Consider the following 72,089-nt stretch of genomic DNA (forward strand, 5'->3'; position numbering starts at 1 on the left):
TGATTTGTCTTTTCTGTCCTTTGAATGTCTCTTTTTGACCTTCTACCTTGTTCTCCCAGTCCGCTGCTAGTGCATTATTATTTGTTAATTAAGACACAATGTGTGAATAAACATGTAAGAAACATTATAGACTGAATCTTCATTTCCTGTCCAAAATTCCAGAGATGATTTTCAGAAGAATCCATAGATAAAAGAGCATTTGTCTTATTCTTCTGGAAATGTTTATAAAATATATTGAAATAATATTTGACGAAATGTGATCATGAACAATTTTACCTGCCACTTTTTTCATTTAATGTACATAAAATATCTAATAATCTTCTCAAATTTAAATATTTTGTGCTACCACATTCTTTTCAAAAGATGCAAAAGTGCATAGTATTTCAATGCACAGGCTTTCCATACATTTAGTGAAGCAGGTTTCTGTTGAATGAAATTTAGATTCTCTCCAATCTTATGCTATTATCCAAAAATGTGCTCAATGATAGCATTTGTGTATACATTAAAAAGAAAAAGATCTAGAATTCAAAACAATGGGTCAAGAAAATTGTACATTTTTAATCTGGTGCACATAAGGTTGCAAATTTAATTCCAAAGATTTTATTACCATTTATAAATGTTGTCAATGTATAAATCTTTTTTTATCAAAGTATGCATAATCAAACTTTTGGAAACTTGCTTCCCTAAGGAGTGAAAATTGCAATCTGTGTTTGAATATGTGTTTCTTTAATGGGGAATGACCTTTAAACATCTCTGCATGTATCAGTACAAGTATCTACATCTCAGACAATTTGTTAGCCATTGTTATTGGCTTACACACTGCTTGTCAGAAGTAACACAAATACTTTTCCAGTTTACCATCTGCCTTTTGATTCATCCTGTGGTATTTTCTTCTTGCAAAATAATTAAACTGCTGAGTGTTATGACCTATATCTAGATCCCCAGCCCTAACGCCTCATGTGCTCATAAATGGGGCTTTCGGCGGGGCCCAGGGTCATGGGTGTGTGATATTGGATTAGGCCACTGATTGGATTACAGCTGGACGTGATGTTGGGAGGTAAAGCGGTGGTCACTGTAGGTGTGTACTGAAAGTCTGTGTACCTCCTTTCTTCTCTTTTGATGCCCCCTGCTTCCTGTCTGCCATGCCATGGACTGTTCCCCCTCTGCCATGCCCCTCTGTCAGGCCACCCTGCCTTGGAGCTAGCAGATTGCTGACCAAAACCTTTACAAACTGTGACCAAAAATAAAACACTCCTCCATCATTTTGAGGGTGTCTGGTATTTTGTCCCAGCTTCAGCAAAACAGCTCACTGAGTTTCATTTCTAAGTTTTATTTCTTATATCAAAAAGACTTTGTCATCCTCAGAGTTTTTAATCTAAATAGTCACATTTTCTTCTAGTCCTTTTAAATTTTTAGTTTTTATATATAAAGAACTGATTCAATTAAAATGTCTTTTGGCGTAAATAAAATAGCAATTTAATATTACTTTTGCCAGAAATTTAATTTCTTAGGACATGACCTGTCAGGGAAAGAAAGAAAAGAAAATAATCGTGTACAAAAAGTGGACACTGACTTTTCATCCTGTCCCCAGATGAGAATGTATCTGTGCTTGCTTTTAGTTTATTCAGCAAAACACTGTTAATGTAGGTTTAGCTTCCTTCTAATTTCTTAGTTCAAATCTTATTTGTTCTCTCCTATGTTTCCATTCTGTTTTTTAAATGTTTGAGTTAATTTAGAAAAATATAGAATATATACATGAGGTACACGAAAACATTCATTCCTTAATTATAGACAATGACCTTGAATATTTTAAGGTATATGAGTTAACTATTGTTTACACTCAAATAAGTTTTATGTGCATGGCACAATACTATATTGTAATCCAAAACTTTTCTTTAATAATTAAATAACAAACATTTTATGTTGAAATATATGCATTTGTACACATACTCTTATTCATGCACCATAATGATCATCTCATTTTTGGTTCAAATAATTTTATTTAACCTACAATCTCTATGTGAACAAAGAATTGCTCTCAAAATTTTTTGTTGTATATTTGCAAAAAATCTAGATCTTTATGCTCAAATTATTGCATTGAAACAAATAAATTGAAATGAATATGTTATACATTGAAATAAATAATTGAATAAATTTTTGTGTATTTTAATACACATTAATTAATCAATTAATAATGTCATGGAAAATCCTCCAGTTCTCCAGTTAAGCAGAATGCATATTCCATTTAATAGCTGCATAATACATTATAGTCCAGCTGCACTGTAATTATTTCTTTTTTTTTTTTTTTTTTTTTGTCTTTTTCCTTTTTATCGGTACCAGGGATCGAACTCACGACTGCTTGCTTGCAAGGCAGGTGCTTATGCCGCTGAGCTAAATCCCCAGCCCCAATTATTTCAATCATTTTTATAACCATAGATATTAAAATTTTTTACATTTCTGTCTATATAGAATATTCTCTTTTATGTATAATTTTATATTGTTTGGTTTATTTCCACAGAGCAGATTCCTAAGTGTGAATTTCTACTTAAACTATACAATTATGGAGCCTGGAGATATAGTACAGTGGTAGAGGTCCTGCCAAGCATTTGCTAAGCCCTAGGTATGGTGCCCTGCACCTAAACAAACAAAGAAATATCAATAACAAAAGCTATGCAGTTATATCAAATTTGAATAGTAAATTTGTGTTTGATTTCCAAGATGATTATATTAATTGGCATTTCCATTAGTGAGGCACCACCAGCACTAAGTACAGACAGTTTTGAAACATTTGTTTACAGACTAGCACAAAAGTATACAAATCAAAAATATATAACTACATTAACCCAATCAGGAAATGTATAAAAAAGCATTACAGAAATCTACCTTCTGCCCTCTCGCAACAAACTACCTTCAGACAAAGGAAGCCAGTATCCTGACTTCCAACCAAGAGTCATTTTCATCACTTATTAATTTTACAAAAGGGATTTATAAGCTACATATAACAATGAACATTCCTTTGTATGTGTTTTGCTAAACATATGCACACATCTCTGTGGATACAGGTGGAACTGCTTGGTAAGAGGGCGGAGTACTCATCTACTGCACACATTGGCTAATAGGTTTTCATGGGCTTTGTCCTGCACACGCACACTCAGTGTGTGGGAATTCTAACAGCCCCAGTCCTCACTGACGCTGGCACTGTTTTCCTTTCCCTTTCAGCTGCTTGTTGACATGTAACTGTATCATACTGTCTACATTTTATTTTCCTTATCATTCTTAGTGGGAAATCAAGAAAAGCTCTTAAATTGATAACCCCAGAAATAATTAATATTAAAATTACCAGTAGACTTAAAATCAGAATATAAACCCCAGACACTGTCAAAGAGGTAATGTATATATCACCATCATTACAAATGCAACCACCAAATTGAGAGAGACATAAGTCATTTGTCTAAAGAAAAAAGGGGGAACCTATTTAATGTAGAAAAATATAGTAAAATTAAGAAATATACATACATTTCAGATCAATCGATACAAAAGAAATGAGCTTGATTTCAAAATTTTCCTTACATTAGACTAAAATAAATGCCCAACATATGCTACACAAAAGAAACATTTAAAAGAAACATTTAAAAAAAAAAACAAATACTCAGATTTTTTAAAAGGGAAGACAAAGATGTAACAAAGACATGCAAACTAAACTGAAGTACGATTTGTGATATAATTACCAAATAAAGTCACACTTGGGAAAAACAGAGATTCAATAGCTATGAATTTTTGTGTCAATAACATAACATTAAAATTAATTTTGAAAAATCTTTAAAAATTATACAGATAATAGATTACTTCTCTCAATCTCTGGCATATATATAAATATGTAATGTAATGGGCCAAAATTATATAATTCGTAGTGCTGATTTTTTAGTCAGGAATTTCTTATGATTTGTCCAATGCTTTTCATGTGCCTATTGATAATGTTTCTTTTTTGTGTTTGTTAATATAGTAAACACACTTGCTACTTTTCTAAAACTCATCCCACTGGGTCTGGGTGTGTTTTTTAAAATAGATTACAAAGTTTTACACCAAAGTTTTGTTTTGGCTGTTTTCTTCCACACTCATGAAGGATATTAACTTGTAGGGTTTTTTTAAGGACAACTTAATTAGTACATTCCACCTTTTCCCATCATCTCATTTAATTATTGTTAAATTACAGTGCTAAGTTTTAACATTATACAAATACAATGTCCAGGTGCAAATTACCAGTCATTAATGTGTAGAGAAAGTTACTAAAGCCAGACAAGAATCAAAGTCAGAACCTATGGGAACAGGTTCTAAACATCAGCAACCTAAAATACATCAGACAGTATTATAAGCACAAAATTTTTATTGTGTTTGTTCTTTTCTTGTCCATATATATTTAATGTAGTTAAACAGTGTAAGTTTATTTAGCAAACTTTGACAGTGTCTCAGGTACTATTCCAGAAATAAATTAACAAATAAGTATGTGTACAATTTCTCCCACTTTACCTGGTGCCCTCTGCTAATTTTGACTGTCACATATTGTTTGTATATTAATGAATTTTGTCATTTTATTATAGATCATAATTATAACTTCCATATGTAAAATTATCTCTGTATATAAAATAATTTAATGTTGTAAATTAGATCTTCCTTTTATAACCACTCTAACAATCTCTGTCTTCTGAATTAAGGTATTTATTAGGCTATTTACATTTAATTCAATAACTAATGAGGTTAAATGTACATTATCTTGTTATTTCCTTTCTGTTTTTTCTATATTTTTTCTTTTCTTTGTCACTTATTTTTTAATTCATATTATTTCTTACATTGGATTATGTTTTAGTTATTTTCTTGTCACTGCAACAAATTTTACAACACTTATTTTAACTCATAGTTTATAGCGGTTTCAATCCATCGTTGGCTGGCTCCAAGATAGAGAAGCTTGTTAGAGGGCCATCACTGAGGAGAAATAGTTCACTGTGTTGCAGGCAGGAGGCAATGAGACTTCCTTCCTTCCCTTTTTATTCCACTTTTGTACTGGTTGGTGCCATGAACTATTAACAAAGGATACAGTTGTGTACATAGAAAAAGAATTTTATATTGCTATGAAAAACTATCAGAATATATTTTCTGATAATTAAGGTATTTTACTAGACTCTACATCAATAGTATGTCTAGAAAATTTTCAAATATTTAAAAAAATTAATAACACCTTGTCAAGTAAGTCAAGTAAGAAATCATAAGAAAACAAAAAATGATCTAACTGAAAAACAGTAAAAATACTATATATCAAAAATTAAAGAATTATACCTGAAAAAAGATTTAAGGGAAATGATAAATCTAAAGGCTCACATTAGAAAAGATATAAAGCAATTGATGAAATATTCAACTTTGAGAAGATGAACATTTTGACAATCAAAGCCAAAATAAATAAAGTAAATAATGACAGAATGAAGTAAAATAGAAAATATAAAAACAACTGAGAAAGTTGCAAACCCCAAAGTTGGGCTTGTTAAAAGATAAATAAAATTGTTAATCTTTGGTAGAAATGAAAAAAGGAAGGGAAACAGAATATGAATGCCAAAAATAAAAGAAATTATATAAATATATATATAATTAAATTTTGAAAGCATATCATAATCAATGTAATGACATAATGTTTGACAGCTTAAATGAAACAAACACAATCTTTGAAAGACAACATGCCAAAATCAGGTTAAAAGAAAAAATATGAACATCACAATATTTATTACCAATATTGAATTTGTAATTCAAAAAAATAAAACCCTGAACTCAGATGATTCATCAGTGAATTCCATAAGCATTTAAAAACTTATGCTAATGTTATATAAACTCTTCTACAATATAAAATAGGAGAAAATACCACCAAATATGTTTTCTTTTATTCAACCATCAACATACTGATCAACCCAAATTTGACAGTGAGTTTACAAGAAAAACGTTATCTAGGCCAATGTTCTCCATGAACATCAACACAAAAACTGCCCACAAAATGTTGGCAAAATACTTGCAGAATGTATTTTTAAAAAGTAATACAGCATAACTACATGAGATCTACATCAGGAACGCAAGGTTGATTTAATACTTTTAAATCAATGGAATTCATAACACTAACAAAACAAAGGAGAAAAACATTTCAGGTATGGAAAACTGTTAAAGAAAATTCAAAATCCATTCATGTGTTTAAAACAAATTAAAAGCAGAAAGTAGCTCCCTGTATCTACTGAAAAGCATCTATAAAGTATCCTTCACGGGTATCGCACTTAATGCTGAAAGGGTACAGATACAACTCACATCCCACATGTTGAGTGTGGGTGTCCTAACCAGACACAATCCACACCAGCATTTTTCTGTTTTGGTCAAGAAATCTTTACTTTGCATTAAATATTCACTTCCTGTCCAGATTCTGACACTTAATTTTATGTCCTCTCTAAAACTCTGCTCTCTTCAATTTGTCTGTGCCTGAGACCCTCCAGGCTCAGTTTTTAACAGCCCCCGATGCATATCCATTCCCTGGATTGCCGTGCCTTGGGGTGATCATTTTACACCACGAGTTTTCTGTGAAAAGGCAGTCACGTAACTCTCCTTAAGACACATTTATGGTGGACAAAACATACTTAGTAAGAATCTTACTTTTGTGCTGCTGTATCAAAATATCTAGGACTAGGTTGTACATGAGAAAAAGACAGAGGAAGGAAGGAAGGAAGGAAGGATAAAAAGGAAGGAAGCAAGGAAGGGAGGGAGGAAGAAAGGAATTTGGCATGGTTCTGGAGGCTGGAATGTCCAGGATTAAGATCCAGTTACCTACTGAGGGCAGATCACTGATTCCAAGATGGCGCCTCATAGTTACCTCCTCCATAGAGAAAGGACGCTGTGCCCTCCTGCGTTGGAGATGCAAGGGCACAGGAACCAAACTCTGAGTGCTGCATGAACCCTGTTTTACAGGGCCTTAGTCTCATTCAGGAGGGGAGAAGCCCTTATTACCTGCTCAGCTCATAATGCCCCACTCTTTAACACTACCACATTGTCCATTAAATTTCAAACTGAATTTTGGAGGAGATGCATTCAAACTATAGCAAATGGTAACTGTATTAGGACAAAGAATTAGAACAGTTTGTAAAACTCAGGTTTACATTTAAATGTTTGGCATAAAAAAAATCACCTCATTCCAAAATAATACTTCCAAATTTTCAAGGCAATTTCTCATTATGTCTACTTAAAAGTAGCTCTTGGGGCCCACCCTTTAAAACATGAGCCTAATACTTATGACTATAGCTATCTACCTTATATTGTATTTTAATAATACAATTATGAATATTATTCATCTAAGCCCTCAAAGGCAAGGATTGACTACATCTAATCTTGAGCTTTTAAATTAAATAACAGAAAGTAAATATAAAATCCTTACCTTGGATACAAACCAGATTCATTTAACTCTGTCCAGTTTTGAGGTAATAAGTTGCTTATCTATACTTTTGTGAGGATTTATGTACCTTTGACAAAAACTACCGAGGCAACTTTTTAAATGGGGTTGTCTTTGTAAATAGGAAGTTTTTATTTCCAATAAATTATTTTCCCTGCAAAATTTGGCAGAAACTGATTACTCAGTGCCCACTCTTTCTTACTACTTCAAAGAACATAAATCATTTTTCTCTGCTCCCCTAGACCTTGTTGTCACGTCCCTCCACGTGCTCAAGCCTGATGCACTCCAGACATCACTGCAGGTTATTTTAGCTGATGGATTTTGGCTAAGTGTGCCCCTAGAATTCTCTTTCTCCCTCCTCCACTGCATTGTTTAAAGGCATTTACAATGACTTCTCTAGCTATCTGAGTCTCAATTCTCCCCTGGTCACAAAGTCATAGATAATTTTGACTGATCCACACATGAAATCTACATATTCAGCCCTGTCTATATATGCAAATATCTACCTTTAGTGACCTTCAAAAATATGAAGATCCCAAATAAGCCTCTTAAGAATTCTATTTCCCTAGAAAATGCTTAATAAAATGAGATAAGTGTATAACATAGATTACAACTGTGAGGTCTATCTGCAGATCTTGGCTTTAGTAGTCTCATTTTCCTTGATGTTTACTTACTATTAACTTGGTGACACCCACAGCAAGCACCTGTGACTCCACAATGGCTGTGATGGATTCTGTCCCCTGCCCTGATGATGCTTAAAATCTACTAGTAGGCAGTGGAGGAAAAGCGAATATCTATGGGATATAATATATAGGTACAGTCCAGGGCTGAGCAGCTTTCCAAGTTGTAAAAATGTTTTGATCTTCTTATAAGAATTATAAGGAGACTCTGATGAGTTTAAACTGGAAGAGTGCTTTGGCAAAATCTGAATTTTTGAAAAATCACTCTGGCTACTGGGCAAAAGCTGGAATGCTTTAGGAGTTATCAAGATACAGAAAGACCAATGAGAAGATAGGAAGACACTATATTAATCCTCTCTAGAGATGATACGGATCTCTGAGACAATCATACATGGATGATGGAGATAGAAACCAATGCTTTGACTCATGAATGTCTAGGAATTAGGACAAAATGAAAGAATTAATTGGTGTGTGAGGAAAAATACACAAGAGTCAAGGAGGACTCCAAGGCATAAGGCTTCTGGGGAATGTGAATGTTAGAATCATGACTGACACAGAGTGGAGGTGAGCAGGGTAGGGTAGGGTGCTGAAGGACAGGTCCCACTTGAGATACTCTGGATTTAATCCACTGATGAGACCCAAGTCAACATGTTCCATCAAGACACAAGACTTGAAATTCAAAAGAAACGTCTGGTTGGGACAGTTTTACTAGGGTTCAGGTACAAGCAGGAAGAAAAGCATGACTAAAATGCAGACAATTCCTTGAATTTCCTGAATTTTCTTTATTTCTTTATTTCAACATTTAAAGCAATACATGAAAAGTTACTTTTAGTAAACTGACGCAGTTAATTGGATCAGACATATGCTAACAGAGTCATAACTTCACACCCATTCCATATATCACAGCGGAAAGCAGTCTGCACACTCCCTGCAGGTAACGACTTCTGCAAGGGGATAAAAGCTTAACTACAGTTTTCTGCTGATACCTGAAGGAAAGCAACTGCTGTGTTAAAGACAAAAAGCTTCTTAGTTGGAAACAAGAGACAACGTTGATAACCATTGTTGATAACCTTGTACTCTGTTCTACATCATGTGCTATGTCTATCCTTGGTTTTGACTGACAGCTTTGTTTTGCCATATTTGACTGTATTCTCTCCCCCCCAAAAAAGTAATAAGAACTAAGGAGTAATAAAATCCAAAATGTGTAAATTTTGTTGTAAAAAAGAGAGGGGAAAAAAAAAGAGCTCTAACGGATATAACAGCAAGTGTGTTTGAGGGTGTTAAATGGCTGACTATATTAATGTTTTTGGATCATTGAACGCAGCTGTTTGCAGTCTCTCTGTTTGAAGTCCACTTTGTATTCTTTGATACTGTGATTTGAGCAACTATTTCCAAGACGATAATATGTAATCTATTAACAGGTGATTTCTTACTGTTATGTTTTTTTTTTTGTAGTTCTGTATTACGTGTACCCTTACACCGCTTTGTTTTGTTTTGTGTTTTTCTCTTTTTCCTCTTAAATAAAATTTTTTTTAAAAAAGCTTCTTAGTTATGTTGAATCCAGCAACAAAATAAATTCTTCAATATTTTACAGTTACACATTTTTATCGATTTCCTAACCTCTCTTCCACTAATTCTATTTCTTATTGTTTCACTCTTTTTCATAATTCCAAAACTGCAGTTCAACACCAATCTTTTATTTCTAATATAGAAGGAATTTAATAAGAGCCGTACTATAAATATTAAATATATCCATCTTTAAAATGAAGCCCTCCAATTCATAACATTAATGTGATGATTAAGTATAAAAGGTTGAATTTAACTAAAATGTAAGGAATATATTTGCAAATTCTATCGTATTTACAAAAGTATAGCTACAGTGAAACTTCTTTAAAGCATCTAACATAATATAACTATTTTAACATCTCATTTATTTTTCACAAACATAATAGAGTTTTAAGCATCTTTGGATAATAGTGAAATAAAAACTATTCATAAAATCATTAAAGAATATTACAGTAGTTATGTTCTATTATTTACAGGTATATATCCACATTATCCAGAAAATATAATTACATTGGAAACAGTTAACTTACTTGAAATTGCTTGAAACAGAACATTTGGAAAATGGATTGAATCCAGTGCTTTGAATATTTCTTACCAGATGGGACCATTTTATGAAATCATGTTTTGTTTATCATGAAAGCATCCATGGAAAATGAATTCTAAAGAAAATAACACTGCAGAATACCATAAAGCTATTACAGCTGTGTGCCTGTGTGAAAAACTGCACACAAATAACCACAAAATGTTACAAAATACCACAAAAATTATTTCCTAATCTGATTTAATTTTGAGCTCAAACTCTACTCCAACACAAGAATAGTAACAGAAATCATACAGATTTTAAAATTTTGACAATTTGCAATGTTGCTTATCTATTATATAAATAATATTCATATAAAACAAAGAATTCAAAATAAACTCAAGAACCATTAACACTTTTTGTAATTCTAGACCTTCTGCCTTTGTTTCGGAGTTTAAAAGAAACATTTTCACTACTTGCATTTGATTTTAGAACATTCATTGATTATTAAGAATTTCGCCCCATGATTTGCCAAAATATTAGTCATCTGTCTTGTCCCTTGATGTCATTATAGTCATATAGTGTTTACCAAGAGCACTGACTTTAGAACTCTGTGTATGAAAAGAACAAGAAAACCGAAATATCACACAGCAGAGCCATCAGCTTGCAAGCAAGGTTTGCATTCAGCAGCCTTCGTAGGCATCGGAGGACAGAGCCGGCCACACCGCAGCCAGTGCAGGTCCCGGGGGCCACCCAGAGCTGCTAATCAAACCCCAGCTGTGGCAGCGCTGACAAGGGCACTTGCTCCTTCAGGTTTCCTTCACACTGGGAAAAGAATCAAGTGTTCCTCTCTGCTTTCACACATAACCCATCCTAACCCAAGCCACTATCACTGGGCCACTTCGTCACCTTGTCTTTGAATGCAAATATTTTCCCTAGATTCTGCCACCCAGTTTTCCAGGAATGACACCGCCCGGGCTTCCATTCGGATGCTGTCCCTCTTTAAGGCCAGATCAGCACACACCTGTGACCCTTCCACAACCAGACCAAGGGCTCTGGTCAGAATTCACCTTCAACTTTCCACACCGTGTCCTTAGACATTGGTGGCCTCGGCGGAGTCAGCGGCTCCATGATTCTTTTCGACTTCTACATTTGTTTTAGCCTTGCCGGTCACACACACCTCCGACTGAATAGCATCCAGCCTCTGCTGGCAGCGAAAGGCCGAGAGGAAAGCCTTGCGGTAGTTGCTGTTCATCCAGCCGTACAGCAGGGGATTGGCGAAGGTGGAGCACATGGCGATGATGTGGAACACTGTGAAGATGAGTTTGTACTCCTTCAGGTCCAGCACCTGGCTGTCAATGTCCACAGCAAGCTGGAAGGCGTGGAGGGGCAGCCAGCTGACTGCGAACACCACCACCACGAACACCAGCATCTTGGTGGTTTTCTGCCTCCGCTGGTGGTAGTGGTCATTCGCAGCTCCAGGGCTGACGTGGTTCTTCAGTTTACTCCAGATCCGGACATAGGAAACAGAGATGATGCCCAGCGGCAAAACATACAGGATCAACAAGGAGGAAAGGCTGTAGACAGTGCCGTAGATGCTCTTCTCTTCCCCTGGCCACTTCTCGGTACAGGCCACGATCTCAAAGTCTGGAATAATCTCAATCAGCGAGTATTCTCGGAAGATGGCCAGGGGACTTGCCAGCAGGGCGCTGATGCCCCAGGCCAAGCCAATGATCAGGAAGCTGTTTTGCTTGGAGATCTTGCTGTCCAGGTGGTAGACAATGCACCGATGCCGGTCCAGAGCAATCACCGTCAAGGTGACCGTGGACACTTGTACTGCCAGACCCTGGGCATAGGGGACCAGGTGGCAGAGGACAGGACCCATTTTCCACTCCCCCATTAAGGTGTAGGTGAGCGTGAATGGCAAGCATAGAGTGTTCACCAGAAGATCCGCCACAGCCAGGTTGGCGATGAAGAAGTTGGTAACTGTGCGCATGCTCTTGAATTTGATTACCACGTGGATCACCAAGGAGTTGCCGACCACTCCCAGCAAGATGATGGAGCAATAGGCCAAGATGAGGACGACCCGCACCTCCGTCAGCTTGGTGCTGTCGATCAGCTCAGGCTCGGGGTCAGGGGCCAGCTCTCCCCTGGGAGTGGTATGCCCTGGCCCGTATGGTTCCACCTTTATTTCTTCCACTGTCTGGTTCTCATCAGCCTCTGTGCCTATGGGGCCCATTTCCAGTACAGTTCCACTTGGACCACAGCTAGTATAAGAACCTATAATTTAAAATAAAAAGAACAAATATGAAATAAGCAAGGAAGAAGGGTAGGAAAAAGAAAAGACCCAAGGAGAGTGATTTAATGGTTGATATAATGTGCCTCAATTTACCAGTCCTCTGATCTGTAAGATTGCATATGGTATAATATTTTGATATAGTAAGTCTTTAGAAGTCTAATCACATGGGTTGGGGGATTAGCTCAGCAGCATAAGCACCCGCCTGGCAAGTGCAAGATCATGAGTTCAATCCCTGGAACCAAAAAAAAAAAAGTCTATTCACAAACATGGGTAAATTAAACCTAGTCTTTAAAAATGTGTATAAAGATGATAAAATGTAGGGTTTTTTACTGCAGTAAAGAAAAAATTCCAATATGAGAGCTATCAAATAGATCCCATTCATTTAAAAGAATGAGTATCACAGCGTTACCAATTTTATAATTGCTTTAGATTCAACAAATTAATTTTAAGGAAAGAAAGGGAAGTTTCTTTACTACCATAACTATTTTACTTAATTTATAAGTAGACAGCAACAAATTATATAGGAAAAATGTCTTAAAAGCTGTGTCTGGTGCCCTATCTTCGAGAGTCTAAAATATGGCAGACTGAGCAGGTTCTGTTTCATGGTCATTTTTTTCAACCCTACCAGTTGGTATTAAAAAAAAACAGCTACCCAGCCTATCTAGAACAGTTGCTCATTTGAATCATTTGGAATAAACTTCCCATATAACACACAGCAGAGTCCTTTTGTATATGAAAAATACACCAAGTCTGAACTCCATCTTCCTCTGGGCCTTGGATATAAAACTTTTAGCATCTAAGTTCCTCATCTGTTTCCCATCCATCCCCAGCTTCTTCTCTTTCCATGTGACCTGATTCAGTCAATATTATTCTTATTGATTAAACCACTGTAATGGTTGATACATTGCATCAACTTGAGAAGTCCCAAAGGTTAACTGACTCAGCACTTTGTAAACATCCTCATCCTGTGCAAGAGGAGGGTACTGAGATGGTGACAGTGACATACCGACCCTAGGGCAGGTAGCCTGCATACACCATAAGGGAAGAAAAGAGGCTTGCTCTCCCTTTTGCTCTTGCTGTCTTTTTCCACCTTGAAGTGTTGCCCCTGTGCTATGTCACCCTGCTTTAGAGCCAGCTGATTATGGACCAAAACCTCCACAAACTGTGAGCTAAATAAACCTTTCCTTCCTTAATTCTGAGTGTTGGGTACTTTATCTCAGCAACAAGAGAAAAGTAACTATGATAACCACCCAAAGTTGGAAAAAAACAAGAGCCAAGCTAGGCTTTTTCATCCCTTTAAGTCCCCAAATTTGAGGGAAACTTCAGATTTATCTCTTGCACATGTCTTTCACCTATCTCATCACCTGTTTCTATCATATCAGTTCTACTCCTCTCAACTTTTTTTTTTTTTTTTTTTTTTTTTTGTCTTTTTCCTTTTTATTGGTACCAGGGACCGAACTCACGACTGCCTGCTTGGAAGGCAGGCGCTTACGCCGCTGAGCTAAATCCCCAGCCCCTCCTCTCAACTTTTTATAAAAATTACCCAGTCTTATGATTTATTTCTCATGCTCTTTTGCTTTCATTCATCAATCTATTCATTCATTCACCTCACAAATAAACAGTAAAGCCAGGCACAAATTCACCATAAAGAGCACAAGCAAACATTCAGCAACCTACACTATGAGCCAGGACTTGTATTGTGGGGGCTGGGGGTTTAGCTCAGCGGCATAAGCACCTACCTTGCAAGCAGGCAGTCGTGAGTTCGATCCCTGATACCGATAAAAAGGAAAAAGACAAAAAAAAAAAAAAAAAAAAGAAAAAAAAGGACTTGTACTGTGGAAGGACTGCAGTACAGTATCTCCACTCTAAGTTTTACATCTCACTGGACAGAGTTTCCTCCACCATTAAGTGGTTTTGCAGACTGAACTGTTTTTTCCAATATATACGGGTTGTTTAAAACACTATATTAGTTTCTGCTGTAGGATTCCTTTTTTATGTTTGTGAAAACATTCAGACCCATCGTCCTAGTGCTAATACCTGGTGAATATATTCATTACCACCAAAGGCTGCTGTCATTAATTCAAAACCTCTCGTGGTGAATCTGTTATTAATCATAATAGCATCTACTGCTATTGTTTAGTGAATCACGATGATTCAGCCCACAGACAATGCCTGGATGAACCCTTGTGCCACCATTCCCTGCTCTGTTTTGTTGGGTAACACAGGAGGACTGAGCCTCACAGAGACATCTGCAGGCTCCCAAGTCCTTGGGATTCTGTTTGGCAAACACCCCTTGGGCAGGGGCAGGACGACACCTCTGCAGTCTTTCTCTTCCTCCTGCTTTGGACGTTGCCCCCACTGCTCCTCTGTGGCTCTGGTCCCCATGGGCCAGACCTGCAGTGATTCCACCTCCTGGCTCCTGGGCCTGGATCACACTGCCTCCTCTCTGTGTCCCTCCAGCGAGAGACAGTGTCTTCTCTTGCTAATCTTTGAGTAGCTCCCAGCGTCCCCAAGGCTTCTATCATTAGTATAACCAAGTCTCTGTATGTCCTACCCTTAGGTTTTTGAATATATTTGGTTTTGCATGGTCTGTTGACAGAACACATCCATTAATTTGCTTTCCCACAGAAGGCTCTGGACTCACGCAGGATGATAACAGTGGTCTACAGAAGAAACCACCAGCCCTTCAGCAGGGTGTTCATAGTCTGACATCATCCCTGATACCCCTCAGGCCTCCTCTCACCAGACACCCCAAGTAACTTACATGGGGCCATTCTGCATTGTTCCCCCGTGACTGAGCATCCCAGCCACTCTCCATCTCTCTGAATCCCTCATGCTGAACTGGGAGAGACCTCAGTTACCCCTGCAGTTCCACCCATGTGCGCTCCTAAAACTGCACACAGGACACTGCATTGCTTTCCTTCCTTCCCCCGCCAGGAGAAATCCCTAACACAGAAACAGAGTCTTCCTCATCCACGGTCTCATCCCATCACACCATCTGGTACACTGAAGCCACTGAATAACTTGGCAAAACAAGCATGAAGTTAAAGCAAAGCGCAGGTCCAGGGAGTCCAGTCAGAAGTGTAAACCCCTACCTGGCATGCATGAGGTCATGAGTTCAATCCCTGGTACCCAAAAAAAAAAAAAAAAGGAAAGAACAAGTTTACTAAAAATTGATGCCAGTTATTTAAAGTATAATTTCACGCTTTCCTTAGCTGAAGATAATTACCTATGCACGATTCCTTGCTATGGCATTATCTTCTATGCCTATTCCCTTTCTATTCCTCCCCTCCAGCATCTCTCTCTATCTTTCCCTTTCCTCCCTTCCTCTCTCCCTCTCTCTCTTCCTTCTCCCTCCCCATTCCCCACTGAAAGAGCTTTACTTCCCAGAGGGACTTAAAGGTTTCCATGTATTTACTGTGTTTCAAATATAATGTTCCAAGGAGACTGTGCTCTTTTCCATTGGCCTCCATTCCTTAATAATTAGACAAAATGGAAGCAAATCATTCAAATTATATTTGATAATTTGAGTTATATTAATAGGCTGTACCATTTCCCTTAGACTAAGAAAGAGACTGGCTTTATAGAGCACAGTCAATCCAGACAAGTCATTGATACAATTAATAAGACTCCGAAGGTCAGTATTTGGCAGATGTATCAGACTACACTGAGAACAACCATGAAATTGAATGATGCTGAATGATACCAGGAAGAGAAGTTTATTTGATTTATTGGTGTATTTTGTTGTTTCTTTTGAGTCCTTTTTTTGTGGTTGTTGTTTGGAGTTCTTTTATTTACAACTTCTCTGCAGGGGTGGCTATTTATCTATAAGCTATTAGCAGGTGGACACTACAGCTGTTCTTAAACACATCACTGGCCCTCAGTCAGGTCAAAGTCACGCAGAGCACAGACTATCACCTTGTGGCAGTCCTTCTGGAAAAATGCGAGGGAACAAAGAGTGCAGAAGTTGTCATGTTAGAAACTCAGAAGCACAAAAATTAAACGATAAGCGGACGAAGGAAAAACTCTATAAATAAGGCAAAAAGAGGCATTTCAATATTCCCAAAAACTTTAAGGGAACCTACGAATGGTACAATTTTTTTAAAAAAATATACTTACAGATTTTGTTTCAGAAACCTTTCTTTGTGAAAGTGGAATTCAGGGTTCCTCTCCCCACTCCCAAGGATTCAAAGTATTTCAACTGTGTCAGAGACTGATTCGTGCATTGACTATAGATTTATAACTAAGCAGTTTTCTGAACGAACCAGCAGCAGTACTGCCCCAGCTTGTCGTTAAAGCTTGAAATCTTATCAGACACAACATCTTCCAGAAATCTCTTCCCATGGAAAAATCCCAGAAACCACGCCACACACATTTTAGCTGCCTTTGCTTCTCGGCCTGGGCAACGGGAAAAGTAAACTTTCAATAACAGGACCCCACCCTTTGTCCAAGTAGAGCGGCTGAGAGTGTCTGACCTAGTCTTCCTCATCTCACAGAGTTTTAAAGGATGGGTCCCTTTCAAAGAGTCGTAAAGCATCTGCTGTCACCTCTTCCTCTCACCACACATTCCTACCAGTGGGCGGCCCTGGGCGGACACTGCGAGATTAGACAGGAGCTGTCTGTCCCAGAAATAAGACCTTACACCTTGGACAGGTGTCTCAGTTCTCAGCGGGAGGCACAGGAAGAAGTGGCTGGGGGTGCTGGCGCATCCTCCGCGGAGAGGGAAATTCTAACCAACGTGGAGTGGGCTGCTCCCCGCGTCCGCCTTCCACCGATTCAGCATCTCGCGCCCCTTCCCAGCACCTCGGGGCGTCAGGTCGGAGACGGGGCGCCCCCACCCCAACCTATTCCGCGCCGGCCGCCTGCGCCTACCTCGTCCTCGCCGCTTGGACCGAGCGGAGGTCAGTGCTGTCCGCCGCCCCGGAGCGGAGCCCGTGTGGACCCGGTGCTGCGCGCTCCCTTTGTAGGCGTCTGCGGGTCCAGACCCGGAGCGCGCAAAAACTGGAGAGGGAGAGGAGGGCAGGGTCCTCAAATAAGACCGGGGCTCAGCCTAGCTCCCTCCCTCTGTCCCGCCCTCTCTCCCGTCCTCAGCCGCCTCCCGGACCCCTCCGGACCGAGCGCTGCGTCCCAGCCCTAGCGCCCCGGGCTACCGCGCACCCGGCTCCGAGCGCCTCAGCCCCGGAAGCCGCAGCCTCCCAGGGTCCTTCCCCGAGCTGCGCAGCGCTGCCTTCCCGAAGTTCGGGCGTCTCCTGCTTTGCTCCTTTCGGAGGGGCTGCAGCGCCTGCGGAGTCAGGAAACCAGAAGCAAGCGCAGAGCCAAGCGCTTCCCAGGCGCCCGCGCTGGGGCTTCCACAGCTCACCTCCCTCCCGGTGCGCGCGCTTCTGTCTGTTCTTTGGCTTGGCTTGGCTTGGTTTGGTTTGGCTTACTTTGGCTCGGTTTGGTTTGGTTTGGTTTGGTTTGGTGTGGTTTGGTGTGGATTGGTGTGGTGTGGTGTGCTGTGCTGTGCTGTGCTGTGCTTTGCTTTGCTTTGGATTTGGATTTTTCCATTTCTGAAATGAAGATAGTTATACTGGTTTGCTTGAAAATTTCTCTGAAGTACTCAAAAAGACGATTCGATTCAGATTAGTTTTGTCCACTCAAAAAATGAAAGATATATTTAGCTTTTAAAAAGGATAATGCGTACAAGGGTTTGGTGCTGCATGCCTATGGTCACAGCACTCTGGGAGGCTGAGGAGACGGATCAAAGTTCCTTCATCCTGCCTGTGCGATTTAGAGAGTCGCTGTTTCAAGATAATAAAAGGGCTGGAAATGTAGCCCGCTGCAGAAGCCCTTGATTCAATCCTCGTTGCAGCAAAAAGGAAGAAAGAGAAAGAGGATAAATAATACCTAAAATATTGAGAGGGTTATATTTCCAATCTTAGAGGGGCTTTCCCACCCCACAGTGGTCTTACCTTTATCTGTAAGGCACCTTTCCCATTTTAATATGAAATTACTCTTCAGTTGGTCAGGGAGTTTAGCCCAGTGGCATAAGCATCTGCCTGGAAAGCGTGAGGTCATAGGTTTGATCCCCTGTACCCGTCCCAAAAAATTACTCTTCAGTTAATGTAGAATTACACCCACAGGGCTGTAGGAATTATTTATAAGACAAAGCAGTTTGGGCTTTTCAATTACTGAGATACAAAAGGAAAGAGAAATGGGTATGTCCAAGATATTCTACACAGTCCCCTTAAAATATTTTTGGAGATTTTTTTTACCTTAGAGAAGTAATTCCTTGTTCACACACATGTTCTCTACAACACATCTCATTTTGCTTTATATTTGCATGGATGAAGAATGAACCATGTCCAATAAGCAATAACTTTCAGAAAGTACCAGCCACAAAACAAATACCGCATCTAAGACAGTAGATGAGTATTACCCCGTAGAGTAATTGCTTTGGAAGAGTCAACTGACTTCTCTAAAAATGGTGGCACAAAGCATTCTGCCTTCTTTAGAATCACCTGGAGAGAATTTCTTTTAAAGCCCTGTGTGAATATTGGCCTCCCTCCCTTTCAGATAAGGGTGAGTCCTACAAGATCCACGCAGTTTCACACACGTCTGATTAGAAATCCCTTTGATTAGCAGTTTTCAAAAAAGTGCAGAAATCGATTGACATTAAACTCACTTGATTGTATGTCACACTGTTGAGGATGCTGACACTTGGTTGGTGGCTCCTTTGCACATTAAGGTTTAACTAATGCCCTTTACTGTGTATGCTATGTAGTGTAGTAACAAGAACTGCCCTGATTAATGTCCACAGAGTCTGTCACTTGTCAGAAGTTTGTAGACACAGTGGGGAAGTATTAATTAATCCAAACTGAGGTGAAGTAGGATTATTGACACCTGATTTCTCTTGTGTCAAGTCACTTTGTTCCTTGGACAATCTCACATCTATCCCAGTAGTGCTGGCCATTCTTAAAGTAGAGAGCAGTTAAACCCAAATGGCTGGGCTGGGTGACAGACTTGAAAATGTTTGCACAAGCTCCACTGTAGGAACCTGGAGAATACTGGCAGCTGTAACATTTCAGTAAACACAAAGCGCTACCTTAGCTGAAGGCAAAGATTCTTCCTCAGATCCCACTAGGCTTCCCTGCAAAAATCTAGATGAAATTTTACAACAGCTGCTTTTTTAAGAGAAGCAAGATTCATGTTTTTAACAATTTTTTAAATTTTTAATTTTAAAAGCTAAGTATTTAAAAGTCAAAACTCAGATGAAGATCAAAATAAAGGACAGATAGGTGGGTAAATAGGCTTTGATTGATAGGTAAGCAGACAGAGAGTAGGTAGACAGATGGCAGATAAGTCAGTTCCCCTTCAACCATGGAGAATCTATTCCAAGATCTCAGTGGATGCCTGAGGAATAATGCTAAACCTAAATCATGGTGTTTTTTCCTATCTCCAGATAACTATCATAAAGTTTAATTTTAAAATAGACACAGTATAACATTAACAATAATAATGGAGTATTTATGATAATATGATACATGGTGGATGGGGTTTCTACCCATCATATTGGACAGTGCTCATCTTTCTCATGACAGATGCCCCATCTGGCTTCTCTTTGCCTGTTCTGAATTGCCAGCATCATTACTCTTGCATACGGGGGGGGGTCATTATTAAGTAAAATAAGGGTCACTTGAATGGCGGCTCTGCACTACTTCAACAGTGCAATAACAGCTGCCAGCAGTTAAGGGGCTAGACACGTCATGAGTGCACTGGACAAAGGAACCCTGGACGAGCTGGAGCAAAACAGCACAGGGTTTATCATATTCCCCAGAAAGGCATGCAATTTAAAGCTCATGGGTGCTTATCTGTGGACAATTCCATGTACTAGATAGACAACCGAAAGCAAATGCTTGGATAGTGGGGAGAATACTGCAGATGGATAGATGATAGAGAGATAGATAGGTAATAGATAAACAGATAGATGAAAAATAGAGTGACAGAGACAGAGAGAGTGACAGAGACAGAGATGGAAGTCCAGTGCTTTCAATACGTAGCTTTTGATTTAGAATATGATATTTAATAAATGTCCTAAAAGTTCTAAAACATAGTTCAGCTACCATTTCCCCTACTCCACTGGCCATTTCTCAATGCACAAAATCATAAAGATTTCCAAATGTGTTAACTTCCCATTAGTGTAACAGGTGCCTGAGATAAACAATTTGTAAAGTGAAAAGGTTTAATTCGCTTCACAGTTTTAGATATTTCAGTCCAGAGTCAGATGGCCAGATTGTTTTAGGGTCTTGCAGAGAGACAGCAGACAATCACGGAATGCATGTGGAAGAGCAAAGCCTGTTTACCTCACACTGAAACCAGCTAAAGAAAGAGAGAGAAAAAGAGCCTGGGGTTCTCTTTCAAAAACACACCCACAGTGACTGGAAAACTTCTCTCTTAACCCAAGCTTTTCAAGTTTCTCCCACCTCACAGCAGCTCCAAGTTGGGGATTAAACCTTTAACACGTAAACCACAGAGAGATACTGAAGATACAAACTATAGCACCAAGTAGGTGATTTCCTTCCTACTTCTGGCAGAGATGATGAGATGATGAGACTACAGGAACAAACTCTTGGAGTAACTGAACAAGTCTGCATTTTAGGAAGCTAAATGAACAAATTTCAGAGAAGCTCTTCATTAAAAGAGAAAACATTCAATAACTCCAATGTAGAGGTTCAAGCATGACAAATGTTGATGAGGTAAAGTTGCAGTGGGTTTCCTTCTGTCTAAATTTATTTTGAGAGCACAGAAGCTTGCCCTGGTGAAAATAATTTCATTAATATTTTGATTACAAATTAATGTGTAATCATAATAAAAAGTTAAAGGAGACAATAGAGCAGACAGTAAGTATACATCATCTGAACCAGTTCTGCTCAGATCTGTCTGCAATAAAGGAAATGTCCCCAACTGTGTTGTCCACTGCAGCAGCTGCTACACTTGTGTGGTTACTGGGGACTTGAAATGGGACAATGCAAGTAAGAAACAGAATTTTTTTAAGTTGCTTATATTTTTCTCTTTTTGGCTAATCTTTCTATTAGTATGTGCTTGCAACACATAATACATTCACCTTGGGGAATTCGTTCATAGGTTTATTGAATCTTCGTCATTTTAAACACCTACCCATCTTGTTCAGATCCCCATCCCCCAAACTGACTTGTAAATTTTATTTAATCTTATTAATTTTCAGATAAAATGGAGTAGCCACATAGGGACAATGTAAGTTATTATATAATATAGGTCTAAAATCTTATCACCTAGCAAAAGTATCACCAGTATACTGATGTATAAAATCTCAAGACTTTTAATTTAATTTATAATCTACATTTTAAAACTGTTTAAGTATAATAATACATCACTGATGCCTTTCTACTTCTTCAAATGCAAATTTGCATCCTTCCTCTGATGTTTGCCTAGTCCTACACTGGATAAGGATATTCTGATCATTTTTCTTACACACAAAAAATGTGATTAACACCCTTGTGTATTATGTATCCCGTTATCTCCTTCCTATAAATTCCAACAGGGAATGAGGAAAGGCTCTTGGAAATGTTTCTTTAAGCCATGTTCACACCGTCTAATCCTTCATCACAAAGGTTAAACTGAGTACAGAGACTGTGGAGAAGCCTCTTCCATTCTGAGGTAAAAACAAGCTGATATGGAGTTTGAAATATCAAAGAGTCCATGGAAGCTTTTCACTAGAACGTTCAGTGGCTCTGGTCAAGTACTGCCGATGTGGTGACATTTTAGCTGTAGGAAAACTAAAATAAGAGGGAAAAAAGCATGTGAGAATGAGTTTGTTTTGATTCCTGGAGGAAAGTACTTTTCATTTTTCTCTGCCAAAAAAAAAAAAAAAAAAAGTTTTGTGGGGATTTTTTTTTCCCTCCCCTATGGTCAAGATTTCCTGAGAGATTATGGAATAGCCTTTGAGCCATGCCAAGCTGACTTAAATCAGAGACAGAACAAAGTGGCATCCTGCAAATGGAACAGGGCAGCTGATTTGAGAAGAGGGAAGCCTATAAATCAGGATGCCAGCTGGACAGAAGCAATCATAGGACTTGCGCTGGACCCAAGAGAGGGCAACAGCTCAGAGGGAGCTGATCTCTGACCTCCAGTAATGTAGGAAGAGCTCTAGGAAACTAAGGAAATAGTGTGTAGTGCTCAGCTTCTTAGGGCTGAGCAAAACAAAGCCTAACAGCAAGTCCTTGTTCAGGAAATATTGACAATCACACTAGCTGACGGCTTAAGATGCTTAACCCATGTGAAAGTGACTCTGTTTTGCTAATGTCTAATAAATATTGTGATTAGCCATAAGTTCGTCATACAGAAATGCTTTTTGAACTTTCTATAATATTCCTTTGTAGCAAAACTATAGTGTGTAGGTTCTGACAATCATTTCATTATAATATGGATTTTCAATATATCATAGACATTTCCTATGGGCTCTGTATTCCTTCTACTTTCAGGAAGAGAGAATGCTGGAGTTGATGCTTAAACAAATATGACTGAGGATTCATCAGAGACACAAAGAAGTGACCAGTTAATCTGTATGGATAGTTTTAGTCTTCCATTGTAAAATCCCAACCTTTTAAAGAAAAACTAGACAATTTAATACAATTTTTTCTAATGAAAAGGTAATAATTTTGCTTTCTTCTCTGACCTCAACTCCATTTGCTGTGCAGTAAATGGATGATAAAGTGTCAATAGGAGAGAAATGGTGGCCAAACGGTGAATTTCAGAAAGCTGAGAGGCTATGCTTTCTTAATTTTGTGTGTGTGGAGTCTATTGTAAAGAGAGGTGTCTTATTCAAGAAAAGCAACTAGTCATTCAAAGTAAGATGCAAGCTAAACCCCAAATTGGACATACGATTTTCATTTCTACAGATTTGGGATTTTTATTTTTGTTTTGAAATTTTAATTGCAGATTCAAAGTAATTAAGCAGGCTTGTAAGCAACAAATGCACATTTTGATGAGATTTTATCTTTTAGGGATCATTCAAATAGTTATGGAGACTGGTAAAAAAAACATCTAAAAAGGTATTTAAATGCAAATGATTCATGATGCAAATTTTAAAGAAGAACAAAGGAAAGGATATTTTGATGCTGAATTCAGAATTTAATCAATGCAAATTCTTATCCGATTATCTGAAACATGCACAGACAACCAGTGGCGAAGGAGGAAACATGCACCCTTTCAGAAATTTCAATTTTATTTAATAAGTGTTTATCCTTGTAGCATATAGAGGTATAATTTGATATATATTTTTTGAATCCTGCCCTGAAAACAAATTTAAATCTTAATTTTTTTCAAAAGAATACAAGTAAATACAATCTGTCTCTCAAGCTACAATTGCTGTTTCTTGCTAGATAGGAAGTAAAAGGCAAATAAGATTTTTACCTATCATTTTGGCAATGACAAAATGGCTTAATCACAGTAAAAACTTCACAACACAAAATGAGTAATGCAAATAGGATTTCATGACTCACCACTTCTTTACTGTACAAAAATCATATAAAATCCATAGAAGCATTTTATTACACACAACTCCTTTAAACAAATCTTTATTGTTTGTTACAGTTGCTATGTTAGATGAATTCTTTGTAAAACAATTGTACACAATCATTGCTACTGGTTTTCTTCACTCTACTGTATTTTCTCCAAAATAAAACCTAACTGGAAAATAAGTCCCAGTGTGATTTTTCAAGATACTTGTAAGATGAGCTCGAGCCTAAATATAAGCTCTAATTAAGACCATGAGCCAGACAGGCGCTTAGGATACCCACTGCCTCACACAGCAGACAGACTGCGTTATAAAATAATACAATCTTCCCTGTCCTTGTGTGAAATGAAGAAGCGTCTTCTGGCTTTCGTTGCCTAAGCTTTTTATCTCTTTTGTGTGGCCCATCTTTCCTAACTGTCATCATCTTGTTACTACTCCTGTCTCGTAAGTCTTCAATTAACACTTGATTGAATGGAAACTTGTGACTCCCCAGCCTCCAAGAAGCCGTGACTTGGGGGGAAGAATGCAAGGGATAAAATCGCTGACAGCCATGTTGCCAGCACACTGTGAGCAGGCTGCCTGGACGAGAAGAGAGCGCTGCTGCTGGACATGAGAGATTGGGGCCAGTGGTCGCAAGAAACTGGAAATGCTCCACAAAATGACGTGACTGTGTTTGAACAAATGTAGATTATTGTACATGAAAAATAAGACATTCTATGAAAATAAGCCTTACTGCATCTTTTGAAGCAAAAGTTAATATAAGGTTTGGTCTTATTTTCAGGAAAATGTGGTATTAACTGGTAAAAAGACTTCTAAGAGGTACATAAACAGATCAAGATTCCCTGTAGACCATGTCAGAGCAAATTTGGGGCCCTAAGACAGTTGGGCTGTTTCGTATTTGTTTTTTAATGAGTGTTTGTGTATGGGGAAGGTGAGGGAAATGCGTTACAGAGGAAATAACTCTGCTCACTATAAACTTAGACCGAAACCTTGGCTTTGCACAGTGCTGAGATACGGCTGCGCCTTGGGATATTCATCTCCACTGCACTAAGCAGACACATGTAATAGTGGAGAGAGCGAAGACATGTTCCCTGCTCGGATATGTGGTCGTGGTCACACACAGACCTTGCACACTTGCTGTGAAGCTTTCCTGTGTGCCCTTCAGCACACACAGTCCCGTAGAGTCCTGTACACTAGTATTCAACCCAGTGTGGCTGCAGGGACAGTGCGGAGCAGGAATGGGATAAAAGGAAAGTGCTGAGCAGTAGTGAAAGTGACAAGTAGTCACAAAGCAAAGAAGAAAATTCTGGAAAGAAATCACCATTGAAAAGAAGAAGGAAATTGCAGAACAGCATGAGTGTGGCGTTGGTGTGACTGATCTGGCCTCTAGAGAGAATCTCAAGAAGTCCTCAGTATCCTAGAACCCAACAACAGTACTACATGGATGCATTTCTTAAGAATAGTAGACATTTAATAATAAATTAATCATGACTTTAGTAATGTGCTATTTGATTTTGCCCCACTGTATAAAATCAAACTCCCCCAAATAATTTGCATTATTAATATACCTACACTGATCAAAATTTATATAGTTGGATATCCTGCCACCATTGTGCCAATAAATAATAAGGGGCAGATGGGAGAACAAGATCTAAATTGTTCAGATGGACATTTTATGTTCTAAGAAATCATGGCTGAGGAATTCTTCACTTTCCACGGCTCATATAGATTTACTGCTAAACTTAAGTGAGTTTAATGTTAAATTTAGATTCCATGTATGAAATTCTTTGAAGATACAAGTTCTCCTTCTTAGTCAGCTTCCTATAGCTACAGCAAAATACTTGATTGGATAATCTGTGAAGAGCAGAAGTTTCTGTAGCTCATGGTTTTGGAGGCTGAGAAGTCTAAGAGTGTAGCACCAATGCCTTCTCAGTGTCTGGTGGCCTCACGCTGTATGGTCACATGGCAGAGGGCATCAGATGGCGAGACAGAGCAAGCATGTCCACCCCAATCTTTCCATCCATAATGCCACTAGTGCATTCTCATGACTTCACCCAACCCTAACTACTTCCCAGAGGACCCTCCATAGGCCTTTAGTGTGTGTGTGTTCATCAGAGGGTTAAATTCCCAACACATGAAATGTTAAGGGACCCATCCAAACCACAACACTATGCAGTGTAAATCTTGGGGGCATAACTACTTAACTAAAAGTCAAAGATTCAGTTCCACAACCACTTTCTTACCATGCTATATAATTTCAATCTCCTCAACAGAGTGCTCTATGGCACTTGTGGCCTGCCAATTTTGGGTTTTTATACCTTGATGAACACTTATCTCCCCAGTTCGACCTTTAGACCATGAAGGTCTGTATTTGTTTCACGCAGCATTGTATCGTGAACATCTAGCCCGACACTTTTGACACACAGAGGCCAATAGATGGTTTTCTGTTAACTTGTGTGTGCTAGGATAAGAACAGGTAGTTTTCCAGATACTTTTTCCATTAACTAGTTAGTTGATGGATGCAGAAACTATTTGAAGTTTCTCTCTCTATCCATTCATCTCAGTGACCAGCCCACTAACCCTTACTGCCTTGCTCAGTTGGGCTTCACTTCTTTGAGAAACAGTACTGAACAGATCACTCCTTCTGTTCCTACCTCCTTTTGTGTTACAAGATGTCCCTGACTGCTATAGAAAATAGAGATCCTTCCAACTGTAGGGCACACATCCTTCCATTCCTCTTTGTATACCATTCACCAACTCAGCACTTACTTCTGAAGTTCAACCTGCTTCCACTCTGCACAGAGAGTGGGTCACACACCTGGCAGAGGCAGCTGTGCCCTAGTGATGAGGTTTCATGGGCTAGGATTGGCCTGCCTGGATGCGAATATGCGGTATGCCATTCATAAACATACCAGGTTTGGAGCAGATGACTTGTGACAGTTCTCTGGACCTCATATTCCTTATCCGTGGAACACAGTTAATAGTACAAAAACCAAACACCAGTGGTGGGATTGAGATGGAAATAGAAAGAAAGAGTGCCAGTCTGACTCGGGAACTGTCGACAAAGGACAGTTTACAGTCATCAAACAGACATGTGCTTTCCACCCCTCTGTGTCAGTTCTCAGCAAAGACTCCAGTCCAGTCCCCTGCCGTGACATCTGTACTCTCAAATTTCTTACATAAAACAGTATGTGCACTCTGTATTCCATCCTCACCTGCTGAAAACAGACAGCAGTCCCTGAAAAGACACACTAGTGATGCCAAGTCTACAATGGGTCGTCATCTGTGTTAGGAAAACACTGGACCTTTCTCTTCTCTAACCCACAGTGCAATGATTTTTACTTTTCTTTGTCTTCAGTTCCAGACACTAAGTGTGGAAAATACCAGATGACCTGCAGTTAGGAGCCATGAGTGGTTGATTCATACTAAGTTTAGTCATAAAAATTGTGCCACTCTTAAGATTTAACTAACCCTAGAACTCTTCCAAGAGTCTTGGTTACTCACTGATAGGAATTTGAAATAAAGAGGAAGGAGCTCAAAGCAATTAGACAGCTACTTTTGGATGTTCTTCTTCTCACAATGTGTGTGACATATCAAATATATTTTTAAGAGGAAATTTATGGGAAGGTGCATAAAGTACAGGCAAAAATGGACTCTTTTTCTTTCAGAAAATTATCAGAAATACCAAGATCAATACTATTAAACTGAATGTTACAAATTATCTTAAGCAATGATTGGATGGATGGTCATAAGTAAGTTTCTAGAATGTTTTTCACAATATCTTCACTAATATTTTTCAAAATATCATCACTAAATCAGACAGATGATCATCCTACTCACTGTTTATATAATTTCAAATAGAATTACCATCCTCTAATAGGTCCAGCTGGTTCTAAAAGATACAAAATATTAAAATCTGTATCTTCATAAATACAAAATCACAAGGTCCATCAACAGATCAGATTACCAAGCGAATGTATTCATCTTCAGCAGCTATTTAGAATACTGTAATAACACTGTTTAGAAAAACAGTGCTTGTGATCTCTAAAACTACAATTTCATGATTGAGGCAAAATAGATTTGAAACAACATTCATTGTGCTGCCGTATAGAAAAAAGCTGTAAATACCACTACACAGAAATGTGAGCTTTAAGTTAACAAGTGAAACATTCACTCATTGAGTGATGCTTTGAACACAATTATGGGTATAGTGTTGATTTTAAAATTTATCAAATATAAATGATAACAGGAACTGTATTGCCCTAAAATAACAAAACAAGCTTTTCTTCAGTAGAGTGTTATGGTATACATTGGGTGCCAGCCATTTACCAGTCATCGGAGTAAGACATCTTTGCCCCAAAGGGAATAAAATCTGACTGAAGAGCAGACGTGAAAAATAGTTAAGTTGCAGTTTTATAAGTGCAACTTTATATATCTACTACAAGTTACAAATTTGATCCACAGAAGTGAACAGCATGGTCAATTTTCCCTAAGAAAAACTAGAAATAATATCAAAGCAAGGATTTGAAGGATGAAAATAAGGTGTTGATGCAGGAAATCAAGCCACAAGCACATGGTGGATGAAGACTCCCACCTCCTACCCTGGTGAGCAAAGATAAAAACCGACAAGACTTTGCCCAAGGGCAAAGCCTGAAGACCTAGCCATACCAGCCCCAATTTCTTAAAGGTTCCCAAAGCTGGAGGCCAAGCCCTTAGCACAGGGGACAGCCCTTTGCAGGACACTGACCCAAGCCAAAGTGAAGTTATCTATCAGCAATAAAATCCTCTGGTCACTAACAGACCTCTGTGGCCTTACAAATGAAATCTACATTCTAAATACGCAATTAAATTTGTGAATTGAAAAAATATAGTGGAAACAAAATAGAACAACAATTTTTTGTAGGTTTTTTTTTTTTTTTTTTTTTTTATGAGTACCAGGGATCGAACTCGTGACCGCCTGCTTGCAAGGCAGGTGCTTATGCCGCTAAGCTAAATCCCCTGCACTGGAACAATAATTTGCATTAACATACATAGAATATGCTTGCACAGCTGCAGCAGAGGGAGATGGAGCTGCAGCTAGGAGCCTGGTGTCCAGCTTTGCACTTGGTCATGAGTGTGTGACATCATTAACCAAAGTGCAATAGAGAAAGGTAAATATGTATCTTTTTAAATGATAACTTGGATTTAGCTTTAGATCTGTTGCAATTAAGGCAATTGGGTCACAAGCTGTAAGAAAGCATTTACAAACCCAAATAAGGCAAAAATAAAAACAAAAGTAACAGAAAACACAAAAGAGAATCTTTCCAGTGATATGTAGTAGCATTCATTTGCTGGCCCGTGAAGCTTTATTTTACTAACCAGGAAAATATACTCTGGTCAACTCAGTATTTGCAACCTATTAAAGGTCTCCGATTCGGGAAGCTCCATGCTAGCCTGCCTATTTTTGTTCAGCCTCTAGGCCACAGGGTGCAGCGTTACAGAGCGACCTGCTCCTTATCAAACTGACCACGAATGGCCAGGTCCTCGGTGCCCTTTGCGAACTCACCTTTCCGTTTCTTTCATCGTTGAATAAGCGCCGTGCAAATTTGACACACGCTGTTTCTGTTTGTGAGTCTTTGTCTTACCTTTTGATTTTACCTTGAGGAAACTACGCTTTAGAGGTTTGCAGCTGCTGCCAAAGCCCCCAGGAAGACTCCCACAGCGGGATCTGTGACCGCACTGCCGCAGAGTCCTGTCCCCTCACCGGCCCGCCACAGGGCCCGGTTCTTGCTGCTGAAGTTACTGTAGTTCAGGGGCCATGGACCGTTCCCATTGTGGACCGCCTGTGCTCTGTGCTTCATTTTACTGCATGGTTTCTTCGCTTTCTTTCCTGTTCTTGTCTTTCTCAGATTCTGGTAACTTGTGACTCCTCAATGAGACAGGATTGTGAGTTTGAGGGCAGCCTGGACAGCAAGACCCTGTGCTACAAAAATAAAATAAATGACCAGGAAAGCGCTGTGACTCACCAGGAGTCCTGGCAATGAGCTGGAAGCTGGATCGATGACCTGACCTTTGGGTGATCCCTATTAGGTGGAGATCTATTCTCTGCCATGTGAGAAAGGATGGGGCTCCCTCTTTCTTGTTATTCTGTGCTCCTATGCCTCCCTGGCACACAAATCAACTGTGGGCTCATTCTGGTGCTCCCTAGCAAGCACCACATCTCTTTGAGGGCCGGACTAGTGAATTCCTGTGTTTCTGGGCATCCCCATTTTTGAGGTGGGAGAAAAGAAGTGAAGGTTTTGCACCCGTATGCCTGTAATGGGAAGACTTTATCTTTTGTATCAGTATAAAATATTTCCTACTTCCATTAGGTGCTGATTAATTAGGTTTTGGAGTCTTTCTAATTAAAGACTCTCAGTTGTAACTAGTTTACAGAGGATAAGAAGGCTAATGTAAATCTCATTCCCCCAAATCTGTAGGAAACAAAGAAGCTGAACTTTTCATACTTAATGGATTAGGCTTTGAAAGGAAATTGTTCCTTTTTACCGAGAGCTAAGAATATTTTTATATAAGAACCCAAGATCACACAATCAAGCACATTCTCATATAAATCTGATTGACTCAATAATTTTGATTTAAAAACAGTTATATTTGAAGTCATAGAAACAGCACAGAGGCAGAAATCAAAGGGCCAGGAGCACCATGGAGATGTTTGTCAAAGGACACATTTCAAGGAAATAAATGTAAGAGAACCACAGGACAGCATTGCGGTTACAGTTAACAGTAACATATCGAACAACTGAAATTTGTGAAGAATATATTTTAAATATTCTTATCACATGAAGTGGTAAAACGTCTCAGGCAATATTAGCACATGCTAAGTAGTCTGATTTACCCAGTCCAGGATATGCAAATGGATCAAAGCGTCATTTTGTGTACCATAGATGCTGGCAATTTAATTTTTCCATTAAAAATATAAATAAATCAATACAAACACATCACTACTGGGATTTCCCTTGATGTGATTTGTGTTTGTTTCAATATTATTCAACATAGTTTCTCTGAAATTCCTGTTTCTTATACTGCTTTACCAATCAGATAAGCTAAAAATATTATTTATGGCAATGGATAATGTAAAAGCCTTTCTTAGTTAAAAAGTTATCCAGGGATCCAAAGAGTATTTTTAACTAGATTTAATATTAGTTCAAGGTTGTAAAGTTGAATAAAAAGTAGGGCATCATCTTTTAAGATGACACATTAGAAAACATGATTTCTACTTATATAAAGCAATTCAAACCTGTGATTAACTTATTATTTTATGTTATCCGTTGATCTTTTTAGTTATTTTATTTTATTTTGCTGTAAGACACAGATCACATTTGTGGCCCAGGCTGGTCAGGGACTCCTGGGCTCCAGTGACCCTCCTGCCTCAGCCGCTTAAGTGACTGAGGTAATACAGGCAAGCACCACTCCCTGCATCTGGCAGGAGGCATGGATCTTAGTGCGTGTTGTTCTGATTCTTAGTTTAATGCATTACGCAGTGAGAGGGGAGCCGACTGGCAGGAATTCGAAGCAGCAGTTGGGGAGAAAGCACGCAGCACCCGCGGCTTCGGGTGCTGAGAGGTGGAAAGTGCTATGTGAGGGGCACCCCTGTGTGCGAACACATTGTGTTTGAAATACAGGACGCTGTGCTGGTTTCAGAAGGAAAAGAGAGAGGCTTTATTCTGAACTGAAATGCAAAATTATCCCTAGACATAAGACAACACAGTGAAGGGCGACATTTCGTTTTTGTACAGCAAGTTTAAGAAGGTTCCAGGGGAATTAACTTTAATTGGCTTAATTTATATATTTTATTCTTATTTTTATGGTTTATTTTTACATATTTATATTATATGATGAGTATCTTTATCGTGGGGAGTTGGTGCATGTGCATAATCTGTCTTAATTCTTCTTACTTGGACATAAAAGAATTAAGCATGCTATGGACACAGTTCATTCAAGCTGACGAGCTTGTTTAGAAGGCCATGTGTGTGTGTGTGTGTGTGTGTGTGTGTGTGTGTCTGTCTGTCTGTCTGTCTGTCTGTGTGTCTGTGTGTGTGTGTCTGTGTGTGTGTGTCTGTGTGTGTGTGTCTGTGTGTGGCAATAGGATTGAACTCTGGAGCCTTCACACTGACCTACATCCCTAGCACTTTTTTAAATCAGTTAACTAATTGGCTTATATAATGAGACAGGCTTCCCCATCATCATTAAGAGGCCAGGCAGGGTTGGGCTCAGAATTGTGGTTCTTCTGCCTCAGCCCCTAGACTGCTGGGATCACAGGGTACATCACTGCACAGCTCAGAAGGACTTTAAAAACTTTTAGCAAACATTGTAATAACACGTCTGGAACACAGTTTTGTCTGTGGCTCATTAGTTTGCGTTAGAGCATTCAGGCTGCCCTCAGCAAAGGGACCACACACATCGGGTTTTCCTTCCAGGTAATTTATCTAGACTAAATGTATTCCTTAGGTCACTCAGAGAATTGTTGTTGTTGTTGTTGGTGGTGGTGGTGGTGGTTTGAAATAGAGTCTCTGCTATGTATCCCAGGCTCCCCTTGAACTTGTGGCAATCCTCTTGCCTCGGCCCCCTGAGTGCTGGGATTATGCACCCAGTCTGTGTCTGGACCCATTTCCTGGCTCATACATGATGCCTCTGGCTGTGTCCTTACTTGGTGCAGGGAGCAAACAGGGTCTTTGGGGTCTCCTGGGTAAGCACTGTACTCTAATCACCTCTTCAAGACCTAGCCTCTTTTTATTTTTTTGTTATCGATACTGGGGATTGAACTCACAACAACCTGCTTGCAAAGCAGGTGCTTATGCCGCTGAGCTAAATCCCCAGCCCAGGACCCAGCCTCTTAACGCTATCACATTGGGGTTTGGCTTTAATAGATGGAGAGGAGGAGGCCACAAGTATTCAGAGCACAGCAAGCGCGCTGTTCCTGCTGCTCTTTCCGGGAAGCGACCTGAGGGAGCGTGTGAATGATCGGCATACTCTAAACACACGCCAGCGTTTGCTTCTTCCTGACTCTGGATACAATTTCGTACTGCCGGTATCCTGTAAAACCTGTGGTTTTTATTTTGTTTAATTTTTTGCTTTTTGTAAGCCACAGCGATGGGTGAGCTGAGTAGCACCACTGCTTTTTACTGGGTGCTTACAAAACAAGATCCTAGCCATCCCGAAGTGCCGGGCCAAGTCCTCCAGCAAGAACCCGACACGTGCGCTGCGGCTGCTGGAAGCTGCAGGTGCCACCGCGTGTGAAAGCCACAGCCCCGGAAGGCAGCCTGGGATGGGACTTCACGTCATCTGACAAGTACAAAGAAAGCGCTATTCACAGTTTTAAAGCACTCTGCTTTTCTAGAAATACAGACATAAATTCAGAGAATACTATCATTTGGTTATGCTCTTTACTCAGCATTGCTCACTGTTTTGGTAAAACTCTTCAGACTGTTTATTTTGCTTGAATAACCAATAAAACAATTTTACCAGTTCAAATTGATCGGTTTTACTGCCACAGAGAATCTATCTATCCACTGCACATATTGTAATATTTTTCTTGGGGTGAGGGGACAAAGTCTCACTGTTCCCCAGACTGGGTACAAACTAAGTGGCATCAACTGACCCTCCTGCCTCAGCTTCCCCAGTATTCGGAGCTATAGGCGTGCACCACCTGACTTAGCACATGGCTGTATTTTAAGAATATCAAGTGAAAGGTACAATGTCAATAATCAAGTGAATATTCATGAATACAATAAAGGAAGGGAATGAAGAGATGGGTGGAGGAGGGAGGGAGGGGAAGATAGAGAGATGGGAAAGGAACAAGGGTGTGGTGGGTACTGGCACCAACTCCACACGAGGAGCGCAGACAGGAGGAGAGAACGCAGACAGGAGGAGCACAGACCTGGGCAATGCAGACACATTGTGTGCTGCACCCAGGCACAAACAAACTAAAGTGCAATGCATTTTAAAAATCAGGCTTTATAAGTTTGCGTACAAATGGATTTGTACCAACGTCTTTAATACAGGAATTATGAAATCCCGAAGCCTAGACTTAGAAAACCTCAATTTGCCTGTGGAATGAAAAAAATAAATGAAGAAGGATTTCCTCATTTCTTACAAAAAACACAACTGCTAAATTTCTAATACACTCAGTTTGATAAAAAAAAATTAATCTGGGCAGCTGTTTAGGTACGTTGATGAAAGCAAATCCAAATAAAATGATTCCACCCACTTCCGTGAGCATTTGTGTTGTTTCAAGATGAGGAAAGAGGAAGAAAATCATCTGTGTCTGCATCAGGAGCTGCATTCAGGAAAATTTCCATGACAAGTGGATGTGAACACAGTTGTTAAAGGAAAATTCTTTTTCTTAATTGTGTATGTGAGGTTTGTAAAAACTAAAAATTCCATAGAGAAAATGTTATTTTGGAAATTACTGGCAGCAGCCTTGCTGCTTCTGTGTGCAGGTAACAGCGTCTAGAATCACACTCCCGCTGCCCGCAGCCAGGTCACACCCTGCTGCACACACCTAAATCACACTTCTCTTCCACAACTAAACCCTGCGGCCGCTGTACACAGCTGGAGCTGAGCAATTACGGGAAGAAACCAGATTATGCATCAGATGACACCAAGGACAGAACAGAGGTCCCCAGGCAAAGGGAAGACGGTGTGAGTCTGCACCCAGCGGTGCGCTCTCTACGGGAAAGTTCAGGGTGCGGCAGAGAGTGACATTCCAGACACGGCTCCTCAGCCCCTCGGAACTGTGGAGAAAGAAATCAGAGCGTGGGGAGCTTAAGGGGCCTAGAATTATGGGAGGGGTGGGTATCAAATAAGGAAAACTTCAAGTAAAGAGCTAAACAGGGATCCTTGGGGTTTTGACTAAAGCTAATCTGTTCATAAAGGATGAGAACTTGTTAGACAACGAAGGACACATTTGTTGGAAGGAAGAATTATTACAGGGAAATTACAGGCTAAAACTCCTAGAGATTCCACCGATGGCTCCTGGGGCTGAGAACCATTTGAGCTCTCACTGGCTAAAATGGAAACACTCATCAAACACTCAGAGTATTCAGTGAAGATTCTAAAATGGTCATGTCAGTACAGTTTATAACAGCTAAATCATGGATGCAGCCTACGAGTCCATCAACAGGTGAACGAACAAAGAAAATGAGGTACTTATATTCAATGGAGTACTACTCTGCCATAAAGAGGGATAAGCCTGAGTCATTTATAGGGAAACAGATTTATCTTGAGACCATAAGTAAGTGAATTAACTCAGACACTCAAGTGTAAATTGCACATGGCTTCTCTTGGATGAAAAAATTAAAATATAAATAAGGTATAAAATAAAAGATTGGAAAAACTGAGAAAAAAATCATTGAAATCCAGCATAGAAAAGGTATCTGAACTTAGTACAATGGTCTTAGTATCTTGACTTAGTACAGTTGTCTTACATATTTATGAATCTGATGCTGGAGGGAAGGTGGAAGTAGCTGAAATGTGTTCTGTACATGTATTCCCCATGCTGAGTGTAATTATGCACGGCCAGCATACACTAACAAAATCTAATAAGAGTGGGCATGTCATAGCGTGAGGTCATAAACTCACAGGTCAGTGATGCTCTTCACACCCTTTGCAGGCTTAGAAGCAAAGCCTTAGGGACAAACTGTCTTAGGAGTACATTTGCGAGGCTGTGGGAAGCAGGAGCCCTTCTCCACTGTTGGTGGGAGTGTAAACTCGTATAACCGCTAAGGAGACCAGTATGGAAATTCCTCCAAAAACTAGAGCTAGAGACTCCTTTTGACCCACCTATTCCCCTTCTTAATGTCTTCCCAAAAGAGTTAAAAACATCAGACCACAGTAACATATGCTTACTTATGTCTTTAGCAGCATAACTTATAAAGCTGAATCTTGGAAACATCCCATACACCCATCAACAGATAAATGGATAAAGAAAATGTGGTGTTTATATACAATGGAGTATTACTCTGCCATAAAGAGGGATAAGCCTGAGTCATTTGTAGGTAAATGGATGCACCTCAAAACCATAATTTTAAGTTAAATAAATCAGGCACACAAGTTTAAGTATTGCATTGTTTCTCCTGTGTGACAAACTCTAAGGGTAAAATGGAGGGTAGATACTGGGAGGCAGAAAGAACGTGTTCAAATGGAAGGGGAACAGGGGAAGAGGCACGGGGTAGGAAAGGGAAGGGAAAGGAGGGGAGGGGAGGGAAGGGAAGGGAAGGGAAGGGAGGGGAGGGGAGGGGAGGGGAGGGGAGGGGAGGGGAGGGAAGGGAAGGGAGGGGAGGGAAGGGAAGGGAAGGGAAGGGAAGGGAAGGGAAGGGAAGGGAAGGGAAGGGAAGGGAAGGGAAGGGAAGGGAAGGGAAGGGAGGGGAAGGGTGGAAAAACAGATTTTTAAAAGATAGAACAAAATGGAAACAAAGCTTCTGTAAATGAGAGGTGAAGGAGGCTGAAGGGAGAAGAACAGGTATAAAAGAAGAATTAAGATACACAATGTACAGGTACAAATTCCCTGTTGTTGTGTATGGCAAATATGTACTAACAGAAACTAAAACTATAACAAAAAAATTTTATAAAAGGCATAACCAGACAGCAAAATTGAGGTTGGTTTTAATGTAGCAAGTACATTTAAAATATTTTTATTCTGCTTTAATTAGGGTCCACATAAATCAATATGATTTTCTATTCTGCTGTTTCTTTTTCTTTTTTCCTACCCTATGCAAAACTAATAGGAAAAGAAAACTGTCTTTTTCACAAATGGTACTTTGGTTGACCAAATTTACCTTAATGATACCCTAAAAGTGAAGCTTCCCATTTCAATTATATTCTTTGCAAGGCTCTGTCGAGCTACAGAAAATTAGGACAGACCAGCAAGAGAGGTCCTGTTGCTTCCAAAGGAGTTGGCTCTTCCTTTTCATGTTGGAGATTAAGATCCAGCTCCATTTTTAAAGGTTTCAACATTGTTTCTATTAGACAATAGTTTCAGAATAATTTAGTTTTATTATGTGTAATTTCACATCCATGTGATAAAATAATCACAATGAATAAAATCAGTCATGTTAAAATCTCTGTTTTGGGATAATTTTTGTCATCATGAGTAATTATTTGAATCATCTCACTGCCTGAATATCAGGAAGTTCACATGCATATTCTTACTACGCTTGCACTTTCCAAATTGTACTTCCTTGATTCTTTCTGGTTTCCTGCACTTATTCTCAAAAATCCTTTTCATTATGCCTACATCTCGAGGTTATTAGTGATGAGGGAAATGTCTTCATAGAATAACTTTGCAATTTCAGTGCATGAAGCATATTTTTAATTCCATATTGTTCCTTTTTGCTTTATGTAATAAAACTTTTCTCCTTAGATTATGTATCTAACCTAATATGTTTTGATCCAAAGATTTAAAATAGATTTAAAAGTAAGGATTTAAAATAGATGATAGACAGATGACAGGAGAGTGAGAGAGACAGATGACAGAACGATAGACGACAGACAGATGATATCTATGTTATGATATCATCTTACTTTTCTCATTGCTGATACAAAATGCCTAATGCCCAAAGTTAAGGGAGGAAAGATTTATTTAGCTCACAGCTTGTGGAGGTTTCAGTCCGTAATCAGAGGAGAATAGTTCATGGTGGGCAGAAGTAACTAAGCAACAAGGGGCTTAACAACATCTCTCTGCCCCTTTTATATTGCATCGAGGCTGCTGGATTCAGGCAGTGCCAAAACAATCAGCGGACTGATTTAGTCACCACACACCCTTAGTCCCAGCATCACAGGCTTCTAGATCAGCCACCTCTGACCAAGCCCACCTATGACTACATGAGGCCTTGGGGGGAGACATCCAGATCCAAACCATAACAGATACATAATAATTACTTTCATCTTGGGGAATATTCTTAATACGTATTCTGTAATATTCTGATTTTCCCAGTCCAAAAATACAAGCTCTGTCACTCATCTGCAAGGAGAATTTTTCTTGTGGCCTCACCCTTGAAATAGAAACAATAACGTTTAGGAAATGGTAATAGAATGTTTGTGACAGATAAATAAGGTAAGTTTAAAATATCTAGCATAGTACTTGGGGTGTGTATTTTAGTCAACTCGTGTCTGAAACTAACTGCTTAAGTGAATGTAGTCCGAATTTCTTCACCACCAATTGCAGTTAGAAACTTCCTTCCATGCTAAAATCCTGAAGATTTCTTGGATAAGATTGGCATGAAACTCATATTTGAAAACTCCATTATCTGATGCTCAAAAAACAGGACGAGTGAGCCACATAAACACGTCTAAAAACTACAGCTTCTGTTGACATTCAAATGAATGATTAACCTGGACCTAATCTTAAAGTGACTTGGACAGTTTAAACATCTCTATATTAAAGGTTTAAAAATTTACTAATATACATGGATGCCAGTGTTAGAAAAATATCCATATTTCCTGGCATGAATGACATGTTTACATTTGCTAGGTTTCTGGGAAAATTGTGTCTATGGCTTTATCTGAATGACTATACTTCCAAATATCTGCTTCCTTCTTAACCATGAGATTAAAAAAAAATAACAACAGTGATAAGAGAAAAGGGAACCCTAGCTAAGAGAATTCCATAGTGTACTAAAATTTTGTGGTGTAAGACAGTATGTGTCACTAAAGCCATGCTTTTGTACTGCACACATGATTCATCTCCAGCTTCAGCCACTCCCAGCAGATACCTGCATACACCTGGTGGCTGTGTTATGATCTTCCAATAATCAAACCTGTGATGTGCTGTTTACACATTAGGTGACATGAACAAGTTTCTGAACCTCAGCATCTTATCTACCAAATGAAGATCACATGGGTGCTCTGTGTATATTCCTTCAGGCAGCATCCATAAGCTCTCAGTATGCAAGTTACTAATATTCACATTTTTATTACTATAAATTCTTACTGCTGCTTCTGTAGTACAGTAAAATTGTGGATGCTGAGTCAACCCAACAACTTTCCACCAACAGCATACGCAGGAAATACTGAACCAAAGGTTAAAGATATATCGAGTGCTTATTACTTCTCACTGTAAAGGAGTCCTAACTTCAACAGCAATTACCTGGCTGTGTTTTGGGAAACACTTAACTCACTTTCTACGATCAAACAACTGTCAGAACCTTGACACTACAGTACGTAATGTCATGATGTAACAGTAAGCAGAAACACCGAAACAACACTCAGGATTTGCAGGCAGATTTATTTACAACAATGGGCACTGATTGAGATCATTCCCAGAATATCAGGCCCTGATCTCTGGTGGTCTAGAATTTGTATGGGATAAGCAAGCAGGAAGTGCAGAGGCAGAATGGCATGTCAGTTGGGGATTGGTTACACGATGTGCATCACACTGATCAGCTGCTTCTAAGAGACAGAAGCAAACAGAACTGGAATTGGAACTGGGCATCTCAGAAATATGTGCATTTTCTATTACAATAAAGTTCAGAGAAACCCCATGTAAAAGTTTACAAATATTATTCTTGCATTTCTTAAACATATTTGACTACAAAACCCTTTGCTTTGTGGAACATTTATCAAAATTCTGCAATAAGCACGTTCTAAACATCCCATCCTTGCAACTGGTCCCACAATAGAGAAGAGCCTTGTTTCTGTTCAAGCACGAAGTGATTTTCCCTGAAAGCAGGCGCCATCTCCTTGCTGCCTAGTGGGTGTGCCGTAGAGCTCTGTGAAACTGCTCCCTGACTTGGTGTGTGTAACTCATCGCTGGACCCTTTTTGATGCTGAACGTGACAAGAACTCACTTCTCATTGTTGTGATGACCAACTTGTCACCATTTGTTTTACAGCTGAAATGCTTAGGGTCGAGTCACTTCACACATTTTTCTTTTACTTTCATTTTACAAATAGGGTTTTAGAATAATAATTCAAAATCATGTGCTGAAATAAATTAATGAAAATTTTAATTAAACTCAATCTCTGGGCTTAGCTACCATCTGTGATAATGTGAAGCCCTAACACTAATGTAGACAATCTCATACCCAATGAATACATTAATCAAATACAAAATATATTTTTTCATCAGTATAATCTAACCAAAGATAATTTCAGGGTTGATTTTCTTTTTATTTTGAAATGCAATTACTGCTTGTTTAAATAGATACGAATAACATGGAATAAGTATGTTAATAATCTATTAAGAGTGTTTTCCTATAATACATAAAAGGATTTTCCACTCTGGAAATCCATCATGGAATTTCTATTAATTATAAGTACTAACCCTTACCTTAGTGGAGCCATTAACCTTAACTGTCCTATGCCTTGACTTGACTGAGACCTCAGGGTTGTACAGATGGACAGATTATTTAACCATGCTGTAGTGAGAGCTTTGTCATCTGTAAAATTCAGGCATTTAAGATATTTTTCAAAGAGCTACAGTGGGAAATAAATGAGATAAGCCATGTAAATATATATATTGTGCTCAAGCAAGACAGACCCAGGCTGGGAAGGCACCCAGGTCTGCATGGAGCATTCCTTTGGCAGGGGTGGGGGGACCGTGACTGGCTTCTGCCCCGAGTGCAATGTGATGGGCGTGATTACACAAGGCGTGTGTTTCTGTTACCTGAGCACTCGTCCTCCTCGAAAGAAGGTCCACTCAGCGTCTGGCTGTGGCGGAGCTTTCCTGAGAGGGAGGTCACACAGCAAGGAACTGAGGAATCTGACAAACAGCTGCAGGAGGCCCTCCATCTGCAGCCCAGAAGGAACAGGCCGATGCCAGCCGCCCACGAGCTTGGGGTCAAATTCTTCCCCAGTCGGTCCTCAGTGAGACCACAGTCCTGGCCCGCACCTTGATCCAGCTTTTGGAGACTGCTGACCTGTGCCCACACTCAGATGCAGTATGGAGCTGCTGGTTCACGGTTCTGCCTCTGCTGGTGTCATTATGCAGTCACAGAGAACATGACGTATAACAAACACTCAAAGACAGCAACTACTGTTATTGTCATTACTGTGAACACTCAAATTGTTGAAATCTTAACTAACAGTATTTAGCTTTGATGGGACCAACAAAGCCTACACTTCTTATCTGACTAACATTTGAAGCTCTCATTTCTCCGTTCTAAATTTTCTGCCTGTTGCTGTGAACAAACGTGCTGCACCCACTTTCCAAAGTATTTTCAGAACTTAACTGTGGGAAAGAGGGAATTTCAGGCAAAGATTTTCTTCCCTTTCAGATTTCCTGTTTGGAATCCAAATTCTTCTGATGCATCCAGGTACACAGAGTAATGTACACTCAGTGAAAGTTACAGAAAAGGAAAGAAGAGAAAAAGAGAAAAGACAAGACAAGATTGTGTAAGAAAAATTTTGCAAGAGGAGAGTGGTGGAGGTGAAGCTTCTCACTATCTTTTAAGAATTTTTTTTGATAGAATTAAAATATGCATTAAAAAGACAGCACAAAGCTGGGCTGTATAGTGACACACACCTGCGATCCCAGCATGCTAGGAGGCTGAGGCAGGAAGGTTGCAAGTTGAGCCTGGTCAACTTGGTGACACAGCAAAACCTTTTATTAAAATAAATAAATAAAAATGAAAATAAATGGGAATGTAGCTCAGTATGCAGGTGCTGGGTTTACTCCCCAGTACTGAAAATAAAGGAAAAGAAAAGAAAGAGGAAAAAAGAAAACCATTAATTGTCAGAGATACTTCCATGAAATCATGTATGCGCAAATACACTCGTGTAACCACCACCCATGCCCACACAGATAACATTTACTCCACATGCAAAATCTCCTTTCCATTACTGACTTTATCCATGATCTTGACTGCTAATTACTTTTCCCCTTAGGAAAAAAAACTCTTCTAGGTCTGACTTGCTGTAATCCCTGCTTGTTCAGGAACTGGGAGAAGAATGCTAATATGGCTACTGAGATTTGAATTTTGATGTATGACTTTTCCCCCTCAATTTGTAAAGTTTGCCTTATAGTTTGAAGCCAAATTATCACATGCAGATAAATTAGAAGTTACAGATACCTGACAGATAAGAGCTTTCATCATGATGAAATAACTATCTTTGATGATACTTCTTGATATTATAATTTACATTTTCCAATTGGAAATTAATGATCAAAGCCTGTAATTATAGAGAAAATTTAGCATGCTATTAATTTTCACTGAAGATGGTTCTACTGAATAGACTCTTAAATGTATGCCTTTTTACTTGTTACTTAAAATACAGTAACTCCACACTAAATTGGTGAAAAGAATAAGATCAGAGTGACATAAAAGATGTCTTTAGTCACCTGCAAATCATAACTGTACCCTAAAATAGGGTTTTCAGTGCATTAAACACTGTGTGGTTTGGGTCTTAATTAAAAATGACTCAAGGCGAACATCCACATGCGATAGAGGCATATTTGAAGCGCTCACCTTTCATCGTAGAGAACAGAACACAGTCCCAGTGGTGAGGTGTGCCTGGGCCACCCAGAGCCACTGAGATGGTACCTGGAGTCTCTTGTCCCTAAAGCACCCACGTCCTACCCCAAGAAATTTCTTTTCTGTAAGATAATCACAGAGGCACTGCTAACTTCTCATCACAGAAGATAATCTGTTCCCAGATGGAAACTAGATGGATGGCTCTTCTGGGGAGAATGGGCACTTGGGAGTAGCACAGCTGCGATCGTTTTAGGAGGTATTAAGCAGCAGAGCATGACTGTCTTCCAATGCGCTGGAGGCTGAGGCAGGAAGAGTGCTGGCATATTTGGAAACATTATGAGTGTAACACTAACTTTGTTTGCTTAGGCACAGCGCTGGCCAGTAGGTAAGCAGAAAAGACTGCATCTACCTGCATAGAGATGATGGTAACACACACATACTGTTCTCAAAATTTACCAATTCCTGCATCTGTTCCAAGGTGCCATAACTTTTACACAATTTAAAATAGACTTCTTTCATCACTTCAGAGTAAATCACAAGTTTCAACCCTCCCTATACTCATTTAAGAAAGCAATTTAAGGTATTTTTCAAGGTAAAGTGCTGAATTTGACATAGTATTTTTTATTTACCATGGGTAAAAACCCTGATGCAATTTTTGTCAAGTCATTCTCTTTATTTGTTTATTTTTTCATGTCCCTGACAAGATGTTGAGTACTATGCTATTAGCCTCAATGAGACCAGGTATTTGTAACAAACATGGACTTATTTCTGACAGTTTTGGAGGCTCTCTTGCTCCCCTCACATTGGAGGTGATCAAAAACTGTGTGAGCTTGTTGCAGAGGGACCTGTCACTTGGGAGGAAGACACCCTCACGATCTAAGCACCTCTTAAGGGACCAACTCACTCCTGTCACATTGCCTCACCCAAAGCTTGGAGGAAACACATTCGCACCACCACGTGCTCCTGTAAGCTTGCTTTATTTTATTATGTGACTTAGGAATGCATCTGCCAGCTTCTAGCAAAAGTGGAGCTGCTTTGCATAGACACAGATGCTGCTCTTCAGGGTGATGTCACTCCATTTCTCTGATGGTTTATTTTGTCTCTTATGTTCTTGGATCATATCTGAAGAAGACGCGTGTGTCTATGCACACTTCAGAGAAATCCATGCTTTGTTAGCCTAATTTCTGCTCGGGGAGAAGACATTGCACCAGCAACTGGAATACTGAGATGATGGAATATGCTAGTTCCAGCCTCAGAATATGAAGAGGGAGGTTTATTCCACCAGCGGAAGGGGAGAGCATTGGTCCACACAAATGTTAACTACTGCAGGCACAGAAGCACCAGGGTGTCCTGACCCAGAATCAGAGCCAAATCTCATTTTGTCCCAAGTGTCTGTGTGTACTGTGACTATCCTGGAGTGAATGAGAATAAGTGGTCTGTCTTAGTCAGTTTTTGTGTTTCTGAAGCAAAATACCCAGCCTCCAAAGTTAAAGGGGAAAAGATTTATTTCCACTCACAGTTTGCGGAGGTTTCAGTCTGTAGTCAGCTGCTTCCAAGACTGGGTGGTGTGGTTAGATTCATTCTGGGCTTATCTGCCTTTGCTGAGGAACCAGTGGAATCTGAGAAATCTCTCTTTCTTCTGACACATCCTGTCCTGTAAAGGGTGGTCAAAGTCCAAGTCCTCTTGTAATGACCTTACCTTGAAAGAGAAAAACTGTGCAAGAAAAACTGTTCTTTTAAAAACTTTCTTATTTGTGAAATTGTCTAGCTCTGTAACTGCTTCACGGCTCCATAATTTCTTCCTTGACACCTGTAACCACGAGAGAGTAGCCAAGCATGCAGGATGCCTGACTGTAACAAGTTCCGTGGCCTCTGATCTGGTCTTGTACCTGATGATCATTAATCTCCCCCTGTAACCGATGATCTCACCCTGCAAGGTAATCAGACAGCTGCCAGGCTGTTCTGTCTCTGTCTGGCCTTTGTAACTCCTCACATAAAAGTGCTAGCCACGGGCACTCACCACCTGGCTTTGCTGATTGGGATTGATACCAGCCAGGGCCACCAGTGTAAAACAAAGCCATTTGCCGCCTCCAGGCTCCCACAGGTATCTTACCTGTCTGACTCAGTTTTGCTGCAGCAGCCTCATTCACCTCTACCCTTTCCTATCCTTTTCAATAATTATGAAAATCTTATGAAATCACCAGTACTTCAAATTGTATATTCCCTGTTAAGCAAAATACATAGTTGTATAAATATATTTATATATACTTAATATATAAGTATATATTTCATATATGGCTTGTATATTTATATAAATTATACATTTGTAATATATATTATAATATATAAATTTGTATCTTTATATAGATATATTTATATGCATATAAAAATGTATATACTGAGAAGTTCACATTGAAATTGGGCAGATCACTTTGCTTGGTAGAACTTGCCTTACTTGCAAGAAAAATACTTAAAACTCTCATTTTTCACAATATTTAAAGCTTTCAGTCCACGTTATGGTGAGAAACGCAACACCACTGGAGAGCAGGAATCCATGTCTTTTTGAATGCATCCCATGGACCTACTCCGTAAGCAGAGCATTGCGTGAACCTGACACTAGAGTGGGGAGTGTAAAAGATTTGTTGGCGACATTCAGAGCCATTTGTCTCCCAGAGGGCTCCACAGCTCTGGACCAGGCTCTGCTGGGCCTCAGAGCGCTGTGGGCACGGAAGCCCTTCGAGGGCTCTTGGATGAGAAGTCCTTAGTTCTTCGCTGTTGTGGGGAAACTGAGAGGCTCTGAGGAAATAAGCACCTTTCCCTAGATGAGCTAAATGCCACTCAGGCCCTGAGACATTTTTGATGCTAAAATATCATGGTTCTAAAATACCATGCTGCTTTTTTATTTATTTCATTTTAATTTTTTGTCCCCACTGTGTTGCAGCAGAAACCGAGGAGCCTGTCTCACAGAATAAGACTCTACACAGGCAAGGCTGGGATACATGAAAAAAAAAATCATTTTTGCAGTTCTTGTGGGTCAAATCATGGGCCCTCTCCCCAAAAAGTCGTGTCAAAGTCCTCACGCCCTGCACCTGTGGAAGTGACCTTGTTAGAATACTGGGTCTATATAGAAGTGTTAAAGTTAATAAAAGATCCTACAACAACATGACTGATTGAGGTAGGAGTAATAGGGACTGATCAGGCCCTCAATCTCCTAAAACAAGTTACAACCAAAGCTTAAATAAAGAGATAAGAGGTATGATTTTGGGAGGAGTCCAGGAAGGTCAAAACCCACTGGGAGCAGAGACAAAGACTCTTCCGGATCACTCCTATTTATTGGGTTTTTACAGATGTGGGAGGGGTAACAGAAAGAAAAGGGCATATCGGAGGAAAAAACCCACAAAAATGACCAGGGCCTTGAGAAGCAAAGGCAATAAATCTTGCCATTTAAGATATCGGTTTGGTCTCTAAGGTTGGCAGCTGGATGGCTCTGGAATAGGAGGGTCAGCGGCCCCTGTCCTCGGCTGCCTGCCTCAGCTGTGGTGCCACCTTGATTTCAGAGCTTTTCCAACACAGCCAGAGGGCTCTTCTTGGTCTGCAATTTAACCCTTTCACAGCCCAGTCTCCAACAGGCTAGGACGTGGCCACATAACTGGAACAACTGGGCGTGACCTCCCAACCAAAAAGACTTGTTAACCGTGGGCACAGAACAGCGGCTCCTAAGCCTGACATGAGACACACCACTCTGGAGAGTCACCAAGCCTGCGGCCGGTACCAACCTGCTGACATGCAGACACAGGATACCCCGCACCTGGCATCACATTCTGACACAAGAACAAGCCAAGCCTGGCTCCTGATGCTTGTGCTCTGGCATGAGATACAGTGGGATGCCTGGATCAGCTATCCAGGTAGAGAGAAAAAGACTGCAGTGATCATCTTTGCCACCACAGCCTTCTCGTTCTTGCAGTTTTTCATTCTGCTCGCAGGACGTATCTTCTCTTTGTCCTCCAAAACACCATTTCTCCCTGAGCAGTCCTTTTGTGCTTCATTTCTGTTTCCCCTTTCCTCTTTTTATTTGTGCCCTAAAATAAACTTTAATATTTTACTTTCACCGGTTGATCTCATTAATTCATTGGCTGGGGCAGTAAAGACCTAGGAACACTGCTGGTCCACACTCTGCTCTATAACACAATATCTCTATAAGAAGAAAGCGAGCCAGGGGCATGGGCAGCCACAAGCTGGTGAAGACAGAGACTGGAGTGACTGAGCTTCAAACCAGGGTGCCTGGGGTCCCCAGCAAACATCAGAGGCCTGGCATGAGAGGCATGGCTCTACCAATGCCTCAACTTCCGACTTTCAGCTTCTGGAGATGAGATAGGAAATTTCTGCTGCTTTCATGCTCCTGGGCTGTGGCACTGTGTCATGGCAGCCTTGGGAAACCAATGTGGCAGGCATTGTTACGTTCAAACAGTGGACCTGCCACAGGAAGGCTGCGGCAGACTGCGAGTTTCTCCAGCACAAATCCGCCCCTGCACCCTCACTCCCCTGCTCTGCCAAGACAGTCAGGAGTGGAACAGCTTCCTTATCTAATGCATGCATGACCCAACACACAGGGAAAAGCACGAACTAACGGAAGTCACTCAGTACCACTTCCTTTCCCATGGGATTCTCTCTCTCTCTTTTTTTTTTTATTATGGAGAAAAAGAAAAAAAACAGAAATAGGGTACAAGTTATACAGAATTTCAGAAAAAATAAACAGTAGGAAATCACTAGTTAATAGATTATATATTGTTATCTTAGAAATAGTTGTTCAACTTACAAAATTAAAGCATATAAAGTGGACTTACAAACAGTGAGACTGGAAACAGTTTTGTTCAATGATCCAACAAAACTCAGTAATATGGTTATCTATCTTATACACTTAAATATATACGCGGTTATATTCTTTAGAGCACTTTTTTTTCCTTTCTTTTGTACAATGACAATTACACATTTTGGGTTTTATTACTTCCACAGTTCTTATTACTTTTTTTTTGAAAAGAGTAAAACCAAATGTGACATAACAGAACAGAGTCAGTCAAATCAGAAGGATGAACATAATAGATAATGTAAAAACAATATACTAGGTGATCAACAATGGTTACCATACTGCCTCTTGCTATCTTAAAAAGAATTGCCTATGTCATCAGTTATATGATAGTCTTTTGAAGTCTTTTTCACCATTAGCCATCATCGTGTGGGAGTCCCTGTGTGTAGGAAGCTGCGTCCTTGCCTGTTTGCTGGTGAGCCAGGTTGCAGCAGGGAGGGGAAAGGCAGAAAGATTCACAGGCCCTTAACCTGGGTCTCTGGAAGCACTGAGCCATGGACCTTCCAGTCCTGGGGCCTTTCACCACGCGGCCTGGTGACTGTACTTGTTTACTTGGGTTTTTTATCACTGCCCCTAAAACATCCTTCACGGGCAGACGTGAAGACGCAGGAAGTCCTGGGTCTCGGTGTCCTTTCCCGACTACCCCAGTCCCGTTTCAGCCAGGCTTTGTGTCCCTGAAGCTCTCATTCTACTACAGGGTGGGAATCAGATGGAGATATTGATGGCATCACTGCATTTCTGGTTATTATTTACTGATACAGATAACTTTGGCAAGACACACTATTCAGTAAAAAAGCACACAAGTAAACACATTTTGCGTTGTCCCTTCTCCAAACCAAAATCTTTCCAATTCCGCACTTAGTTTCACAATCCAAATTTTAAAAGTCATGAAAGCTCAGGATAATTACAGATCAAAAACAGAACTGACCTATCTGATATGTGAGTTTTTCCTGCTCTCCTGGATTATCACAATATCTTTTCATCATTGTCCCAGTGACAGGAGACTTGCTACCCTATAGAAGACCTGCTCTCTCTGTTTCTCTGGCTCTGTCTATCTCTCTGTCTCTCCATCTCTCTCTCTCACACAGAGAAGTCAGAGCTCTCTTCTGGGTAATAGCTCTCACTATGTGAAGTCAGCCTGTCAAGTGGACCCCTTCTTTCTCCTCCCCTCAGTTCTCACTTCCAAAGAACACACAGACACAAACACACACATCCACAGACAGGCACACATACAGGATTCCTAAGTCTGAAGAACAGACTTCACTTCTGTTCTTCTCTACAAAGAAAGTAGCAATGCCACTTAGACTCCAAACTGGGAATCAGGATAGTTAGTCCTGGCCCTGGGCCAATGAGATGGAAGTATATGGTCGTATTACTCATAGAATATTGTACCCAATTAGAGATTTCTTTGTATCCTGGTCATAGTTTTTCTAAACTCAAACCAGTTTATAGAAAATTGCACTGAAATTACCTCGTACCATACAACTAGCCTCATATATGTGCATGTGTGCACACAAACACACCCGCATGCACACACAAGCCCATACACGCTCCAGTATCTGCCTGGAGACTGGGATTGCTTAGAGCTGCCTCCTTTATCACAGCACCTTCATTATTGTTACAGAAGTCCCTTGAAACTTTCAGTTACGTGCGTTCTCTGCAGCTGACCCCTCACGCTCTGTTTAAACATTCAGATCACTCCTGTCTTGTCCGGTTCCATTTCACTCTGACAGCCTCAGCCTGTAGTTTCAAATATTTATTTGCGTTGTAGATCCTGGACCAAGCAGCCCATGTTTTCAGCGTGACCAGCACCTCCCCAGGCGGATGTGATTCACTTTATTGTTTTTATCACTCACCTTGCCCCTTTCCTACCGTTGGAGATAGTATTTAGTCTTCTTAAGTGTAAGTCTCTGGTTTAAAATTTACCAAAGATTTCCTTTCAATTCCAGGAAGACTTGAGCAAGGTCAAGGCAGATAATGGGGGTCACTACCCGCTGAGCCACCTGACCATGCTGGGTTCTGATGAGTCATTCTCATGCTTATGGGACTTTGGTCTTTTTATGCAAATCTTGTCAGATTATTTCTTATAAAAACACACTAATGTTTTCTTGGTGCCAATAATTAAGAAATTATGTTTTTGAGAGAATTTTCCAGGGCTTTGGTTTCTTTTCAAAATGTGACAAATCCTTTTAACTGAAAATTTTTAAAGAGAAATATCAGAAAGACCATTTCTTGAAAAAGTAATTACCAGACACGATCATCAATCATTTGCTCATTTCTTATTCACACATTTATATAATGTATGTTTTTGTCCCAGTACTTAACACTAGGAGGAGGAATAACATGGGGTGCATAAAGAGCCATAGCCCCTTTTCCCACGGAGCCCACATTTTACTGAGGGAGACAAAGCTGTTTTAGGAAGCTCAAATTAAAATATATGAGAGCATTCCTTAGTTCTGTGAGGAAAAAATATGAAGGTGTAAGGGGACAACTAACACTGACCATTTAGGAAGTTTCCATATGAAGTCACATCATGACTGCGGGAGAGTGAATGTCGCTTTGACGCAGAATGTTCCAGGCTAAAGGGACAGCACTGACAGACCCAGAAGAGCAGAGAGAGAGTAGCAGTGGTCTGTGGTTAGCACAGTGTCCATGCTGGTGCACATTACATGGTCAAGTTTGCTCCCCATAAAAGCAAATGAAAATTCAAAGAGGGTTTTAATGTAAGATGATGTGACTGTTTGCACATTTATAGCCATCACTCTGGGTGCAGAATTTAGGTGAGGATCTGAGTGAGACCGGCAGGAGTCTTCTCAGCATCTCCGGAGGGGAAGACTTGCTGTGTAGTTTGGGAGCCTGGCAGGAGAGATGGGGGAATGAGACATAGCCAAGCTGAAACTGAGAGGTCGGGAGAGGGACTGGACTGACAGTTGAGGGAGGAGGTCATGGCCTGGACTGAAACCCAATGTCAAGCTCTCAGAGAACATTGGTAGCGTGTAGAACTGAAGTTCTGATACTGGGCTTGCCAAATTCGAGATGATTAAAGTACCATTTTTATTGATGATGCACATGTTTGTTTAAATCAACCTTTGTTTGAGACGGAACCCAGTAATTTATTTACTGTTAACGTATTAACAGGTCCTATATCCATCTGCTAAGTTTTCGGTGCTTGTCCCCAAGATGATCCAAACTCCTTAAGAAGAGAAAACTCGAAGATGAACATCTACACACCACTGGCTGGGCTACAGGGACCAGACTCCTAAAAAAAGAAGAAAAGGAGGAGGAAGGAGGTGACATGGCATAAACAGTGCCACGGAAGAATGGCTGCACCAAAATTACATACACTAGGTCAAGAGGAGTCATGTTTACACTTTGATTCAAGCTGAAGGTTTCCATGAACTCAAGGTTGTCTTAGTCCTTTTCTGTCTCCAAGACACAACACTGACACCTAGAAGAGAAGTCAGTATGAGCTCACAGTTTCAAGAGTCTCAGGCCACGGTTGGAAGCCCAAGTGCAGGAACAGCATGGTGGGAGGGTGTGTAATAGAAGAAATATGCTCAGGCCATGGGAGCCAGGAAAAGACAGAAGGGAGAGACAGGCAGGACATCCCCAGTGACCTGCCTTCCCCCCAGGCCCACCACACAGCAGCAGCACACTCAGCCACAGATTCACCATGGGCCAATCCAGTGATGAGCATAGAGCCCTCCAAAACCCACTGCTGAGAGTCTTGGTTCGTATTATTGTAGCAACATTTTGAAATTAACACATCAGCTATTCAATATCCTAGACTCCGAATTACTTGGTGACAGAAGGCATCAAAATATGTGTGTACTTTTAGAGCATAGCTTTAGAAGCTATTAACCCCTTTGAGAATCTAATATCTTCACTTTTGAAATCTTTTTGGTGTCATCAAATCAAATAAATTAATGCTATAGTACATATATAGCCTAACTTTGTTCTATTGGAAATGCATTTTAATCTCAAGTCCAACATGTAAAAATATTTTATTGTCCTCCAGATTTCTCAGTGCCAAATTAAGAAAACCTAAAATCGCCTCACTACAAATTCATGCAATTAAAAGAAAAAGAAAACTTTCAGCAAAATTGCCAGGGCAACTTTTTGTTTGTTTGCTTTTTCAAGACAGAGTCTCACTGTGTAGTTCAGGGTGCCCTTGAACTCACTATGTAGCCAGGTTGGCCTCACTCTCCTGGTGAACTTCCTGCCTCAGCCTACCCAGTGCTGGGAATACAGACATGTACCACCACACCAGGCTCCAAGGGCAATATTAATGGAAAACTTAATAATTGTATTTGAATAGGAATTTACATTTTGAAAGTGTATTTTAAGATAATTAAAAATATATGGCTAACACAACAGAGAAGCATCAAAATCAGTGGCTTCATAAAATAAAGTCTTAATTCCTCTTCCTGAGGATGCAGAGCAGGCCGAGCTGTCCAGTTTAGATGCTATGCCATGCAGAGCAGTGGTCCCTGAGCTTCCCATGGCACAGGAGAGGCAGAAGCCGCTGGCTGCATCACCCTCATTGTTGCCCTGGCAATGTGTGGTGTTGCCCTTGCGTTTCCTTGTGCAGAGTTAATCCCAGGAACTCAGTCCCAGGAACTAGGTAAGGAACACCAAGGAGTGCGGGAAATTCACAGGTAACTGGTGAGCACAGCTGTGAGACCCAAGCGGTCTTCAGCGTAGGACTTCTCTCAGGTATATTTATATAATTTGTGTCTGGAACAGCTTTCTACTCTGAAGACCAGCCTGCAGAAGCACCACATACAAGAGAGTGAAACAAAAATATTTTTGTCTTTCTGTTTTAGATTTTCTACTTTTAGTTGTCTAGAAAGCATCATTTTTTTCTATTCTGGAGCATGTCCTACAGTACGGTTACAAAATGATTACACATTGTGATTCTCCACCTCAAAGTGCAGCTTAGCCCAGAAACCATCATTTTTCAGGAGGATTCATGACAGTGACTGGAAGTTAACAGATTTACCACTGTATCTGGCCAAAAATATCTGCCAAAGAGTACAGGTCATGGTGAAAAGCATCCCAAAATCTTCCTGTTCCCTTTAAAAAAATAGTTTGTGCCCAAATATTAATCATATGCATTCCACTCTAAGTTTCAAACAGGTTCGTTTTTCTCCAGTAACAAATATATATGTTGGAGTAGTCAGAAAAACAACTACAGAAGGCTCTAGAGAGCAAGGAACAAAGAGAGGGAAAGGAAGAGAAGAGGGATGGAGGATGATGAAGAGGTGGCAAAAAAGGAAACGGGAAGAAATTTGAGAAGAGGACCCCTTACTTGGAAGTAGAGAGCTGCCCTGGGTCAGTCTTCCTGTTTGGGGCTTCCACTCTGAGGGATCTCCATGATCTGTGTTAGGAAAAAATTTTAAATGTTACATAAACCCCATGATATTTCTGGGTTAAAGAACCAAAAGATACGGTATGGGACAACCACAGTCTTTGGAAACTGAGAAACAGACCCCACAAAGAAGAGGGGCAGAGAGAGGGCTCCCCACAGACTGCAGACACTAAGTCTACACCTCTGGCTGCCAGCTAAACCATTCTTGAGTGAAGACCCTGGGATTTCAGACAAGGCTGGAAGAACTCCAGAGATACACGTCACAGTACAGGACAGAGTTTGTTTTAGAGACAAACCAAGTTCATTCCTAAAGCAAACAAAAAAAGCTTACAGTTTATTGAGAAATTGAACAAAATCCAGAGTCTTCAAAACGTAATCGATGTTCAAGTCAATCAGCAAGTGAAGAGGCAAGAGAAGACAAGTGATTCTCATGGGAAAACTACAGTCACGGCTGTGATCTGAGAGGTTCCTGAGGGCAGCACAGGATGGGAAAGACAATAATCCCACCTGCTGCAGGAGGCAAAGTAAATCAGGCTTCCAGAAAACTAAAAGTAGGACATCTAAACATGAGCATAGCTCAAAAAGTTAATTTAATAGCAAAATGGAGATGATAGAGAAAAGTCTCTGTAGTGTAAAAAACACTTGAAAAGTAAAAGATACTAAGACCCTTGACTGATGAGAGATATCAATCAGTGAGGTGCAATTGGAGTTCCCAAAGGAAAGAGAGCAATGCAGAAAATGCTCTTAAAAAATACTAAAATGTTCCCATTTGGGGAATGATACAAATTTATATATTCAATAATTTCCATTAACATCAAACAGAATAAGTATGACTAATACCTACTTACATGATAACCCAACTTCTGAAAACCAATGATAAAAGGGAAATCTTGAAAGCCACTGCAGAGAAAAGTACATTAAATGCAGAAAATAATTATTAAAATGATTGTAAACTTAAAAGAGTAATAGAATATGTTTAAATTACTGAATGAGAAGTTTTCAACCCAGAATTCTATATCTTTGTGAAAATGATCTTAAAATATTAAAAGAAACTGATATTTTCAGATTTTTTTAAGAGATAGACTTTTTTGGCCGTTAGAAACATATCTGCTCTGTGTAAAAACATACATTGAAAGTACATTCTTAAAAAAAGGCAATAAGTAAATAAGTAGGTATCTTCCCAAAAGAGTTAAACACATCATATTGCAGTGATAGGGGCATACAAGTGACATCTCATAATAGCTGAATCTTGGAAGAGGCCTATATGCCATCAGTAGAGGAATGGATACTGGATATGTGTTATTTCATAGCAGGAAATGACTCTTGAGAGAGCCAGCAGACCTGCCTCCACCTGCCAGCCACCACCACCACAAGGATGCTTCCTGTGGGCAGCCAGGAAGACTGGAGACTCACAGCCTGGTAATTTCTATGCACCCTCAGGCCACCACTGGTGACCCTCACTTCCTTTGAGCAGCCATCACTCACCAGGAGAATCAGACAAACACAACCATCTGTGCCTGCCACCATCACAGGAGTCCTGATGTGGACACACAGCCCACTGTCATGCAACCCTGGCCATCGGGAAGCCCCAATGTAGATGCACAGGTCTAGAGAAGCCCACACCATGCCCTGCTACCTCCCTGTAAATCTGAGGTCAGAGGAACCCAGATGCCTGTCTCATTCCCCACATCACAGAGGGGATGCAAAGTAGGAAATGCCTGGGGCCCCACAGTCAGCTTGTTGGAGGAACCCAGGAGAATGCCGAGATAAAAGAGCAAAAGGCAATCTCAGAGCTCCAGCCCACAGAGAACAAGTCTGGGAGATACAGTCATGGAAGAAAATGGAAGTCACATACCTTAAATCTCTGAAAGGATAGCAACTGAAGTAAAGAATTGATTTCATGAGATTGTAAAAGCAATTGAATCAGAAATAATGTCTCAGGGAAAAGAAGAAATCACAAACATAATGAAAAAATTGCTCAGCATATCTAAAGAAGACATAGATTTTGAAAAAAAGGAAAATAGGAAAATGATGGAAACTTTGAACAATATAGAAAGGAATTACAATGCAGGAAACAGATTCAAAGAGATATCAAGGAAATTAAAAAGTCAATCAAAAGCTGGCAAACCTGCTGAAAGAGACTGAAGATACACTTTCAAACCTTGCAGACAAGATTGCAGCTAGTGATCATGAAAGGAAAGGAAAGATCTCTTAAAAATATCAAGGAATCAATAAATAACAATTCCATGGCTGGAAGACAATGCAAAGAAATATAATTTAAGAGTGATAGGTATCAGTGAAGAAGCAGGGTTCAACACAACTGGAGATCATGTTCATGGGTGAAACCGTTTGAACTCATAGGGGTGAATCCTATCACAAAAAACAGGAGTTAGTGGGATTCAAAAAGTACAATAGATATTGTAAAAGTGATAGGGGAGGAAACACTTAGGAAGGAAAGGTGGTAGCCACTGTTAATTTCTTATTGTCTTGTCTTGAATTCTTGTATTGTTTTCACAATTTTGTTAGATTTGGCTTTGTTCTGCCTTGTTTTGTTAGTTTTTACTTCATCTGATGGTATGGGCAAGCTATTTTGAACATATTGGGATTGTATTATGGTAATCATGATTGGTTTTTTGCCTACAAGAGTCTCAAGATTATCCTAGTTTATAGCTGGGTAGCTTTCTATTGTATGAAAATACCATACCTTTCTTATCCATTCTGTGGTTGATGGGCAAGTTACCTTTGCTTTTTTCTTTTTTGGTCTCCTGTTGCATGGAACAATTGTTTTCTCTCCTTTGATTTTCAGTCTATGAATTTCCTTTCCAGTTAAATGTGTTTCCTGTATAGAGTATATTGATGGATCTTGTTTCTTGATCCACTCTCCCTGTGTTTCTTCTTATTGCTGAACTGAGGTCATTTACATTAATGGTTACAACCAGCATACATTGGCTTGTCTCTGCCGTGGTATCCTGCTGCTATTGGCCTGTTGGAGCCATTGAAGCTGAATACACGTGCAGGGCTGTGGCACTCCTGGGACATGGCTGAACTGAGAACATGGAAATGCCACAGGGGGCAAGACAGGCCACAGCTGAGCACACCTGGTTCCAACCCTAATTGATAGAATAGAGACTGTGGCTACAGGCATTTCACTCCTGTATCAGGATTCACCCTGGAGACCTTCTCCTGGGATAGTTCTCCTTAATTAGCATCATCTGTTGCTTGGAGAGATCCTTGAACCCCTCCCAAGGTCCTGCTCAGCTTTCTTGCATTTTCCATTCTAACCCCTTCCTTGTTTGAATACTCAATAAATATGGGTTACCCAGAGAAATTCCCTGTCTTAGCCCACTGAGACTCAAACTCTGCAGAGAGTTTTGATCCTCCTGGAGCCCTAAAAGTCATATCACTTGCGTCATTTATTTAAGCCTTCACCACGTACTTGTTTGGGAGATTGGGGACCTAGGCCAGGTCCCTGATATTGGCCCTCCACTTTTCCCCTTCATTCAATTGCCTGTTTTGTTTGGTGATCTTCCTCTGTTGCTGTTCCTGGAATCATGGTCATCTTTATCTCTCTCTAGAATATCCTTTATTATTCTCTGTAGGATTGGTTTGGTGATCATGAATTCTTTCAGCTGTTCTTTATCATGGAAGTATCTTATTTTTCCATCAATTTTGAAAGACAGTTTTGTAAGGTACATCAATCTGATTGGAAGCTGTTTTCTTTCAGGATTTGAAACACTTCACTCCAAACTCTTCTTGACTTGATGGTTTGTGTTGACAAGTCAGCTGTGATTCTGATCAGTTTTCCTTTATAGGTGATCTGTTTCTTTTCTCAAACAGCTTTTAATATTCTATTCTTGTGTTAAATTTCTGGGATCTTGATTATTATATATCTGGGTATAGATTTACTATGGTTACAACTAGTTGGAGTTTATGTGCCTCAAAACTTATCTGCATGTCAGGTCCTTTTCCCATGTTTGGGAAGTTTTCTGCTATTACTTCTGTAATAGCCTTTTTATTTCATTTGTGTTGACCCCTGCTTCTTCACTGATACCTATCACTCTTAAATTATATTTCTTTGCATTGTCTCCCAGCCATGGAATTGTTATTTCTTGATTCCTTGTTATTTTTAAGAGGTGTTTTCATTCTTTTGATTGGTTTTATGCTATTTTATTTGCTTGATATTATTATGTGGGAAGGTATGGACGATTTCTAAAAAAACAAAAGACATTATGGTAGCCACTGTTGGTATCCTGTTGTTTTGTTTTGAAATCCTGTTTTGCTTGCATTGTTCTATTCTGATTTGCTTTATTCTGTTTTGTTTTGTTCTCTTTAAAATAAAAAATAGAATTACTTTATCATAAAATTTTTAATTAGTATAGAAGACCCATCACCATTGATCCCCTCAAAAGTTCCCCTGCTTTGAACACACTTACCCCATCACGTTTTCCCCTGTCTGCATCGTTCCGAAGTCCTTTTCTGTGATTCTTTATGTAGAAATACAGTGACTGCTGCTCCCCACTACCCAGAGGGGAAGATGGGTTTGTAAAAACATGACAGAGTGTCCTCATCCACTTATTTTCCAGATCCTTTGGTTTAAAACTTCAGGTACTTCCACAAAGTTACCATGAAAAATGCAGATTTTTAATCAGTTCACAGTGCCAAGGCAGCCACTCCAGCCCAACAAATGCACACAGGACAGGCCTCCCAGGATAGCTGGGGTGGTGGCAGGAACAATGGGCCGTATTTGAATTGAGAGGCAGCATTTGAAGGGTAATAAAGGAAATGTGTCTTTTACAGAAATAATTTATCTTTCAATTAAACTTCCACTCTAACTTTTGTTGTGTCTGTAATGTTAATGAATGGATGGATAAATGATGGATGAATATTAAAAACTTTTCAGGGTGCAAAAAAAAGAAAATGCCTTCCCCTAGCCACTGTACTTCAGGTGCTGTTACAATTCCTGCTACTCCAGTTTCTTAAAAAGGGGGTCAAAGTGATGCACACTGCAGGAACCAGCCAGCCAATCAGCGCTCTGTCTCCGTACTTCCGCTTTGCAGCCCCTCCGAGCCTTGAAGGCCTGGCATCCTTGTAAGGACTGATTCCTCGTCAGTGCCCATCGACGTAACATAAATCTGCCGCCAAATCCTGAGGGGCGTTTCAGCATCTCTGCTTGCTTTGTAATTTATGCACAGTGGAATGCTACCTTGTCATAAAGTGGTACACTTGGGTCATTGTGGGAAAATGGGTGCACCTTGAAACCATAATGCTAAGTGAAATCAGACACACAAGTTTCAATATCTCAAAGTTTTCTTAGATGAGAAACCAAAACATGTGAAAGAAAAATAAAAGATAGATACCAGGAAGTAGGGACACAGGTGTTTTGCAAAGGGATGGAGGGAAAGGTGGTGGGGAGGGAAGAGTGAGGGGATGAAAGCGAATTGAAGTCTGTCCAGGCGACTGCTCCCCAAGAGCACCATGACCGTTATGCAGGGCAAACACAGCCAAATGAAAACAAGACTGGGCCAGGGTAGTGTGCACACCTGTAATCTCAGCACTCCAGAGGAGGCTGAGCCTGGAGGACTGTTGCAAGTTCGAGACCATCCTGAGCTACAAAGTAATCTCAAGGCCAGCCTAAACTGCATAATGAGACCCTGTCTCAAAAAGACAGACAGACAGACAGAAAGAAAGAAAAAAAGAGAGAGAGAGAGAGAGAGAGAGAGAGAGAGAGAGAGAGAAAGAAAGAAAGAAAGAAAGAAAGAAAGAAAGAAAGAAACAAAGAAACAAAGAAAGAAAGAAACAAAGAAAGAAAAGAAAAGAAAGAATAAGACTGAAATATAATATCTGGGCTTTACAGTTTAAAAGCAGAATTTTGCCATGGACAGGAGCCCTTCTGCCTCTTACTCCATTATATGTTAGAAATATCATAAGAACTACTTTTTCTTTGGGCTTTTTGACCTGTCTGCACATCAAAGAAAGGTCAGCATTATTTAAGGATGGGTGTAATTTGGCAAAGGTGATGCTTGTATTTTCTTCCTTTGCTGCAATCCACAATCTCACTGGTCACATGTAAGGCTTCGTTTTGTTGGAGGACTGCCTGCTTTAGAAAGGGATACAACCAGCCTTCTTAGATGTAAATTGAAGGGTAAATTTATTCATTGTTATATGCAAGAATTTCTGCAGAATGTCCTGCATAGATTGAGATGCTCCTAACCCGGCTTCAAATACCTTTCCTTAGAAGAACTGAGAGCGTTTGCACTTTACGATATGTGGCATTAAAAAATGAAGGGCATGTCAGCACAGTAATACTTCCGTTTCATTCATATCTTTTAGTTTAAAAGCCAACATACTGTAAACAAAAGCAATTCTGAGAGCTTTCACTTTATTTTTCTCTGTTATTCAACCAAATCAAAAAATTTGCCTACTTCTAAAAATCAACTCCAGACTTCTAACCCTTCATCTGCCATCTCTATTGTCTTTCTCTGACCAGAGATTCACCCCTCTATCACTAGGCTGAATTCCTGGGCATACCAATCTCTTCCTCTTGATCTGAAGACTTATCTGCATTTTCCTGTCTTGGCTTCATGAATACTGGAGATAGATCCATAGATACTTGGATAAGGCTGTTCTCAGGATGGTGGTATTTTGTCTTTATATCACTTTATCTGTTATCTGTTATCCAGCCGTAGACAACAACAATTCACACAATGAGATTCATGTGAGCTTAGCTTTATTAAATTGAGGGAGAAAAGAGTATTTTCAATGAAAAGTCAAATCCAAGGGCCTGGTTACCAAAAGTATCTCTCCTCCTTATTACTCGTAGCTAGAGATTCTCATGCTTAGCGATGGGGTAGGTTTGCAGCCTGCTGGGACTGATTCTGGGTCTCAGTGTGCTCAGTAGCAGCAATGAGAAAGCAACCCCTGCTTTCATCAGCTAGAGCAATCAAGATCTTCCTGTATCTCATCCAATCTCTTTTGTTAAACTATTGATTTCACCCAGCACATTCAATATTGACTTCTTAAGAAAAATTGAAAATAGAAAATCACGAAGACAAAGAAATGACACCATAAATGAAAATCACAATAAATTCCCTTAAGTGTGTGTTCCAGAGACCACTTTTAAGAGGACCATGGTTTATACTTCTCTAAACCCAATTTAAAATTAAGAATGAATTGCAGCTTTTTATTATAACTGAACTTCTAAATCTATGCAATCTAGACACTTCCCCATACCCTGAGAGTGAGCAAAGCAAACTGCATTTAAAATGCATATCTAAGCTGGAGGTTTAGCTCAGCGGCATAAGCACCTGCCTTGCAAGCACGCAGTCATGAGTTTGATCCCTGGTACCAAAAATAAAATGAAATAAAATAAAATATAAAATAAAAATGCATACCTTGGACTAGGGACTTAGCTCAGTGGCATGAGCACCTGCCTGGCAAGTGCAAGAGTTCAGGAGTTCAATTCCCAGTAGCAAATAAACAAATAAATTTAATTTAATTTAATTTAATTCATATCTACTGAATATTCATTTCACAAGCACCGGATCACCTGAACTGAAAGGTCACAGGGTATTAAGGATGTATAGCCTCATATTAAGCGTTTGACAAGGTAATTCATCACTAGTCCCAAGAAAGTTGAGCTCCAAAACAAAAAACATTGAATTATGAAGACAGATACAACTTTTCTTCTTGTTTCTCATTCTGAAAGGGAACAAGAGCCTTAATACTCATCCATAAGTACAAAAACATAGGCTCGATGGATGAACAACAACTTGGCCATGGCCATGTGCTACTGATTCGGAACTGTGTGATCTAAGGTTGGATCATGGCTCACCTCTGTCTCGACCTTCGGGAGCACTGCTACCTCCTGCGGGGAGAGGACTGGAGCTGTCAGGCGATGCCTGCCTCACCTCCTGGGCGAGCACTGTCCTGGGGCCCTTGCATTCCCAGATGCAGCCGTAGGAAATGCTGACCCCTGTGCACCTCCCCATCACTCTATTCTTGTTGCTTCATTCTCCGTGTTTTCCTGATGGTCATCTTATACTGCAACACTGGTAAATGAAGATTTTCCTTGCGCTCCCTGATGGCTGGTATACTCTCCTTGACAGCAGTCAGTTTACTCAGTATATACATCTACTATTTCACTGCTAATACTACTTGTTTCTGTATATGTGCTGCTGAAGACAGCATATATAACTTATTTTTGTACTGTATTTGCATTTATTTGAAATCCAATTTCCCAGGTTAAAATGTGTTATGGTTTATACCTAGATGTTCCCCCAAGAACCTCATGTGCTCATAGGCAGGGCTTTGGGAAGTGGTTGGATCATGGAGCCCATAGCTGATCTTCTGTCAGGAGTGGGGTCTGATCGGAAGAGGGGTAACTGGGGGTGAGTTTAATCTCCCTCCTCTGCTCCCTCTTCTCCCTGTTTCCTGTCCTATAGGAGGTGAACTACTCTTCTCCATGTTGCCCTTTTGCTGTGCTGACCTGCCAGGGAGCCAACCAACTATGGACTGAAACCTTTACAAACTGTGACATAGCTTTAACTTATCTTTCTTTTTTTTAAAATCGGTACAGGGGATCGAACTCATGACCGCCTGCTTGCAAGGCAGGTGTTTATGCCACTGAGCTAAATCCCCAGCCCCAACTTCTCTTTCTTTAAACTGTGTCAAGTATTCTGTCCCAGTGACAAAGAAAGTACCTATGACAGGTACTTTTACATCACGTACCTCATGTACAGGTACTAGTACATCATGTACCTCACACGTTAGATGTAAATAAATTTTTCATGAAAAAATTAACACAAATTAATAAGACTGTACAGCTGAGAAAGATGAAGTGAATCATTAATTTCAGAAAACGATAGGAAAGAGAGGCAAAGAAAGGAAAAAAGGAAGGAAAGAAAGAAGAAAGGAAAAAACAAAAGAGAAAGATGTTTAAAGTTCAATTTGCATTTCAGAAAATACTGAGTAACTTGTTATATATATATATATTTTTAAAACTTAGAATTTTTAGTAGAGAAGTAACATAATGTTTTTTTGTTTTGTTTTTGTTTTTGTTTTGGTACCAGGCGTTAACCACATGACCTTGCGTTTGCCTGGCAGGCCCTTATGTCACTGAGGTTGTTGATTTTTATGCGCAAACAGAGCTCATCACATTTCTCTTCTCTGTCCTCCTCCAGGTCCTACCCAGGCCTGAGGGCTGGGAAGTGACTAAGATGTGGTCTGTGGTGCTGACAGCACAGTAACACAGGAGCCCTCATAGACAAAGTTACATTGCTAGCTCATCCTGCTTAAGAAGCCGCCCCATAATTTAGCAGTTCAAACAGTAACTACTCACTAGCTCCCAAGGCTATGGGCTTCCTAGTTGGTTCTTGGGGTTTAGGTGGACCCAGATGGCCTCTCCTGAACCGTAGTACATTCAGGAGGCCCACTGGAGAGGGTAGTGAGGTAAATGATTCAGTCATCTAATAGTGGGACCCACGATCAGGAGAAGGATAAGACCTAAGTGATAATCACATTTAAGCTTCTGCTTAAGTCAAGTTTGATAATGTCTGATTACTGAAGGAAACTAACTCTAGGTCACAAAGTAATGTAAGGAAGTCACAATTCCAAGTCCATGTGACAAGGTACTGCCAAGGGTCATGCAGACTGTGAAGGGATTTTAGCAGCCAACTTGAAGATTAGTATCTCACGTTCTGCATTCCACACACACACATCCTCTCCCAAGATCACCAAAGGCCTTATAAAATCCCAGTGTGAGACATAAAGTGTGTGACCTCATGATCTAAATCAGGTGTAGATGGGCATCTCTGTTCAGCTGCTCTTGACCAATACATATATACTAAAAACACAAGTTACAAGATTCTCAGTTCACTCAAAACGTAATGTTCAGACAGAGACCAAGTTATTGCCATAAAGCTTCCTCATCAGAGACAAAGAGGGAACAAAGGAACTATAATAATCCTTTATCCTTAACAGTTTGGAAATCTGACAAATGTTTCTAAGAATCCTGCACCAAAGGTTAAAAATACTTCCTGCTTTGAGCTCTGTCCACTCACCACAGTGGAATTCCAGACATTCTTGTCCATGATCTTCCTGCGCTCTCTGGTCCACTGGCTTCTCCTTCAGAAGCACTCTTCTTTTTCTGTAAAAAAGAAAAAATAAATAAACAGCTCGGGTTAGCCATTGTGGAGATTTCTCCATCTGCTTCCAGTAAAAAATTATTACTCCAGAGGCCTCCATTGCATTGAACCGTATCAGTTTCTAGCAAGCTCAGTGAGCAGCTCTGTCCCTGACAGAATTCCTTCAAAGTCTACATTTCCCATAGATCCTTTAGAAAGGTTATACCCACATTTATGTTCAAGGTGGACCTCTCTCTACCTTAGACAGCTTTTGAGCTGCTGAGGCAATGCTACAAGAACCTTAGAAGTCCTTTTGTCTAGAGAAGAGAGCCCACAAGACTTTACCTTAAATTTCTCCCATCACAACAAAGGTTCTGGTAACTGTACCCTTGAACTGAGCCTGATGCAGAGAACATGTGTTGCTAGAAGTGTGCTCAACTGGATCAACACGCCTAAACTCCAGTTTGTCCTGAGTATCCTTCCTGGCCCAAAAGATCTCAAATAACAGTTGTATTTCAATCAAATACATCCTGGCTTCTCTATGTGCTTTTTAAATTCTATTTGCATATCACTTATTTCCTTAGTTGGTATATTTTTTCCATAATTTGTTATAGACAGCTAAAAGAAGCCAGTGATATGTTAAACAATCTTATGGAAAATTATTTTATCAAGGTTACATTTTTTAACCCTCCAAATCACCACAGGCAACAGTTTTACCAGTTGCTTCTTAATATAATGTAACGTGTAATAGTTATTTTTCATCCTCAATCAGTAATTTGCCTGCTAATTTTCCAGACTTCTCAAAATTCTGTTCCCTGACGGTGCCTGTACTAATTCCATATACTTCGTTTTATCTGTTTTGTTATTAGTGAATCAGTCTAGATAACATTTTCTCTGTAAGATTTGCTGTAAAACTGATCATTCTCAAATTAGTCACTCAAACAACACTCAAAACAGTCATCTCTTCAGCTTTAAGAACTAAAAATGTGGGTTCTGTGGGCACTCTCTGTGCTGCATACAGTTGGCAATGCAGCTGGTGCACAGATGATCACAGATGACCTTCACAGGTTTAGCAACTGACTGGGGCATAGATTTCCACTAATAACAGTAAGTTCCAAAAATAGGAAGACAGCCCGCCCCATTGTGTGAGCATATGTTTTTATAGAATTTGCTAATGTTTCATTGGTCAGCAAGTCAAGCCTAGAGTCAGTATGGGCAGACACCGACAGCTGCTGTAGGTAATAAGTTAGGTAGCCAGCTTTGCGAACATCTACCATATACTGTGAGAAGGTTGCAAATTGGAAGGAAATGAGTTGATTGTCTAACACAGTATGACCAAATTCAAAGCGCATAAGGTTTCAGATCACACATCCTGAGACTGAAACCCAAAGAAATAAAGAGATATAACAAGCATGGTTATGTGACCACTCAAACTAATGGGCCACAGACAGCAGCTCATGCAGAGTGGATGGAAGACACGTAGGTCAGAAAGTAGGTCCCTGGCCAGGATGCATTCAGTCTTACATGGACAAGAATTCTATTCTTAATGCATCTGAGATACAAGGGTGTCCATTCTGGTGGGTCACTTTTCTGTGCAAATGTTTGGTCAGCCACTTTTATGTGCAATGCAGGCTGCTAACCTTGGATCTCTTGAGTTTCCCCCGCTGGATAAGCCTATAGTCATGGGATTCCTCCCTTCCTCCTCTCCCGAACTCATCTGAAGGAATTGGCACTCTTGTGCTATCACATACTTATATTGCAAAAATAAGCCTTGATGTGAAAGGCCTTATAGCTTTGCCTAAGCATCCCTCCCTGCTGTCATCAGAATTTCCTACATCCTGTTATGTGTATCTATATCCAGCCAACTAGGAGAGGTAAAGCATAGTGTGCAATTTGTAATCATATGTATTGAATGAAAACAAAATAAAAAATAAAAGTATAATAGGCATTTCTGGGGTCAGGCCTTGTAACACTTTGAATTCTAAGGCTTCAACCAGACAAATACAGCAGCAATGAACTCCAGAAAGCGCTGGAGAGACAAGGAGCAAAAGCAGGTCCTGACAGTGTTTTAACATGAGAAGTTGAGTGTACATCCACGTGAGTTTACACGAAACTTCCAGCTCACGCTAGGTCACTCCTTTAATTAATTTTATTTCTTAAGAAATCTACTTTTCTATTACATTAACAACGAAAACTATTTAAAACAATTATCATTTATAGATCCTCACATTATAAGTTTTATTGCTTATAATTCTAAAGATGACAAATAAGAGAAAATAGGATATTCATTTGATTTTTGCACAAATGAAAATTTTTTTAGTTGTCTGCACTTGACATAATAAATTTACCAAAAAAGTTGTCAATGGAATTATCAGTGCAACAGATATTTATTGTCTTGGTACAGTGCTTATGATGACAAATACCATCATCTAAGCCTTATAGAAGTACATGCTGTAGTTCAAGATTAGACTTGAAAATATTCTAGAGGTATCAAGAAGTGCTACATGTTGTGGTATAGACAGCCAAGCACATGCACAGCATGTGTGAGGAAGAACACTTGAGTGTGTTAGGATCACCAGGAGAGTTCAACATAAATCATGTCCCACCCTGGACTATGGAATCACACTGATTGCATAAGGAATTTCCAGAAATGTCTTTAAAAGATAATATCTGATTATTCTACCATACACTCAGAGCTGAAAATCCCTTTCAGGTGCAAGAACTTGTTGCTAGAAAGTGGTGCCATCACATGCAAAACCCTGCAGCTCTAACACAGCAAGTATTTTAGCAGCCCCAAGTAGGCAAGATGTGCAGATTTGGGGCAGGAACTGATGGGGGAGATGAGAAGGGTAACTCAGGGAGGAAGGAGCTAAGGCATGAGCGGCCTCTGGTGCTGTGCAGATTTCAGATTTAATCCTCGAGCTGCTGAGGAGCCCATGCACAACACTGAGCAGCACCGTGACACTGCCCACGCGTGTGGAAGCAATGGGAGCACCGATCACGGGGATGCAAGCACACAGGCAGGAGTTCCCTAGCGGAAGACCACACGGAGATAACGGGGCCTGAAACAGACAGGAGACATGGAGATGGAGAAGAAGTGAGAAGAGTGGCGCATACTGACAAGAGGAAGGGTGGCTTAAGGGAAAGGGCGGGCTTTGGAGGCCGTGTGTAAACCTTTTCTCCATCTGTAAGTAGAACAGCCAGTGAAAACACTGAGTGTGACATGAGCTAACTAATTACCATCTCGCCTGCACAGCAGAAAGAGGCCAGGAGCAGTCAGCTTCATCTGTGGGAGGATCAGGCAGAGCTTGGTGACAGCCTGATAGGAGAGGAGGGTGAGGGAGAAGGCAAAGAGCACTTACTAACAGGCAGAGATACCTGTGTACTGCAGACGCCAGGCACTGAGGTAAGGGTCCATCGGGAAGCAGGTGGAGAAGGAGGTGATGGCTGGGCAGGCAATGTTGGTGAGAAGGGTTAGAAAGAGAACAGAAGGTCCTAAGTGTCTGAGGTCAAGTGAAGTCTCAGGTACCGATGTGTCGCCCGGTTGCTGCTATCTGGGTGAGTAAATATCTGAAACCAGAGCAAGAGTAAACACATTGCTAATGAAGACCAAATGTGGGCACCAGGACTTTGAATGAGGCTTTACCACCATCACTGTCATCCTCGTCATCACCACCACCACCAGTGTCACCACCAATGTCAGTACTGTAAACCTGTGTCAGGCAACTGATGGAACCATCCACTTACACAATCTAACAGTCATCCAGCAACCTCATAATGGAGATTCTTGGAAATGAGGGCACTGAAACTTTCAGATTTACCCAATTATTCCTACAATTAACTCCCAAGTAATTACCTAAATCTTAGCTCATACAATAAATAACTTAAGAAAAAGTATATAACTTTACACTTGAGGTCCACCTGTGGGGAATTTGGGCACTATCCACTGATCCAGGACCTCCTACATGACCTGGTATCTGATCATCTTTCTTCTGGAAAGGATTCCTAAAGTGATGCTCTGACTCCATGAACCAATTTGTAAGCCCAGCAGGTCTCTGAAGCAGACACTCTGCAGAAGAATCAGAGACAATTCCCTCAAGCTGCCTGTCTCCTGCTGCTTATCAAATCATGCGATTCTTGGTCCTTTCTGAAAATGCCTCTTGTCAAGGAGTTCCTATCTTTGGAAATTTCAATATGAGAATTACGGTTCTTTCTAAAAATGCTGAGATATCTTTATGAGAGAAAAATCCACATGAGGCTCCAGTTAATATTAGGATAGTTAATATTTTCAGAGTATATAAATAGGCATCCTCAAATAAATGCATATCTAAGAAAGAAAAGGATGTAAAAAGAAAAACACCTCTTCTTCCGCCACCCTCTGTTATTCCCACTCCCTGCCTCCCATCTCTCTCCTTCCCCAGAGAGAGCCTGCCCTCCTGTCTCCTCTCATCTCTTTTACTTTACTCTTTATTTCCATCTTGGGTCTCTTAAGTTAGAGAACCTATGTGACGTTTGGCCTCGTGAGTCTGACTTATTTCGCGTAGCATTGCATGTTTCTTGCTAGACCCTTAAGAACGAGTGACTAAGCCTTGTCTGCTCCTACCTCCTTTCTCTCCGTTCCTGGTACACAAGGGTTCGGCTCTCTTAAGTGCAGTGGGATGGCAGGATCACACAAATTCCCCTCACACCCATTAGTCATTCTGATTCCCCCAAAGGAATCTGCTGCCCACAGATCTGTTGGGTTCCTCGGGGAATCCACTGTAAGATTTGGGAGTGTGGGTCACATAGGAAAATGCAGCAGGACAGGCAGACTCACCGAGTGTACCGTAAATCCAGTTACAGCTGGCAGCCCTCCCTGAAAGTGTGCTCTCCCCAGCTTCGTGCCACTCGGTGTGGCAGCTGTGCTTCCTCCTGCCACTTGGTCCACAACCTTCTTTTGGGACAGGTTCCCGGAGGATGCAGCAGGCTCCTGTCCCCAAGACAGACACCTCACTGTCTGCCCCTCACCATTCATCAGTGCAGGGCAGAGATGGAGACTTTTGGTACTCTGCCCTAGACAGAGGACAACAGCTGAGGAAAACATTATTTCAAACTAATAATGAAGCCTAATAAAAGCAAAGGTGCTCTTTCCCTAAAGTTTAGGTATTACTATTTTATATAAACACTGTTATGGATTAAAAACTGGTGGTCAACTAAACACCAGCTGGATTACATCAGCATGGCGCTGAGCGTAGATGTCCCACCTGAGGAAAGTTGCCAGCATAAAATAGAGACATGGAGAAGGAGAAGTTATTGTGTAGATGCGGTGAGGCCTTGGGGGTTCTCCTACTGTTTGAGCCATTGGTTCTCCTGGAGAAGCTCAGATCCTCACATTGAGCATTGCTTCCGGGCTCTGCAGGGGAGGACGTGTGCTGCTTGGTCTCCAGGATGAACTTGTCACGTTGACTTCCTGGCATGTACCCAACTTTGCTTGTCATCAGAGGAGCTTGGGGCCTCTGTGTTGCTGAGAATGGCTGTGGTGCCTTTCAGGACAGCCCTGGTCCTTGTGAGTGTGACTTCTCGGCTCCAGCATAGAACCCTCATCCCACTAGCACAGCTCCTTCATCCTGCTGGCATAGACTTTCTGGCTTCCACCACTGACCTTGGAGCCTTCCTAGCACTAATCCGTAATAGAGTCTAGTGTAAGACCTTCTTGTGGGCTCTAGACCTCCAGTTGGACTCGTGGGAGGAATTGTCATGAGCTCTGGGTTTTCATCTAGACTCATGTGGGACATTGCTGTGGGATTTAGGCCCTTGGCTAAATATTTTATATCTTATAGTGTTGTGGATAGATTTCCTGCATTTTTTTATGTTAACTTTGGGTGACCATCATAAAAATAATATTATAAACTCCATGTCCTGATTCTAATTGTTCTCTTCCTTCTCCTAACTAGAACAGAAATCTTACTTGTAAATATTTAGCTCAAAATATCCCCTTCACAATCAAGCTGAAAGTACCGCACTCAGTTTCTTCTGGCCACAAAGGTTTCCCTTCTGCATGTGGCTAGTGAGATAGCTGTTCACAGGGCTGTCACTCTGCTCCAAACAGCTTCATACCTCAGTTTAGGAGAACAGCATCTTCCCAGCTCTTGCCAGCTTTGGGTAAGTGCATAGTGCTTTGGTTCCTCGGGAAACTGCTGTGCCTTGGAGCAGGAGCTCGGGGTCAGCGTCAAGCTTGCAGGTTCGCAAGGACATTCACAGACTCTCCATTTGGCTTTCTGAGGGGAAGATGCCATCTCAGGGTCCCTCCAGGTTAAAATACCCACATGTTTTTGCGCTCTCCTGTGACTCCACGTCACGGGACTCATACGTTATTTCTCAAGCAGGGTTCACATTTATTCTCCTGACTTTCCAGTTTCCAAACATTTCATGGTTTTAGCATATTTTATAAAATACAGAGTTGAAGTCGGGCTTAGGGGTAAGATCTATAGGAGGAAGAACTCCCACAGAATACGTAACAATCCATCAACCTCACTCACCTCCATTCATTTTGTCCTCTTTTCCATCCGTGCCAGAATAACGCTCTCTGTCATCTGAAGCTCTCATTTCTGATATAATCCCTCACTCCCACAAAAAGCACGTTGGTGGGGACAGCAGGACACACCGCCTCACCGTGCGTCGGCCTGTCTTTGTATTTATCCTTCTCGTTATTGAATTCTCTAGGTCTCCTCACACTCAACTGTAGCCAGAAGTTGTAAAAACAAACAAATCAGCATTTGAGTCTGTCCCTGTTCTTGCTTCCCAATATCTCCAACAAAGAAATAAAGCTTCGAGCAAAGCAGACAAGGAAACAAGCGAGTCACCTGCCCTTTGAATAAGCGCCCAGAGGTCAGCATTGGAAACACAGTCAGGCGATGTATGCACCCAGGCTCTCTCCAGATACTGTGCAAATGAAGCCAGTTTTACAGGATATGTTTTTAAAATGAAATGAGTTTTTCCTTTGCTTTTTGTTTTGATGCTGTGGAAAACCCATGGACTTATTTGCATATGAAAATATCACTAAATCAAAACAAAATTATTAACATTCATTTCCCCTAATTAGCAGCCTCGTTTTAGAGGAAACATTTTCTTTAGGTAATTAGTGAAGTAAATAATTAGGACATAATTGAATTGTGAGGCTGCTTCCAACTTGGGAAGATTAGATCACTTAAGCATCTTATAATTTCACCTGTGGCATGTGGACAGTCAGGGCGGTGTAAAAACCAGGTTCTTAGTTGCCCTAATTTTTAAAGAATATTTTCAAGATGAATTAAAGGTACCCATGGCAACATATTTTTTACTACTGAACAAAAAAAAGTCACGGATCTGTCAGTGCAATATTAATATTGGTAATGGGCCCCATGGCCCTCTAGATGATAACACATTTCACAGTAGTGGTGGCCTCTTTCTTGTGGCCTCAAGTATTTTTCCCAACATCTCTATTCGGGTTTTTCAGCAGGTGACTTAAATGACCCACATCGTCCTGCTGAGATTTTCAGTGCCCCTGGGCAGATTCTGGAGTGAAATGAATGGAAGTTGAAGCTCTGTAAAAGCTCATGGAGCAATTCACAACTTTCACCTGGGGCCTCAGAGCCGGAGCCTTGATGAGGCTCAGGGCCAGGCGCCCCTAACTTGCGTTACAACAATGTGTAGCAGTGAACGCTGTGGAGCCTGGTTCTCGTCTTACGTGTCTTTTTTCCGTTTTGTAATTTTGATTTATAATTGCAGCCAGAACAAGGGAAGATGGAAATTAACAGATGAGGCTGGGTGAGATAAAAGAAAGGGATTTATTAGAGAGAGACAGGGCGGGGAGAAAAAGGAGTCCCGGATAGGAAGGAGAATGGAAGAAAGGAGGAGGTGGAGGAGCAGACGGCGGACCAATCCGGGAGAGTCTCCATCTCCGACCACTGCCCTGCGAACGCTGATCCAGCCTGTGAACGGGTTCAGCTCTGAGGATGCATTAGGGGAGCACCGCGTGGGCCCCTGTGCTCTGGGCGAGCCCACACTGAGATCCAGCTCTGTTCTCCCTTCCCGCTCCTCCTACCGCAAGGCCCTTGGACAATTTTATTACTTTTTGTTATCTCAAGTGTGTGTGTTTATAAAAAGGCAAAAATTGGGGGGGGGGGATGAAAAAGAGAAAGATCAACCCCCTTTCAGTAGTCACTATGTCCTTTGAAAGTGTTGTCCATGAATTCTGGGAGAGGATCCCTGGTCTTACCCACCTTTGAAGAGGACGGGATGGAAGCCCAGGGCTGTAAAGTGCTTTCTCAGTGCCACTTAGAGGCGTGTCATCAAACAGGGTTCGAACCCGCATCTGCACAGCTCACGGGTACCATTCCCAATCAGGTACCCCTTCTCCAGCTAGAAGCCACACCCGGACCTCATTCCCAGCCAGTCCGAAGCTGGGGACTAGAAAATGAAGCGCATTTCTGAGCAGGACTGTACTACCGAAGCCAGAGTCCCACAAAAGAACCTTGAACTGTGACCAAAAGAAGCAGTCCGCCACCAAGTCAGTGGGTGTGTGTGGCCAGGCTTCAGTCACAGTTTCACATGGTGTGAGCATGAGTGCGTGTGGATAGTGTGTGTAATTACACACCCATGACACACACATGTATTACACTCAAGTTAGAAATTTAATCAGATGATTTCAATCCAGCGCACTAAATAGACAGTTTGATTTATTTTCAGAGAATTTGCTTTTCAGAAAAGTCAATTTATATTCAGTTTGAACAAGCAGAACCCACTATGTGTTTAGTATAGCTTCCATCAGAGATGAGGTCACCTAAGAGAAAAGTAGACTTGTCTGCCACATCCATGTCCCATGTGTAGGTCTCCATGGAGCTCATTCCTTCGTGATCAACAAGAACAACAAACTCATTCTTTAAAAACACAGTCTTTTAAGTTAGCTGAAAGGAAAACAATATTATTAATAGAAAAGCACAGAGCTAAGAACCAGAAATTTTTCTTTTGAAATAATCAACACCTTGATAAATGCACAGGCTTAAATTTCAAAGAGATGCTTCTTTCATTCTGTTTTTCTTATTAGCAAAAATGATATGGATGTATATTTAAAATGCAAAAATACTATGAAGGGGAAAAATTTAGCTGCAATCGCAATACTAAGACTTTTATCACTATGAACACTGCAGTATATGTTATGACCTGTATCAAGATGACGCCCAGACCCCCATCTGCTCATAGTTC

The 72,089-nt window shown here is 40.4% G+C and overlaps 2 protein-coding genes across 2 annotated transcripts; one reads left to right on the forward strand and one right to left on the reverse strand.

Moving 5' to 3' along the window:
* Window positions 1-8,907: 8,907 nt before the first annotated feature.
* On the reverse strand, window positions 8,908-17,915 carry Npy2r (neuropeptide Y receptor Y2). Its single transcript, XM_063260896.1, has 4 exons — window positions 17,890-17,915; window positions 17,688-17,802; window positions 17,403-17,531; window positions 8,908-12,511 (listed from the first exon to the last, which is right to left on the reverse strand). Exon 4 carries the CDS (start codon window positions 12,468-12,470, stop codon window positions 11,325-11,327), a length of 1,146 nt encoding a protein of 381 aa, XP_063116966.1. The 5' UTR covers window positions 12,471-12,511; window positions 17,403-17,531; window positions 17,688-17,802; window positions 17,890-17,915; the 3' UTR covers window positions 8,908-11,324.
* LOC134478638 (uncharacterized) lies at window positions 17,038-19,182 on the forward strand. The gene is made up of 2 exons (XM_063260525.1): window positions 17,038-17,431; window positions 17,622-19,182. The coding sequence occupies exons 1-2, from the start codon at window positions 17,038-17,040 to the stop codon at window positions 18,086-18,088; spliced, it is 861 nt and encodes a 286-aa protein (XP_063116595.1). The 3' UTR covers window positions 18,089-19,182.
* Window positions 19,183-72,089: the final 52,907 nt, after the last annotated feature.

Source organism: Cavia porcellus, unplaced genomic scaffold, assembly GCF_034190915.1.
Source record: "Cavia porcellus strain 051 isolate PalLab524CR breed Dunkin Hartley unplaced genomic scaffold, mCavPor4.1 scaffold_14, whole genome shotgun sequence".
Taxonomy (NCBI): Eukaryota; Metazoa; Chordata; class Mammalia; order Rodentia; family Caviidae; genus Cavia; species Cavia porcellus.

Bases quoted from the DNA above. Each gene is read 5' to 3' on its own strand.
- LOC134478638 (XM_063260525.1), top strand. From the start codon at position 17,038: ATGGGTCCCTTTCAAAGAGTCGTAAAGCATCTGCTGTCACCTCTTCCT. The intron at 17,432-17,621 runs GTCAGTGCTGTC...TCCCGTCCTCAG, and splicing joins GCCGCTTGGACCGAGCGGAG to CCGCCTCCCGGACCCCTCCG.
- Npy2r (XM_063260896.1), bottom strand. From the start codon at position 12,470: ATGGGCCCCATAGGCACAGAGGCTGATGAGAACCAGACAGTGGAAGAA.